Consider the following 71,347-nt stretch of genomic DNA (forward strand, 5'->3'; position numbering starts at 1 on the left):
GAGAGATACAAGACAGAGAGCAGAGTTGGGATTTGAACCCACATCTGCCCAATTCTCGCTGATGTTCTTTGTGAGCCCAGCTCATACCTGATGGACACGGGCACCTACTCGTTGTTTGCTGTGGAGAAGGACGACCCAAGTTCTAGTTTTCGTGGCCCACGCAAACTCCACTGTCCCGTTTGCCCCACCGTGAGCAGGTTCCTTGATTGACTGATGTCCGTCATGTGACGGTGTGCCCTAATGACCCCACCCCACGCAAGCCCTTTCAGCTACTTCGAGTCGCTCAGTAACCCACATTGTGACCTTATCCAACCATTCCAAGTTAGTACAGTGTATAGCAAGTTCTGCCAAGTGGGGCTGAGCCAAAAGTGTTCTCTCTACTCCCTGCCTAGATCCCTCCAATCCTGGAGGGCTGCAAATCCAGCTGGCCACGCTCAGAAATGCAGGAAAGCAACCCGGAAGTAGGCAGGTGGCTGTCTCCTCATTTAAATGAATTACATACATTTAGCGAGCCGTTGCGACATGACACGCTAGATGCCGAAAGATGCAAAGTAAGTTAGCTGTGTCCCTTGCCTCAAAGGGCCCACATTCTGGAGTGGCAGGTGAGGGGAGACAATTACAGCCAATGTGACCTGTGTTGTGATGGGCGATGTGAGGATCCGTAGGACCGCGGGGGCCAGGTACTGTCTCCCGCCAATCTGGGGAGGGAGACACAGGAAGGAAGGGCTGGGAAAACTAAGAAAGAAGGGAGAGGGCAGATGGAGGGCGGGCAGGGTAGGAGGGGAAGCCTAAAGAAAAGGAGGTGGGGGGAAGAAGGATGGGAGACAGGGAAGACAGTCTGGAAACCAAAACGAGAATTTCGGGTGTTTGTCACCACTGCGGGTCAAGCTAGAGAAATGGCTGGTATGAAATTTACCAGGACAGTAATTTGTCAAGAGAAACACCTCCCTAAGAAAATGCTATTATCCCATGAGAGGATTACCCTGGGGGGGGGGGGGGGGTTGGACAGAAGGCTTTTCAGAAACACCTCCTAGCTGGCTATTGAGAAAGTGCCCACCATTATTCTTTGCTCCCTTATTTATGGAGGTTAAATAAGAATAGGGCCACGGAGGAGCAAATTTGGGGGGGACCCAAGACATAAATGGAGGTCTACAGTTCGTTCAGATTTTCCATCGGAGCCCATTATGTCTTCCCCTGTGAGTCTACTGGGTCAAGTATGTTGGTCCCAGGGGAAGTTAAATTGCCCCCAACCCCAGTTCCTTAATTGTGACACATTAGTGGAGACACTGTGTGGTGCTTAGGGAGAAAACCGCCCAAGGCAATCTTTCTAAATCTGAGCACCTATCCACCCCCTACCCGCCAGGCCCTCTGAAATGCGGGGAGTTCCTAAATTACAGGGGATGAGGTTGCCTTAAGGGCATCAGGCCCTGCCTGGGGCAGTGCTGCAAGTTCCCTTCCTTCCTGGGGGTAACTGTGCTTTCCCTGAGGCCCTTAGCAGGAGTCCCAGGTGAAGGAACAAACTGAGGATTGATCTGAAGCGCACTCGTTATGTATCTTCCATTCTACAAAGCACTCATTGACTTCTTGCCCAAGGTGGCCTTGGAAAGGACAGTGATGAGCCAGAAATTTAGCAGGCTTCTACCAGAGGGGCACAAAAGTCCCCAACCAAGGACTGGCTCATAAAGGACTTCAGTGCGGTATGTCAGCCATTTTCTCCATTGGGATACGCTTTCAAGAGCCCGGGAAGATGAACGTTTCTGAGGTTTAGTTTAGGCCCCATGTCTGTAAAATGGGGGCAATTTAGATACGATCTCATTATATCCTCCCAGATAGTACCGCCCTGAGCTCCAGACAAGAGAAGTCCCCACCTCCACCTGTGCTTAGAGGGTCCTGCTTTGGCTCTCTCCTGGTGCTGTCCCTATTTGTAGGGCAAGACAAAGGGACCTGCCCAGAGCCTGTGCCTCTCCCAGACAAAAAGCCAGGGAACTAGAATCCCTAAGTACCTTATCCAAGCAGACCAAGCCTGTTTCCCTGAGAGTGGGTCTGTCCTAAGGGGCGACTACACCACTGGTGTGCCCACCTTGAGGCCCAAGGGCTGTCCAAGAGGTGTCTACTGATGGGGGTGTGACCAGAGCATGGGCTTGTGATCAGAGGTATCCACATTCACGATCATGGGGCTTCCCTCATCATCCATGACCCTCGTGACATAGACACCAGTTCATCGATTGGTCAAGTAAATACTTTGACAGAAGGGAAACATGGCGACATTGACTAAAAGCCTGCCCTGTCATTTTATATAACTCTCCCCCCTTATATAACGCTAAGATGATTATACCCACTTTGCAGATTGGAAAACAAAGCCCATGCTCTTAGTTCACTGTGCCAACATCTCCACTTGAACCTCTGCTCTCTGAGCGGATCCCTTATACTCTCATTATTGATGGAAAGTAATAAACTCGTCCCCTCTTGAGAGTTCAAATTTGGGTGACAACCCCTAATATACATGCATTTTCTCATTGTTGTGTTAAATTCATTTGATGAGAAAGGGATCCGTTGGGGGGACACATCAGCCGCTATGAATGAACCTGAGCAGAGGAGATACCTTTACACTCAGAAGGAAGAGCTCGGGAAATATCAGGAGCCCGTTCTGACCAGGACAATATTGCTAAACTTTCAAAGCGATGTTAAAGAAGTTTGGTTGCTGCTTCCTCCGAGAGTCTAAAACTGAACCTCTCATTTATGGACAGAAATGGAGTGGATTTATCTTGTAATTTAATCCTCAAGACAAATCTTTATGTTCAAACACTCCCATTTTACAGGTACGAAGGGCAAGGCTCGAATACGTTGAGTTCTTCCCAAGTTCCTGCACCCACACTATATTCGCTGCAAAATGACGAGCAAACCATCTGATACAATTTGTGTGGTTTGGATGGAAACGCAGACGACCTCCCTACCGAAGAGACTTTTTCTTCTTCCGGTTCTGTTTATTTGCAAAGACGGGAAACCATCTTTAAGTACAGAATGACTGGAGACAATAGCTTGACAAGTCGAGCGGTTTCCCTTTGCTTTTACGTCTGCCTCTCATCTTCCAGGCAGGCCTGGCATAGCCCTCCCACAGCCAGGAGAAAGCTAATTCCTAAAGCAAGAGACAGGGACCTTGATGACTGTGTTTCAGCTTTTCTAGACCCTTCCAGGCTAGGACTCTGACTCAGCAATTGGCTGCCTTTCCCAGAATCCAACCATAAGCTAGCCCAGCTTTTCCTTAGCAGCTGACCCGGGAGTTTGGAGACAGATGTGCTGATCACATTATGGGCTCCGTGAGCCAGGCTGCTGCATTCAGACAAAGCTACACGGACTTAATTTCTCAGTACCCCTGTGTGTGAGCCCTTACTGCTTGATGGTCAACTCGACCAACTGACCCACCCTAGCGTTTATACTGAGGCCAAGGCGAGGTCTACAGGCCGCGATGTGTGATGCGACCTGGCTAGCCAGCTGGCCAGGAGTGTGGTTCCTGGAAGCAATAGGCCCGAGCCTGTAATCCAGCGTTCTGAGTGAAAGAAAACTTCTTCGGCCAGATTGGGAGCAGAGGATTTTAAGACGCAGGAATAAATTGAGGCTTCACAGCGTGAAACTTCCCTAGAGAAACAGAAGTTAATGTGAAAGAGCCCTTACCTGTTTCTGGCAACGGGCAGTCCCTTTACAGGCAATAAAATATAAAGATGATCCCTCATCTTTTTTTTTTTTTCAACGTTTTTTATTTATTTTTGGGACAGAGAGAGACAGAGCATGAACGGGGGAGGGGCAGAGAGAGAGGGAGACACAGAATCAGAAACAGGCTCCAGGCTCTGAGCCATCAGCCCAGAGCCCGACGCGGGGCTCGAACTCACGGACCGCGAGATGGTGACCTGGCCGAAGTCGGACGCTCAACCGACTGCGCCACCCAGGCGCCCCTATCCCTCATCTTTAAAAAGCTCTGAGGGGTGGGGTGCCTGGGCGGCTCAGTCGGTTGAGGCCCCGGTCATGATCTCGCAGTTCACTTGTTCGAGCCCCGTATCGGGCTCAGAGCCCGGGGCCTGCTTCGGATTCTGGGTCTGTCTCTCTCAGCCCCTCCCCTGCTCACACACACACACACACACACACACACACACACACACACACTGTCTCTCTCTCTTTCTCTCTCCAAATAAATAAAACATTAAAAAAAAATTAAAAATAAAAAGCTCTGAGGGAAAATAAAGGGGAGGGACTGAGCAAGATGTTTTGAGTTTCTCAGAAAGGATCTCAGATTTACGGGCAAAGCTTTTTGTTAGTGTCATATAAATAGACTGCCCGTAAATGAATCCGATGCTTTATGCAAGGTGTAAGGGCTTATACGGGTGCCGGCATGTGTCTTTAAGACGGCACAGGCTTCTGAGTTCAGATAAGCCGAGTGAGGTCACAGCTGGTCCACAGCAACTCATGGATCTTTCTCGGAGGCTGAGAAAAGTACAGCCAGTAATTAAAGTCATGTTTTCCATTAATAACAACAACAACAAAAAACCCCACCAGCAACACAACTCTGCATGCCTAGTTTCACACAAAACTTTCCACGTGAGAGGCAAATTTCACTGCCAAAAAAAAAAAAAAAAAAGGTGCCTTCTCATCTCTAACTCACGTTAAGGGAACGTCTGGGGTTTATGCATCATGTAAATATTGCCATAAGCTTGGCTCCTCTTTTCTGATTTCTACATCAGCCACCTGGAACATTTTACAAACTAGAGGCTGAGTTCAACGTATGGAACATCTTACCAGAGTCAGCCTAAGAGCTGGTGAACTTCCCGATGACAGCCAGCTGCAAAGGGGCTGGAAAAACAGACCCGCCAACCACCAAAAACTACGGGACTCTGTGGTGCCTCCTGGTTAAGCACAGTTAGCTGCTTAAGTTTGAACTTCATCCAGCTGGACATTCGGGGCACAACTGCAACCTTGGCATATCAGAAAGAGCACCGGATGTAGAGTCCAAAGCCGGGGGGCAGGGGGGGGGGGGGGGGGGTCCTCGTTCTGGCTCTGTAAGTGGCCAGGCTGGATGAGGCTTCCGTTGTGTCACCTCAAACCTTTTCTTCCCCATCAGCTACTCAGGGTGAGACAGGAGGGGAGCAGGTTGACACTGGGTGTTCCTAGTCCGGCTCTTGTGAGCAGAGAAGAGAATGAGGACAAGTAGGTCAAAGTGCTTCGGGGCCTTGAAAACATTACACACATGGCAGGGATTGGTGTCGCGGGAGGGCTAGGGAATCCCCTTCCCTTTCTAGGACCGGAAACGAAGATCCGAAAAATCCATGCCTGTGTTTATGTGGAAGAAAGGATTAGAATCCACCTACTGTATATCACTGATGAGGCAAAAGAAGACTTGTGTAGCAAGGATGCCCGCTGTGTTGTTACCCTTATTAGAGAATTAACCGCAGGTTTAACCATCAAGCAATGTGACTGATTTTTAAATAAACATACCTAAGCGGGTGTTGTCCTATCCGGAGTGGTGAGTAGTCACCTGGGCAGGGGAAACACTTATTTAAATTAGATTTCTCATCATTTGGCAAAAAAAAAAAAAAAAAAAAAAGTAACTCCTCTTTTGGAATTGTTCCTACAGCCTCTGGCATATTCTTTGGAATGTGCATGTCTGAGGGTGACAAATTTTTGTCCTTTCTGGATAATACTGATTTTTGTAAATAGCCCAAAGTTATTTGGCACGAAGGGTAGGTAAATGAGCTCAACAATACCATTTTTTTTTTCACTGCAAAAAAGCTGTGACTGTAAGATAGGAGGCCTATCTTCCAATTCCAACAAAAGAGTTACAAGTAATTGATTTCAAGCATCGCCAGGATTACTGGAAAGGGCCCGTGTCCTTCCTGAAGTGACTACGTCACAGACGAAGAGCTATTTGGAAATGGATTTCTACATTTTTAGTCACAGCTTCACTGTTTATCTCACAAGACTGCCACCAGACCTTGGGTTTGCAGAAAGAATAGAGCATGGCAACTAATCAACCATTTTATCACAGCTCCTCTGGGGCATCAGAATCCGCAGTTTGCATGTGGCTAGCAGCAATATGTTTCCAAGGAATTCACATCTGGGGCCTCTGGAAATCTAGCAGATTCAGTTCTAACCAACGACTCCGTACTCCCTTAGCCAGTTTGGATTTTCTTTTTTTAGTTAGGGAACAATCTATCTGGAAATTAAAATAGCATTAATACCGTTACAATGTAACCTGAAGCAACTGCTAGAGTGGATTTGTTTCTGGTGCAAACATATACCTTACGTTGTTATTTTTTTTTTTTTAATTTTTTTTAATGTTTATTTTATTTTTGAGACAGAGAGAGACAGAGCATGAATGGGGGAGGGGCAGAGAGAGAGGGAGACACAGAATCGGAAGCAGGCTCCAGGCTCTGAGCCATCAGCCCAGAGCCCGATGCGGGGCTCGAACTCACAGACCACGAGATCATGACCTGGGCTGAAGTCGGACGCTCAACCGACTGAGCCACCCAGGCGCCCCACCTTACGTTGTTATTTTAAAACAAACACAATCACACGTTCGTTCATTGAACGTGGGACACTGTGGGTACCTCAGTGTTAAATGATGCCTTTTCTTTTACGGAAAATATTATTTTCCCCACTTCATTTTTTTTTTTTAATTGTGATAAAATTCACATAACATCAAATGCATCATTTGACTAAAGTATACAATTCAGGGCATTTAGTACATTCACAACGTTCTGCAACTGTCACCAATATGTAGTTCCTAAACATTTTCTTCCTCTTTTTTTTTTTTAATGTTTGTTTATTTTTGAGAGAGAGAGAACGAATGGGGGAGGGATAGAGAGAGAGAGGGAGACACAGGATCCGAAGCAGGCTCCAGGCTCCGAGCTGTCAGCACAGAGCCGGATGCAGGACTCAAACCCATGAACCGTGAGAGCATGACCTGAGCTGAGTCGGATGCTTAACCGACTGAGACACCCAGGCGCCCCTAGTTCCTAAACATTTTCATCACCCCAAAGGAAACCCTGAACCCATAAACAGTCACTCCCCATTCTTCCCTCCTCCTAGCCCCTGGCAACTATTAACCTGCTGTTTCTATGGCTTTGTCTGTTCTGGACTTTTCATATAAACGGAACCTCACAATATGCAGCCTTTTGTGACTGGCTTCTTCCACTTAGCATAATGTTTTCAGGGTTCATCTATATGGTAGTAGCATGTATCAGTCAGTATTTCATTCCCTTTTATGGGTGAATAATTCCATTTTATGGATATACCACATTTTTGTTTATCCACTCATCTATTTTTTTTTAATTTTTTAAATGTTTATTTATTTTTGAGAGAGAGAGGGAGAGAGAGAGCATGAGTGGGGAAGGGGCAGAGAGAGCAGGAGACACAGAATCCAAAGCAGGCTCCAGGCTCTGAGCTGTCCGCACAGAGCCCGACGCGGGGCTCGAACCCATGAGCCGAGCGACCATGACCTGAGCTGAAGTCGGCCACTCAATCGACTGAGCCACCCAGGCCCTCCTATCCACTCATCTATTGATGGATATAGGGCGGGTTTTCTTCTTTTGGCTCTTCTGTACAGTGCTCTGTCATGAACACAGGTGCACAATTTTTTGTTTGAATACCTGTTTTCAATTATTTTTGACCTATAGGTAGAATTGCTGGTTCATACATCAGTTCTGTGTTTAACTTTCTGAGGAACCACCAAACCTCGAACTCATTTTTACACTTATAATTTCAAGGTGGCTTGACTATTAAATAGAAGCAGTTGGACCGCTATCGGCAAACCTCAGGCTAGGCCCAACGATGTCTCTCAGAAACACTGACCAGAGCCAGTTAGACTCGATCTGAGCCAACCAAGGGTTACAGGCAGGGCTTTGAATAGCTTTCTCTGCTGCTCTGCATGTCACAACATGAACCGGCTGGGCAGGAATACCTTCCTGACTCCTAGACACCCTCCCTTCTCCATTATGCTGCACACACTTTTGGAAAAAGAAAAGCAACATGCTAACTACCTAACTTCCAGGCTTCCCTCCTGTTTTTGCAAATGAGTTCAGATCAGCATCTGGAGTCCACAGAGACATGGTGCGTGGGGGCCACACCTGCTCCCCTGTTGTGGGCTGAGGTCAGCCGCTTCATGGTTGGAGAACAGGGCCTCCTGAACACTATGGAGACTAGAGAGATTTTTCCATCCAGGGTAGACTTTTACCGTACATTTTGCCGGAAGGCACCGCCCGGTGATTCTGACTCTATCAATCCATAGATTCTGGAGGTGAACCTATCCTGCTTTGTAGATTGTAGATTGTCCACCCTGTGGGCTTGGCCAGGACAACAGGACACAGTCCTACTATAGCCATGTTTACTGAAGCCTATTTACTGACTCATGAGGCTTCTCAGCCATGAAGCCAACCGGACAGCAAACTGATTGGCACTGATTTTCTAAATTTAAACCTGCCCTGTGCCTCTCGGAGTGCTAACCTCTTAACCACAACTGCCTAACACAAGGGTGGCTTCTGAGACACAGGGCCCCAAATCAAGGAACGTTACCTTTGCACTGCCCAGAACAGAGACCGACCAAAACGGCTGCTTCCACTTGAAACTAAACACTGAGAATAAAGAAGCTGGCTTCCGGGGTCCTGTCTGCACAGTCTCTCTGCCACCCCAGCTGTCACTTGTCGCTTGTCCCCTGGCAGCCCTTTCAGGTGTCCGGGCCTGAATCTGCTGTTAGGACACAAAAAAGTCCCTTGGCTGGTCATATCCTCTGTAATCTGGCAGGAAACCTAAAATTTGCTTGCTCCAGTCCTAGGTCAAACAGACAGCTTATCTGCTTCCTTGTAGGGAAGAGTCTGCTTCACTGTGTCCGGTTTAGGGGGATTTTCACCATGACCTCACCCTCCTGCAGCTACCATCCACTGACTTCGGTGCGGCACGAATGAGGCATTAGCAACCCCTCCTCGTACATCTCAGGTTAACATCAACTCCAGTATCTTCTCTTTTGCGGGGTCTGAGAATGCCAAAAAGAGTTGGGGGCGTGGGGAGGGGGGCTGATGATGTGTGGGTATCATTCCGGGCTTGGGAGAGCAGGATGTCAAAGAAACCACTTCAAGAAAAGGCCCCAAAACCTTCCAGACTCGCGCCTGCGGCCTGAATAGCACCCCAGCCAGTGGCCTCGAAATTAGGCGCGCGAATCTTGACAGCAGGCGGCGGGCACGTAACCCAGCAGTGAGAGCCGTAGGAGAGCCCCAAAGGGCAGGGTCTGGGACCCGGTCTCTGGCCTCTTGCCTCGGGGCTCGGGGAAGCGGCCCTCCTGCCAGTCATTGGGCGCAGCTAATTAAAGGGAAACAGAAAGTCGGGTTCCAAGCGCGCGCCCAGGCTGGCCGGAGACCACGTGACCATACCCAACCCCACCCCAACCCCCGCGCGCGCCGAGCGGCGGCCGCGGGCACCGGGGCTAGAGCTTGACTCGCCGGCCTACGGCTGGAGGCGGCGGGTTGGAGCGGGGTTGGTGGGAAGAGGCCTCGGCGTGCGTGCGTGCGTGCGCGCCCCCCGGGAGGCGGCGGGCGCGCGCACGCCCGGGGGGCCACCGCCCCTCCTGGCCCCGCCCTCTTTCCCTCCCTCCCTCCCTCCCCGGCTCCTCCGGCCCGCCCTGCCCGGCCCGCCCTGCGAGTCACCTCTCTGGTTCCCTCCCTCCCCGGGCGCGCTCGGGCCGCCGCAGCGCTCCCCGCCCTCGAGCCTCGTAGCAGGAGCCGCCCGCCGCCCGAGGAGGAGGTGGAGGGAGCCGGAGGGGCCCGCCGAGGCGGCGGCGGCGGCGGCAAGATGGCGGACTTCCTGCCGTCGCGGTCCGTGCTGTCCGTGTGCTTCCCCGGCTGCGTGCTCACGAGCGGCGAGGCCGAGCAGCAGCGCAAGTCCAAGGAGATCGACAAATGCCTGTCCCGGGAGAAGACCTACGTGAAGCGGCTCGTGAAGATCCTGCTGCTGGGCGCGGGCGAGAGCGGCAAGTCCACCTTCCTGAAGCAGATGCGGATCATCCACGGGCAGGACTTCGACCAGCGCGCGCGCGAGGAGTTCCGCCCCACCATCTACAGCAACGTGATTAAAGGTGCAGAGCGGGGGTCGCCGCGGGGATCGCGGGCCCGGGCTGGCGCGGGGGGGGGGGGCGGAGGCGGCCGGCGCGGGGCCGGGCACCGCCCTCGTTCGCTCCTTCCCGGGCAGAGGACCCGGCCCGGCGGGCGGGAAGGGGGCGCGCCCACCCTGGGCGGCGGTCCTGCCTGCCCGGGGTGCCCTCGACCCGCCAGGGGAGAGGATGCCCGGGGGCGCCCCGCTTTCCCCCTTGCCGTTCGAGTGCAGGTCCCCTGCACCCCCGCCTCGCCGCTGGCCTCGCCTCCGAGAGGGAAGTGCCTCGAGGTGCGGGGTGATCGCTCCCGTCTTCCACCGGACGAGGCCAGAAGACCCGAGGGCCGGCCCCAGACCTACACTCCCCCATCCCCCGCCCCGGCGCTGCCTGCCCAACCTCGCCGCCCGGGGTGGGTGACCCGAGTCACATGGGGTCGGGGCTGCTCCCAATTCCCTGCTTCCTTGGCTGCCTCCTAAGCAAGGGAGTTTTGGAACCGTCTCAGTAAGGAAACTTTTGTCTGAGACTTGTCAAGGGCGAAGGGTGACAGTTGGTGGGCCCTTTGGGGCAAAGATACGAAACTTCAGGGAGTCCTGTGCACTGTGCTGGCATCAGGAAAGAGTAAACCCATGCAGTTAGTCTGAAAAAATTAGCATCAGTGGTTTTTCGCCCCATTGTCACGGCGGGGCAGGATGTTTTGCCTGTAATCAGTATGCAACACGTTCCACTCTCCTTTTTGCTTAATAAGTGGGGGCAGGAGAGGGGGGGTTCCACCTCTTGCTGTACTATTTAAATGAAACTGTGCGTCGGTATGAAGAATCTTTGGCCTAAAAAGTGATGCAAAGCCTGTGCAGGTTGAGTCAGTGAATCACTGTCGTCTTGGATCATAGACTCTGCTTCTGTTTGACAGCATTTTTAAAGCTGAACTTTGCTCTTAAGTGAATTTTATTTCTGCACTTTCGGAGAATTGGAGAAGGTGATTCTTATTTCAGCGACAATTATATTCCTTATTCTTAGTATCGAATATTTTCTACTTTTTATGAAAGGCATTTTGGCAGATTTGAGATACAGGGCCTGGTGGTTCAGGTGCATCAGGAAACTCCCATCTGGGTAGCAGTTGTCCCGGAGTTTGCTACAGATTTCAGCAGATTTTCAAGCAGTGTTTTTTCAAGTGGGATTTTTGTTGTTGTTGTTCAGGAAGTTCTTAAGCAACTCCTTCTCAGTCACTCTTTTTTTCTTTGTTTCTTTTTTTTTTTTTTTTTTTTTCTTTTTCTTTCTCCCAGGATTGAGGAGAGGAAAACTTCTCCCCGGGAGTGGGGATCAAGGGGCAATGAGGGGAGAGGAGTCAGCTCTGAGCCCTGGTACCCCTGCAGCTAAGCTGTGTAAAACAGTTGTATTTGTCCCATCTTAATGTTTAGCACAAAGCTAATTGAGGGCTCTTTCAAGGCTGCAGACTCCGCCTTGCCAGTCCTTAATTGAAGGTACCTTTGTATCCTGATGCAGCCGAACTTCTGGAATTATGTCAATAAATAGAGTCAACATGGTAACTGATTACGAGCCAGGTAAACACCTGGTCCTTGTGCACCGGCTCCTGATGTGACCCTACTCTAACATTGGCAATGAGATGAAGTGAGTCACAGGACATCTCCTTTTTTTGAGTTGGCGTGATTAGAAGGTGGACGGCAAAAACGGGCTTTCAGTTATCCGGACAAGTGACCCGAGTAGTCCCGTGGCTGTTAAGATAGATGGACCAAAGGTCACAGTGCAGTGATCAGAGATAACTCGGTTTGAATTAACCTGTGCGAGTTGAACGCTCTGTTTTGATACACTTTTCACAGCTGCTCTTCTTCCCCGTTTGGGAAATCGAAGGCTTTCCCGTGACTTACCCTGATTTGAGGCTTGGTTTGGGAGTCTTTGAGTTTTGAAGGTGCTCTTAGAAGACTGGGTGTCGGGTTAAAGCAGGATGCCTGGGGAACGAACGGAACTCTGAGTGATGATGTTTGATTCTCGACATTTCATAAATGTCTTGTTGAGGGGCTCAGAAAATCTTAGCCGCGGTTGCTTCCAGAGCCTGCAGCATAATTTCTTTTTCCTTCACCAGCTCTGGTTCTCTTGTGACTCCCCTCTATTAAAACTGTGTAAAAAGTGATCTTATAAATTAGAACGTGTTAAGATACTCCAGAAAGAGCAATTGTGTGAATAGTGTTTGCTTTTCCAGGCTCTAATTTTATGACTGTGAACAAGCGGCTTTTTAAGCTCTGCAGAGTTGCGGGTGTTTTGATGTTGGTCTGGGTTTTTGGAGGAGGTAGGCCTGCAGTAGTTACGAAGTTTCGGAAAGTAATACCGGGATAGCACCGGTGAGAGTACGCAGTGGCTCCTAGCTCCTCTTTTCCTTTCTTTTTAAACAAAGGTATGCGGGTGCTGGTGGACGCGCGTGAGAAGCTTCATATCCCGTGGGGAGACGACTCAAACCAAGTCAACGGGGACAAGATGATGGCGTTCGACACACGGTCCTCCATGGCGGCCCAGGGAATGGTGGAAAGTCAAGTGTTTTTACAGTATCTCCCGGTTATACGAGCATTGTGGGCAGACAGCGGCATACAGAACGCCTATGACCGGCGTCGAGAATTTCAACTGGTAAGAGATTTGTCCTTTTACGTTGTTGTCGATTTATTCTAGTGACATTTATCGGGAGCTGGTTGTAATAACACCTGTTTGCCCTGACTCCCACGACAAAAATGTATCCGTCTAGAATTTTAGCCTCAGAAAAGTTGGGTTGCTGTATGGATGAGCTTCTGACTAAGCAAGATAAAAATAAGCTGAACTCCATAGAGTTGGTGACGCAGAGGTGTTTAATCGGTCACTTTTTTCTTTTCGCAAATAAGATGATAGTGATTTTCATGGGTATTTTCTCCTCATTTTAGTCTCCTTTTGAAAATAATATCCTCTCAATTGCCACGATGAAAGTCATCCTCCTAAAAAATGGATCTTTTAGTCTTGGACTGAGAGCTCAGTAACTGAACTGAGTTGTTCACATGTGTCATTTAGACTTTGAAGGTACTCATTTTATGATACAGGTTAATTAAACATATAAAGAGACTAAAGTTCTTGATAACATTTAAGTCATTGTGCTTTTTATATATCTGCTTTCTCCGTGTGTTTTTTAAAGGTTTTTACAAAAGGTTTCTTTTTTTAAGTTTATTTTGAGAGAGATAGCACAAGTGGGGGAGGGATGGGGTGGGGGGGAGCGGGAGAGAGAGAATCCCAAGCAGGTTCTGCCCTGTCAGCGCAGAGCCCGATGCGGGATTTGAATTCACGAACCGTGAGATCATGACCCGAGCCGAAATCAAGAGTCGGATGCTTAACCGGCTGAGTCACCCAGGCGCCCCCAAAATGTTTCTTTTTAAAAAGCAAAAAAATCTTAGAATATCATAAAACTTTGTAACTGTTACCCAGCACTGAAGGTAGGGTGGAAAAGAAAGGATCTGATTGGGGTTAAAGGTACACAAATAATAATTGAAATCAAGTGTTCTGCAGTTTAACTGTGAATGCTTTGATTGTATTCTGAGTTTTATTTGCCAAAGACCGGAGAGATCCCAGGAATAACAATCTAGACTGTATGCAGTTTGGAGGCAGTACAGATTTGAAGTGTTTTACCATAATATAAAAAAAAAAAAAAAAAAAAGGTGACAGTTAAAAAGTAAAACTGCTTAGAAAGTGGTTCGATGAGGTCATCGGCCTTAAAGTGATCCACAGTTATGGGTGTGGCTACAAGAAGATGTACAGCTAGGAGTCTTTGCCATTTCAGTTCATACTCAGGAGCCAGGCTTGGTTATTCAAAGTCCTAGAAATGTGTTCGTGCTAGTTTTTTATAAAACTGATTCTGAATCTTTATTTTCTTTGAATTATGGTTCTCACGGGCTCCGTGCAGCCTGAGCACTGGATCACGTACGTCTCGCGTCGTTCTCGTCAAGACTGTGTGTGTCTTGTCCAGTAATTTGTCCATTAGCGGGAGGCAAAGCCTGTCTCACACTCTTGTTAAAATGGAGGAGTTGGCAACATTACATTTTGAAAATCGGGGATTTCACTTGACAAGTGACCTCCATCCAGTTCTCAGACGTGTGGCGGAATTTTGCCCCCCGGTTAGTATTTGTTCTTTGAGAGCTGATGGTTCCTCCATACGCCCTTTTCCCGTCCCTTGTCCCCATCTCTCCCGGTTTAAGTGCTGCTTTGCTCTCCTTTCTTCTGAATTCATTTTGTTGACAAGTCACACTTTCTCTCCAAGGTTTCTCAGGATGTTATTCATCCTTCCTGGTCAGGGAAGAAACATCCATCTTAAAAGCATATGGTTCATATTGGTTGGATGAATAAACAAACAGCTGTACTCTAAGTTTTCTGTAGGAAAGTTCCATAAGCCCATTTAATTGAAGTTGGGCTCCACTGACGCTTGAATTTGGACACTTACATCTTGACAGTTTGGTGTCAAGACTGCCATGTCGTCCTAGTTGAGAAAGCATTCCTAAGTGTCCATCATTCAGAATAAATCCCTACAACCGCTCAGGACCCCACATGGTCGTGACTTGACCCAGCTGATGCTTTGTAGCAAAGAAGGCGTCAAGCACAAGGAGAGACAAGTTCCAGAGATACTTCTTTTCCTCCTAAAAAGTAGGGAGGGAAGAAAAGAGGACCAGGGAGAGATGTACATTTTTTTAATGTTTGTTTATTTTTGAGAGAGAGAGAGAGAGAGAGAGAGAGAGACAGAGTGCAAGTGGGGGAGGGGCAGAGAGAGAAGGAGACCCAGAATCGGAAGCAGGCTCCAGGCTCTGAGCCGTCAGCACGGAGCCCGACGTGGGGCTCGAACTCACAAACCACGAGATCGTGACCTGAGCCGAAGTTGGACGCTTAAACCGACTGAGCCACCCTGGTGCCCCGGGAGAGATGTAATTTTAAACTCCCGGAGGACCGGAAGTTTTTTCCTGGGTGTACTTGGCGTTGTTGATGGTGCCTGGCGCGTATAGAAGGTGCCCCGTTATTGCCCTGAGTTCATGACTCTTGGACTTTTGGAGGCTGTGTGGTGCTTGGGGTAGCGTTGGACACTGAGAGGGCAGCTGGCTCACTGAAGATTTTCCTGACAGTTCTCTTCAATTCCTTTTCTCTACACACAGAAACCCCTGAGTCCTGTCTTTTCCACCCCCTGAAAAATCTCTGGCGTCCATTTCCTCCTTTCCTCCTTTACACTGATTTCTTGGTACCTCTTGCTTGGACTCCCAAGTAATCTTGTTCAGACATAGCATGGGTTGGTTCAGAAACCTATGCTCATTCTCCGTTACGTCCAGAACAGAGTTCAGCCTCTTTATTTGAGTCAAGACTAGCTAGCCTACCTGTGATTCCAACCATATATTCATTAGACTACTTCGCACATCCTGTAACCTCTCGGTTTCCACATACCCTGATTTTCTGCTGCTTCGGCTGTCTGTACAAGGTCTGTCAGGGTTTTTCATTATTGTATCTATTCATTAGCTCTTACCCTTGACCTAGAAGAATGGTAATCACATTTTAATGTGACTAAATGTGGTCCCTGGACCCCTTGCATCAGTGCTTGTTTAATACAAAACAAAACAAAAAGAGCCCTAGACTCCCATCACAGGAGGATCTGATTCAGGAATCTGGAATGGGACCCAGTGATGTGTATTTATTTGTAGCAGACAGTCCTCCGTGATTTGGATGAATTTGCTCCTTGGCCACCCTGAGGAACAGTGCCTCAGGGTCAGGACTTTGTCCAGCCCTCCCGACTGGAACGCGGCTCCCTGCCCTGTCTTCTCTCCTCCGTGTGCTTGCTTCTGGCCCCCCTGGGTCGCCTGTACTCCACTCGTTGCCACTTGTATTTGGTCCTCCCACTGAAGTAGAGGCTCTCTTGGCACGTCTTGTCTTTTTCTCACTCACTAGCATAGGCCTGACTGTCATTAACTCATTTTCTAGACATTCTGAAGTATAAGGTTCTTGTAGAAAAAAAGAAACATCTCACATGAAGTTTCTTCTGGGAAATAGGAATCATTTCCGTACGTAGTTTGTTAATTTTTCTAGGAGATGGGAAGTCCTTGTATTACAAAACCATAATTTTTCTTTTTACGTTTAACAATGTATATTCTTGAATCTTGGATGGAAAAAGTAAACCATCGGGAAAAGGGTAGAGTTAGCAGATGAATAAAAGTAGCCTTTTTTGTTTGCTTGCTTCAACTAATGATTGGTGATTAAATTTATTGATGCAAATTGAAATGCAGAAAACAAATGGGAACGGTTTTTAAACCTCTTTATGGCTCTTTTTTTTTTTTTTTTTTTTTTTTTTTTTCTTCCTTCAGATGAACAACTGCTTTATAACCAGTCTTTGGAGCAAGGGATGGAGTAGTGGTATCACAGCCTGGGGTTTTAGCCAGCCATTCATTTGTTAGGAATAACTTCGGGTGCAAACACGAATGTTTTCTTTCCCAAGCTCCCAAAGGCAAACATTTCCTTTTCTGGTTAGTTTCATTATGGGTAAGCCAAATAGTTTACTGTGGAAGAAGAAAAATCTAAGATTTACATTGCTGTGCTGGCTTAAGGTACCTTCCTAATTCTTAGAAACAAGCTCACGGGATAACACATCGTTCAGAAGCGGTCTCCTTTAGTACTGGATCGAACGTTCGTGACGCTGTGCCTTGCAGTATGTTCACTGGGGCCTGCCGCGGTACAGATGAGATACCCTCTGGAACACCTTGTGTGACTGTAGTCGGGGAATTTGGTAACTTCGAGGACTAGAGATGGGAGACAGGGCTTGGCCGGGAGCCGATAGAACTGCAGATACGGAGCAAACCTGACAAAGTGGCCAGGAATCGTTGCCAGTTAATTGTTTTGAATATTTAACACACAGTGACTTACTCAGAAATAGAAACACCGTTAATGGAACTGGTCATATAGGGCAGGAAAGTGTGAGTGGGAGAGACATTCTAGAGCTTCCTACTTTTCTATAAACACTTTAACTTGTCAGCATTAATACGACTTCCTGTAATGACCAGTCTTTCTTTGCAATCCCTGAAACCAAAGCTGGGGTTTTTTTGTTGTTGTTGTTGTTTTTGTTTTCTTTTCTTTTCTTTTTTAATCACGGTACCTTCAGTTAGACTTAGTCTTTCTTACCCAAGTAGTACAGGTTGTGCTCCATGACGGTGACGCTTCTCCGAGCTGATGAGGTGGTTTATCCGTGAGGACAGAACTTGTGTCAGTCTGTGTAACAGAGTAACTGTTTAGCCTCAGGCATCGATCTGTGCGGAGCAGCCGAGCGCTAAGTAAAGGAGGAACTTCAGTTTGGGCTAAAATACTTACTTCTTTATTTGTATGGCAAAATGGATTTGAAACCCTATAGAGTGACAGGCACTGGTTTACTCTTTAGCAGTAATTTGGGTTGGCTTTAAAAAGGGAATCAATTACCATCGTCTGTTGAAAATACCGTGTGTCTGTTAGAGAAACAATTGGTCTGTTTTCCTTTATGAATAAATTCAAATCAGGACTTTGACTTCCAAGTTGCAAAAAGCCTATTGTCTACTGATTCTAGGATCACGGTAAAATATCTCAGCACACATAACAAAGGGATTATATGTAACATTAAAAACTGTAGAGATTTTAAAATTTAGATTTCTATAGATAGAATTTCCTTTTTGGTGAATTTGATCAGATGAAATCTGATCCACATCTTAGAAACCCAGAGTTACAGGACTGTACGTTAAAAACAAAAAGAAGGGGCACCTGGGTGGCTCAGTCAGGTGAGTGTCCGTCTCTCGATATTGGCTCCGGTTGGGAGCTCGCAGTTGTGGGATCGAGCCCCGCCTCGGGCTCTTGCACAGAGCCTCATTGCGATTCTCTCTCTCCCTGTCTGGCTCTCTGCCCCTCCCCCACTTGCGTGTGCATGTGCTCTCTCTGAAAAAAAGTAAGTAAACATTTAAAAGTAAGTAAAAAATAAAAAAGAGGGTGCTTTGGCATGTGCTTATAATGTTAACGCAATTTTGTGAGATAGTGTGTGTGCATGTGCGTTTACATGGATACGTATCTCTTGATATATTGTGTCAGTGTGTTCGTGTTTATATCTGTAGCTTAACTAGCTATGGGATGTTTAGGCTCTGGGTGCTGAAGGGATATTGTAAAATACTGTGCTGCTTTCTCTATTATTTTTATTGCTAAATAAAGCTAGTGGTATAGTAATTTATGTTGCTCTGAAAATGTTCATTAAACAACCACGGGATGAAGCGAGGAAATCGTTTTGTTGTGAAAACGAGGCTTGAGTTTCAGAATTCCGTACTACAGTACATTTAACCCGGGAGAAAGGGTTGTGAGCTCAAGTTGAAGAAAACCGTAATTGCCAAAGGCTTCCTGGATGGAATATTCCCTCTTCGTCTTTCGCAGACAGGCAGAGGCCCCACCAAGCTGGGGTACCTAGTCCTGTTAGCCCCAAACAGGTGCCAGTTTCTTTCTCCAGAAAATTAATTCAAGGGCTGATAATTATATCACTTTTTAATACCTTATGTTTTATAAAAATTGCTTTGTACCTTTTAAAGCCCTTTCAGCTACATTGTCATATAATCCTTTAAAAAGCTGAGAGGAATAGAATACATGCCGTTGTCTCCATTTCACAGATTAGAAAACTTAGATGCCGAGAGGTTTCTTGATACTTTGGTTCACAGAGCTGGTAAAAGATGGTAGTATAGACCCTGGAGCCCTGATCTGCTGACTGCCGGTCCACAGCACTGGGCACTGAACCATTGTGAAGCACTCAAGCGTGATGTCCATGGAGCATTCTTTCCTTCCATTCCCAGCCTCTCTGGCCAACACGCATACACACAGATAATTAACACTCCCCTAGAAAGTTCTCTTTTGAGTATGTGTAAGGTTTTATTAATACATCGGGTGCCTGGGTGGCTCAGTTGGTTGAGCATCCGATTTCGACTAGGTCGTGATCTCGTGGTTTGTGGGTTTGAGCCCCGCATGGGGCTTGCTGCTGTCAGCGTGGAGCCCGCTTCAGATCCCCTGCCCCCTCTCTCTCTGCCCCTTCCTGGCTCGTGCTCTCTCTGAAAAATAAACAAACATAAAAAAACGAATACATAGCGTTGCACTGGTACTCACAGTTCCCGCGTTCTGAACTTGCGTAATATCCCTGTGTCATTCCTTTCTTACTTTATTAACTTAGGTCATAGTTATGATGTAATAATCTTAGATGACATTTAATGGTAGAGTTACTAACTTAGCGGTACAGTTCATCCCCACCGCCGCTCATCATGATAAAGGCTGTTTGAATCTTCACATCCTTGAAAACTACGTGTACTAATGAGCCTCAGCTGATGTTCCGTCAGTGAACGTGTCTTTTAACGTGTACCCTGAAACATGAGAGCCTAGTGGCAACCAGCGTGAAAGGCAGCTATGTATTTTTCTAAGAAATTGTCATTTGGGAACGGGCCCGTGTCCAGCACATGGTTGCCCAGATTTGCACTTGGTGTGGAGAAGGGGCTGTCGGGACACCTGTGCTGTTATTTCATGAGCTCCTTTGCAGTGTTTCTTTTTTTTTTTTTTTTTTAAACGTTTATTTATTTTTGAGACAGAGAGAGACAGAGCGTGAACAGGGGAGGGGCAGAGAGAGAGGGAGACACAGAATCTGAAACAGGCTCCAGGCTCCGAGCTGTCAGCACAGAGCCTGACTCGGGGCTCGAACTCACGGACCGTGAGATCATGACCTGAGCCGAAGTCGGCCGCTTAACCAACCGGCTGAGCCACCCAGGCGCCCCAGCTTTGCAGTGTTTCTTAGGTAGCTGTCACAGTTTTTATACTGCTTATGAGCATTCCAGATCGTGGTTTGTGTTGGTTTTTGTTCCAGTTAGAAACTACCTATTTTTTTAATTGAATATATCTGGAAATTGACAATTAATTTCATTTCCTTGCTTGAAAGTACTGTGTGTGTGTGTGTGTGTGTGTGTGTGTGTGTGTGTGTGTGAGCTGTATGATAGAGTTTACTTTTGTCATTGTGAAAAAAAGTTTTTTTTTGCAAGATGCCTTTTTTCAAGAGAATTTGTTAACATCCATATTAGCAGAGCTTTATTAGAATGGGTTGATAGGTATCAACGAAATAGTAATACTGTTTTGAGGTCAGGACTTCAGTGGCCTTGGCTAAAGTTACCAATCTGTTGCAACGGTAGTTGTTTATTTATCTTAATCTTTCCAACTTAATCGCTTTCTTCTTTTTGCAAAATGAATAAAAAAGATTTTTAAAATCCGTGCTGTCGATGAACTTTTTCATCCCCAACTATTATAAAATAGATGCAGAAAACTTGAGTGGAATTACTCTTCGTTGACTTTTTTTGGCTTTAGGTCTAAGTCATAAGACCTGTGTAGTTGGTATTTGCTCCACGTATCTTCCAAGCAAATTCGAAAATAACCATATTCCAATTTACCGATTTATTCATTTCACATGTTACAAGACATTTTTACAAATGGTTTTAATGTGACGACCTTAAAATTCGCTGCGGTCACCTGCTCTACGGTTGGGAAACATGGAACTAGATGGTGTGAGTTTGAACAAGTCCCCCAGCCTTTTCTGTTTCTGAAATGGTAAAATGGGGACTATCTGAGGGCCTGCTATTATTACCAGTTGTTACAGAAATTACGTGAGATGATCCATGTAAAGTAAAGCCTCTGGCGCAGTGCCCGGCTCATATTAGCCATATTATTAACATTAGCTCTTGGTGTCCCTCATACGCCACATGCACATAAAGTAGCTTTTTACATAAGTAGCTTTTACATAAGTAGCTTTTTAAAAAAACAAATTCCTGTAAGCATTGATTTGATTCACTCTGTTGGTTACCGGTATAAAAACCCTGAGTTCTAAAATACGCGGGCTGTGACTTCTGTTCTCACTAGACCGGATGTCGTCTCTACTGAAGGGAACCGAGCTGGCATCGCGCTGTTGGGTCTTGTTGCCTTCTCCTGTCACTTTGCTTGGTTTTCAAGCCCATGTGTAGGCGGAACGCATCAAATCCTAGCTTCCTGCTGGCGGCGTGGAGGTGACCTCTGGCATAGGTGCAGGTGCCCCAGCCACTCCCACTGAATGTGCGTGTTTCTTTTTCCTTCCCTCCTTTTCTGTGTCTGTGCGGACCCTCTGCCCACACACCTGCATGCCCCCCCCCCCCCACTTCTGTTTCCTGGGCCTGTAGTTGGTAGAGGCTCTGCGAGGATGCCTGTTGAAGAGGGTATTTGGGCTTCTTTTCCAAGGATTAAAAAAAAAAAAAAGTTCCTTACAAAATACAACGATTTTTTAAAGATTTCATGTCCCTTTTTGTGAGATTTTATAACTTCTGATCATTTCGTATAAAAGCCAACTAAAAACACTAGTCTAACAGAACTCTGTTTTCTTGGGGAGCAAAATAAACAAATTTCAGATTTGCTCCCCTAAGGAAAGAAACCATGTTACTGATTTTGTCATTTAAAAACAATGTTAGTCAACAAACAAAACCCTTTAGCTAAGATGTAACAGTGTCTTTGGGTTCCTTGAGCCAGAGAATAGGAACCCTTTAGCCTGCGAAGAGAACTTTTCTCCTCTGGGGTTACAAGAGCTGGACTAATGAATAATTGGTGCGCGGACGTAAGAGACTTTCACTTTCCTTTTCAATATCCTGGTTACTCTTTTCTTATTCACTGGATAATCTATTTAAAAGTTATTTTTCTGTTAAATAAGACAGACTGACTAGTCGGACTTGTATAGAGTTGTATGGGCCTCCTGATAGGAAGTGTGGTTGTATCCGTTTATTGATACAAAGTAAAAGGGAAACTCATGGAAGCTACTAGCAGTGAGCAAACCGCACCAGGTTTTCAGAGTCGCTGAAGAGTCACTCACGAGTTACGGCCTGGTCAGCTGTGTGCCACGAGAGGCCTAACAAATGAGAAGATTATGCTTTAAATTGTCATTCAGATATAAGATGGTCTCTAAATTCCTATTTTTTGGGGCGCCTGGGTGGCTCAGTCGGTTGGGCATCTAACTTCGGCTCGGGTCATGATCTCACAGTTCGTGAGTTCGAGCCCCACATCGGGCTCTGTGCTGACACTCGGAGCCCAGAACCTGCTTCAGGTTCTGTTTCTCCCTCTCTGCCCCTTCCTCTCTCATGCTCTGCCTCTTTCTCTCAAAAATAAATAAAAATTAAAAAAAAAAATAAATTCCTATTTATTGATTTTTTTAAAAACCTAAGTAAGTGAATGCTCTGTATTCACAAAACTGCAAGCATTGTTTATCCTAGTTGAAATATTTAAAGAATAATGTGATTTAGCCAGTTAAGATATTGCAGTACTAATAATTTGCTAAATTTAAGTTTATTAAAGTTTAAGTTTACTTAGATTGGGGGAGGGAGACGGGGAGAGGGAGAGAGAGATTCCCAAGCAGGCTCCATCCATGCTGTCAGTACAGAGCCTGATGTGGGGCTCAGTCCCACAACTGTGAGGTTATGACTGAGCCAGAATCAAGTGTTGGGCACTTAATGGACTGAGCTTAATGCACCCAAGCACCCCATGATTTGCTATTTTTAACTGCTGCTAATTACTGCATGTGCAGTAAAGTGTCCTTGTTCCTTAGCTACAGCTTCAAACGTTACAGGGACTTTATACCATATAGATGTTACGCATTTCAGTTCTAGACTAGGGCAAGGAGAATTACATGTACTTGCTTCATTTCTCCCTTGACTTTTTGAATTAGGAGCAAATGTAAACCTTTCTAAGGTTAGTGTTACAATTTAGTAAGAAACCAAGGTTTTCATCTGCGAAACATCAGTTTGTACATTGGGCCGTAATGTAAGATGGCTTTGTTTTGAAAAAGAAGGCTCTTTGTTTTGTTTGTTTAACTTTCATTCTGTAGAAACGCAGTCTTTTCAAGGGAGTGTGTATGCTCATCTTCTGTTTTTATGTGTAATTGTATTTTGTACTATATGCAAGTATTAAGGTTTAGAGCACTGCTTTGTGTGTCCATTTTGAGTGTCCATAATCCGAATTCTCTTCTCAAATAGGGAACGTGGAGAGCAAACCAAGAATATAATGTGGATGAGAAGGCCTTGAGCAGCAGATTTTTCAGGAGATCCGTTCTTTAACAAGTCTGATAATGTTAACTGGCAGCTCTCAGCAGCCATCCAGTAGCATTTAATTGAACACCTATTAACGACCAGGCACTTTTTTGCAGGCCGGAAGGTTGCTAGTGAACCAAATGAAAGCGATCTCTGTTCCCACTGGCCTTGCTTAGGTGCAGGAGCCTACACTGATAGGCAGACAAATCAGTAATCACATGCGGTGGATACTCTGAAGGACAAGAAAAGGAAGCCGTGAGGGAACAAGAGGATGGTCCGAGGGGGGACCTGTAGGTTAGGACCCCACGGACGCGAAAGGGTCAGCCAGGCGAGAAGAAGGAAGGTTCGGCGGGCAGAGGAAGACCGTGTGTGCGGGACGTGTGTGGGGAAAAGCTTGCCGGAGTGTGGAAATTGGAGGCAAATGGGAAGAGCAGTCGTCAGTCCGTAAATATTTATCGAGATCCCCCGGATGCAGAGCGGTGCCCGAGTCAGGAGATGAGTGCAGAACGAGCTGCTGGTCGCAAGCGGTGGCCGTGAAAATGGAGAGAAGACCGTGGACTTGGGGTACACTTTGTAGGGCAAATCACGGGGATCTGATAAATTGGATATGAGATGGCGGGGAGCAGGGAGGCGCGTACGTTAAGGGTGACTCAGGCTTCTGATTTTAAGAACCAGGTGAATGGTGGTGCTTCTTGCTGAAATGAAAAGATTGTGTGAGAAAGAGATTTGACAGAGAAGATTAAGACTTTAGTTTGGGCATACTGGGTTGAGATCTCTGTGAGACGTGGGTGGAATCAAAGTAACAGTTTGATACATGAGTCTGGAATCCAGAACAGAGCTTTGGGCCCTGGGTAGAAATTTAGGAGTTCCTTGTATTCGGGTGATATTTAAAGTCTCTAGAATGTGTACCCAAGGGAAGGCAGGGAGTAAGAGAGAATTGGGCTCAGGACAGCATCTTTAGGAACCTGCAGACCGTCTGAGAATATTCAGAGAGGGGGATGCTGGCAGAAATGGCTGGAAAGGTGGAAATTCAGGAACGTGTCATGCCACTTGAGCCAGAAAAGTGTGTCAGTGAAGAAAGTGGACAGAAGTGCCACCTGCCACTGAGGCCTGGCAAGGTGAAGACCAGCGTGTTCACTGATTTTGGCAACAGGAGGGCTATTGCTGTGGCAGGTGACCCGGGGAGGGGGAAGCCAGGCTGGAGGGGCTCGACGAAGGAAGAGAGGTGAGGAAGTAGAGAAGGTTCACTTGAAATTAGCCGACTGTTCTCATTTCCCTTTTGCTGTACTTTCAACCATCTGGCTTAGCAGGCTGGGTTTTTTTCAAGGCTTTTCAAAGTTCAAGAGGACATTGTGTTTATATCAACCGATTTCTTTGAATGTCACTGTCTCAGAAGCAGAGTTAATTCCACTTAATAATGTTAACGTTAGGCCAGAGAAACACAGAAGAGTTTTTCACTCTGCTTGATAGTTTTGCTTATGACCGTATCCTGTTTAGTGAGGGCAATAACTTGGCCATTAAATAACGTTCATTCCTTCGTTCCTTCAGCAGACATGTATTGAATACCTGTGCACACCATGTTCTGGGCTACGCAGGCCCCGGGGACTCAAGGTCACCGTGTCTGGTTGCCTTAATGGAGGCTTTAAATCTAGTGGGAGCCGGATAAGTCCCCCACCAGTGGTTGCCCGTGATGTGATAAATGCTGTAGTGTCCTGCCTTTGCTGATCTTTTTTCTGCCGAGAATACGCAGAATCACTAAGTGTTTGCTAACCTAGAAAAGACCTAAGAGGGTACGTGGGTCCAGTTCACTTCATTTTGTACATAAATCATAGGGTACGTAGGTCCATAGAAGGTAAAGTCACAGCTCGTTTTGATTAGAGCCACGATTCAAACTCGGGCCGTAGGACCCCATGGCCCGTGCTGTACCCACTGCGCGCTTTCCTGCATCCCTTAATAACACGATTAACTGAGCAGAGATTTGGAAGCGAACTGCTCTGCCGGTATACATTCTGAACTATTTCCCACATTTGTCAGTATTCGGAAACACTCGCAGGTTGCGCTGCTTTGCTGGCTGACCTGATGAATTGGCAGAGGGTGAAGGGATGGATGGTAGTTAATGCTCTTGCGGGCGGTGGGGGGGGGGGGGGGGGGGGAGGGGGGCTTCTCTGTGGCCAAGAGAGTTTAGGATGATGGACTGAACACTAACCTGGGAATAAAGTGATCTGGGCTTTTCCTCTCCTCTGCTGTGTGATTCTAAGCATAGAATTAGTTTATGAATGTTGATTGTTAATGATGATTAATGCTGCGACTGATTGTTGCACAAGGTTTGAGTTGTGGGGATTTCAGGATGCATTGTAGCACATCATCACAGAGCAGAACTTTCCATCTAGTGTACGTTCACGCGGATTCTTCAGGCCCCTCTATTGAGATGGCTGGGGAATGGAAACCGTATTTGGGAAGTGGGTTCTGGATTGGAAAACTGCATTCTTTTTTACCTTTTTGTCAACAACTGAGGTCGTTGCTTTTTGAGAATCAAAAAACCAAAAGTACTACCGAAGAAGTTCTGGCAGAGCTCAACGTTTCTTCATGCCGTTGGGATTGTCTATGACCCTTTTTAAAAGAGTATTTTAACTTTGAAGAATTTTTCAGAGCTGAAAGCTCTTGATTTTTTTTTTTTTTTTTTTTAGTTTATTTATTTTGAAGGAGAGAGCAATCAGGGGAGGGGCAGAGAGAGAGGGAGAGAAAGAATCCCAAGCAGGCCATGTGCTGATAGCACAGAGCCTGATGAGGGGCTCAAACCCATGAAACGTGAGATCATGACTTGAGACGAAACCCAAGAGTCAGACACTTAACCGACTGAGCCACCCAGGCACCCCAGAGCTGAAAACTCTTATGCTTTATAGTGTTATCATTAGGTGGAAACTGAAAAGTAAAAAAGTTGTTTTTGTTTTTTGAAGGAATTCCTTACAGGCTCCAGAACCCAAATTAGCTTTTTTTTTTTTTTTTTTAAGTTTAAATTTTTTTTTTTTTTTTTATAATTTTTTTTTAATGTTTATTTATTTTTGAAAGAGAGAGACAGAGTGTGAGCAGGGGAGGGGCAGAGAGAGAGGGAGATGCAGAATCCGAAGCAGGCTCCAGGCTCTGAGCTGTCAGCATAGAGCCTGACGTGGGGCTGGAACTCACGCACTGTGAGATCGTGACCTGAGCCGAAGTTGGACGCTTAACCGACTGAGCCACCCAGGTGCTCCTAAAGTTTAAATTTTAAAACATATTTCTCTATTGTAGAAAATCATCCAGTTAGTCCCTTAACTGCCATCCTAAGACATCTTTATTGACATTTTGGTATATTTCCTGCTAATATTTGAATACAATATTGGATGCGGAGATAAACTTTTCTATACTTTCTGTACAATTTTATATCCCATTCTTTTAACGTTGCAACGTTAGCATTTCCTGGAGGAGGTGATTTTCTCAGAGAACCGGTAAGGCATTCATCTAGAAATGGATGTGAATTATTTGAATGGAAAATTCTTTCCTGTATGTATATTTTTATGAACAAAACGTGGTGCTGCTTATTGGTAACATGGAGTATAGGGTAAATCTTACTATGTTGCTGCCCAGTTGAATAACGTTATATACTGTGTGGGAACTAACCCCTCATCCCTTCCGTATTAAACTTCTTCCTCACATGTAAAATTTGTATTTAAGTTTTAAGGAATGATTTGAAAAAGGAATGCTGACCTCCACTCTGAAACCTGTATTATTTTAAGGAAGGGTTGTCGTTCTTATATAATGTTTGGAGAATAATTGATATTTTAAGTTAACAGAATTGAACAGCTTTTATGTATAAGGTACATATGCTATAAGGTACATAAGTCTAAGATACAGATGTGTCTGTAAATACTCAGCGTACAGCTAAACTTTTTTCTCTTTGGGATGAAATGTTTTGATGAAAAAAAGTCAGGTTCTTCTTTTTTGTGACTTCTGTGGTAGAATTACTAAACCGCAGCGTACGTTTTGTGTTGAGTGTGAAATTGGGATTTGGTAGGACTGTAGGAAAACTCTTAGAAAAATATGTCTATTAGCTTTAAGTTATTTTGGTGAGAAGTCTGATTGAGAAACCGGATGTAAAAAGGAGTTTATTAATTTGTGAGCAATGGCAAGGAAAAGGCAGTTTACAAAATAAACTGATAACTTAGTTCTTTCCAAAAGTGTCCTATTTTTAATTTTGTGCCCTGGTTTGTTTTTATAGCTTACATGTAAGAAAAAATGGAAATTAATTGCCTAAATTAGTCAAACATTTTGGGGGGAAATTATATCTAGGCTATTATAAACTACCTTAGATTAGTTTGGAAAGGTATTTCCTTTGGAAAAAAAATGCTTTCAAATACTGGGGTCGTTTTTAATGTTGTAACTGACTAATTTTTGGCTCTTGTGGCATTTTTAAGTGATGCACATAGAAAACGCTAGCAAGAAACTTGAAACTGTGCATTCACTTGAAGTCTACTGAATATTGACCTGTTTTCCTTTGACAAGGAAGAGTTGCCTGTATATTTTTGAGTATAAGTGAATGCTGCCTTGTTCCTTGTGAACCAAGCAGGCATGGGTGGTAGTGCTTTAAATATGCTCTCACGATACAGATGATGCTGTGACCCTATTCAAAACCTGTGCTGTGTATCCCATCAATACTTTATAATCCTTTTTTTCTAGAGGAAAATGAATAGGGAAAGTCATTTAAAAAAAAAAAAAGGTAGGTCATCTCAAAGATATGGAATAATAGGGTCTTTGAGAAGAGTGGGCAGAGTGGAGTGTTGGGGGGCACTAAATGGAGGAAGAGGTGGGGCTGTTCCGTGACACAGCTGGGGGGGGGGGGGTGCCCGATGTGCCCACCCCATGTAGAGCCGGCCTCTTTGTCATGTTTAGTTTGAAGACCAAATTAATGGCGGGGAAAGACATGGAACCTTTTGTAGAGATGGTATATTTCAAATATTTGGATGGTTGTAAGCTCTTTTCATTTTAGAGTCATTTTGAAAACTGCGAACAAACTCTTACAATATCATTAGGCCGGCTATTAGGTATAATGTTAAGAAATTAAGTATAATGTTAGAATCTTAGATTTTAGATAAATAGTGTGAGCAGAGCAATATGGTAACTTTCATATTTCATGTGACTCTGTGAAGAAAAGAAAGAAAGGACAAATAAGATGGGAAATTGAGTCTTTGAATAATAAAAACTACTACCTTCTGTCTTCGTTATTAGCCACATCCTTAGATTGACACAGAGAGTCTTGATTCATTAACCAGCTTTCACCCCAGACTTTTCCGGTTTGTACCTTATTTATATTTGGCATTTGAGTCTTAACTGTAAACCTATATAAGTAAATGCCAGGTGGAAAGGCTTACATTACGCAAAGTCTGTTTGTAGAATGTTGTCCTAAAGGCTTCTTATTTAGATATGGCTTCACCGTGATATTTGCAGGGCTGAAATGCTAGTGTCTACAAATATGAATTACTGATTAAAAAACTAAAAAATATAGGTCACTTTTATATTTTTTTTAGGTTTTTTAATTTTTTATTTTAGAGAGAGAGAGAAGATGCACACACAGCTGGGGAGAGGGTTAGAGGGAAAGAGAGAATCCTAAGCAGGCTCCATGCTCCGTGGAGAGCCCGATGCGGGGCTCCATCCCACGATCCTGGATTCATGACCTGAGCCAAAATCAAGAGTCGGACGCTCAACCAACTGAGCCACCCAGGCACCCCCCCAAAAAACATATAGGTCACTTGTAAAAGCAAATGGATGTTTCCTTTTGAATGGATTTCTCCAAAAGTATGCTTAATGAAGCCTGCCTAACGAACACTCGGAAAACTTTGATCTAGCTTAGTTTGGGGAATTAAGAGACTGATGAGAAATAAAGAAAGGCATGTTACACGCATACCGAAACCTTGTTGTGGCGATCGAGGCGATGCAATTTGGCTGTGTGACTTACAGGTGTAATCAATGTGAGGAGTAAACCGGCTTCTAGTTTGCTCTCATCTCTTGATCCTGTTTCCTCTTTGAAATATTCCAAACTTGCAAATGGAGACCGACTTACTATGCATGGAAAGTATGTAAACAGCTTTAAGCCATTGGACTTAGCCATTTCAGAACACAGACATCTATTTTGTAGTTTACTGGTACTTCTTCGGGAAAGTTTTGCTGTTTATAGCACCAGCACTTTGCTGGTTGGTTCCCTATATAAAGAGAAACTGGAAATTAACTTTGAGGTATGCTGTCATTTTCAGAATCACATGTATACTTAGATTTCAGAAGACAGTGTCTCACTGCTTAATTACCTTGGTAATACAGATTTTCTCTAATATTTCTTGTACTGTTATGTTTATTTTTAAAACCGAAAACTATTTTAGGTAATGCTGGTCTCATAATAAAAGGTTTCAACACGTAAAAATGGGATACTTTTTAATTCGCTTATTTTTTCCTAAATGACTTTTTTTGTCAGTGTTTTCTGCCACTTACAGGCATGCTGAATTGTCCTGCAGTTAAGTTCTAGACACTTTACAAGCTTAAACGATGCAGTTTATTTAGTAGCAAAGTAAAATCTTATACATTATTTAGACTTTGCACTTGATCGAATTTCATCTGACCTTTTCATCCTGCAGGGTAATTCTTACCTGTTTATCAGGTAAAAAGGTAGCGTGCTAGGGACTCCTGGGTGGCTCAGCCAGTTAAGCGTCCGACTCTTGATTTTGGCTCAGGTCATGATCTCACAGTTCGTGAGTTTGAGCCCCGTGTCAGGCTCTGTGCTAACAGAACCGAGGCTGCTTGGGACTGTCTCTCCCTCTCTCTCTGCCCCCGGCCCCTCCTTCTCTCAAAAATAAATAAACTTAAAAAAAAAAAGTAGAGTGCTTCCTATTAAATACCTTGTGTTGCTTTACCTTACCATGCAAAGTTTGGGTGTCTGTTGTCGAAGCAAATTCATTTTGTAAGTTTAATTGAGATTTTAAACAAGTTCTTTAGGATCCTATGCTGAAAGCGGCAGTCCTGATTTTTCTCATTTGTGCTTTTGTAGCAGTTTAACAGTGTTCTAACTGGATTACCAGGTTCATCAATTTTTGACCATAAAAATCTTGGGGCGTTAGCTCTGAAGGCTGTGGACTATGACAGGCATTTGAAAATAGGCTCTAAGGATGTGGACAGGAAGGCAGCTAGAATGGTAGGAAAGTATGTCTGAGTGAGCAAACCAATAAAGAGAAAGAAAGAGAAGGCTCTACTCGTAGGCGTAATTCCACTGTTTATGTCGCAATTCAGAGCTGTCCGTTGAAGGCCTGATGTGTTCTACATGTAAGACCTAGTTGAACATAAGTGATACTCGAAACCTACTTTAACAATAAGATAAAGCTAAATAGGTCTCTACTCTCATTTCTTAATATTCTTGGCATTTTTGCAAGGCTTAAAAAAAACCCACAACTGATTTTGTGTAGTCAACACCAAAAATCTTGAAATGAACATAAAAGCCAATAAGCCAATTTTGAGCAAAACGAATGTCCGGATCTGAACCGATGCTGGAATGGCTGCATCAGAGTCCCTTTTCTTGGAGCTCGTTAAGATTTTGATTTGGTAGATCGTGGTGGGCTTGGGAATCTCCTCGCAAGCACGTTAGAAGTGCTGAGGCACTGCCAGGCATAAGGCCGTGGGTCTGGAACTGGAGTCAGAAAGCTTTCTGAAAAGGGCCAGGTAGTATGGGGCACCTGGGTGGCTCGGTTGGTTAAAGCGTCCGACTTTGGCTCAGGTCCTGATCTCACGTTTTGTGAGTTCGAGCCCCACATCAGGCTCTGTGCTGACAGCTCAGGGCCTGGAGCCTGCTTGGGATTCTGTGTCTCCCTCTGTCTCTGCCCTTCCCCCACTCGCACTCTGTCTCTGCCTCTCTCTCTTACTCAAAAGTAAACATTAAAAATTGTTTTGGAAAAAAAAGGGCCAGGTAGTGTGAGTGTGATGTTTTGTTTCATTTTATTAAAAAAAAAATTTATTTTAGGGGCGCCTGGGTGGCTCAGTCGGTTGGGCGTCCGACTTCGGCTCAGGTCATGATCTCATGGTCCGTGGGTTCGAGCCCCGCGTCGGGCTCTGTGCTGACAGCTCAGAGCCTGGAGCCTGTTTCGGATTCTGTGTCTCCTTCTCTCTGTGACCCTCCCCCGTTCATGCTCTGTCTCTCTCTGTCTCAAAAATAAATAAACGTTAAAAAAAAATTAAAAAAAAATTATTTTATATTTATTTATTTCTGAGAGACAGAGAGAGAGGGAGAGCACAAGCAGGGGAGGGGCAGAGAGAGAGGGAGACACAGAATCGGAAGCAGGCTCCAGGCCCTGAGCTGTCAGCACAGAGCCCGACGTGGGGCTCGAACTCACGGACCACAAGGTCATGCATGACCTGAGCTGAAGTATGATATTTTAAACTTTGCATGCCAACAGACAAAATTAAGGCCATTATGTAGGTATTTATATAACGAGAAAACAGATTTCTACAAGTTTTTTAATCAATGAAATTCAAAATAGAATAATAAAATTGTGGACAGTGTTTTGCAGTATAGGTTTACTAACGAGAAGAATGGGATTCTTTTGGGGATGGACATTTTGCTTCATAAGGGCTTCAGGTGTTAGTGTTCTCTATCATGAAAATCAACTGCAAACATTCATGAAGGCTGCTTTGTAGCGAGATTTTATATATTTCATCCTTAAAAAGAAAAGTCTGTTCACACAGGTGGGTACTGCCACCCGAGCCTGTGACTTTAGTTGAGCACAGTCGTTGCTTGGAAGACATCTCTGGAATTGTTAGATTCTTCTCGACGCTGCCTCTTGGCACGGCGTCCCTGGCATCGCAGGTTATCACTTCCAGTGGAGGGTCAGGCAGCGGCTCCTCCGTGCACAGGGAAGTGGATTTTGGAAATGTGAAAGCGTCCCTTTCACTCGCATCGGGCTCTGAAAGATGCTGCCGGAACTGTCATCTGTACGTGCGCTGCCAACGTGAGCACTGGAACTGCCGTTTAATTTCGGAAAGATCGATCTGCCGCAGACCTAGTGCGGGGACGGAGGCCTCACCTCTTGTTTCGCCTTCCGGCAGAGAAATCCTGCAAAGCAGTTCGACATTGCCTCTGATTAAAATAATGCCACTTGTCGAATTACCACCGTGTAAGTTTTGCAAAAACTGCTCGGCCTTTTAGTTTGGGGTTGAATTCCTTAAGGTGTGTGTGTCATCAAGTCCCTAAAGCCAGTTTCCACAGCCGTTCAGTGGTCTGCAATAGGCACAGGAGGTAGTTCCTGTTCATCCGTTCGTTCCAAAAATCTCAGTAAAAATTCACGTCTGCTAAGTTCTTGAACTGGGTAATAGGACAAATCAGCGTATTCGGCTTCTGTTTCTTACAAAAATTCATGGAACCGATGACGGCTAAGTCCGTGGGAGTCAATTAAATTTATTGTTGACACTTCTGGTTCAGTAACACAAGACAGATCCGTATACTTCCCACAGAGCACCTAATAATACAACGTGTGGTCATTTTGACGGTCTTTCTAAATTTGTCTTTTTTCTGCTGCGCACATATGTTGACTACCATCAGTTGTAACACCCCGTGGCATATTATAATTGAGGTTGTGCTGATTGAGAGTTTTCTCAGCTCCCCTGAAAGTCTTCCCATCTGTAGTTCTCCCACGCGGACTCTTCATACGGGCGAATTCTCTAGTCCCTGTAGACCCGGCACTGATTCCTAGAGTAAAAGGCCACTGAGCAGTCAGTGGTGGTCCTTGCATGGCCAGCAAGTCTGAGCCGCTTGGAAACTGTCATTAGTTTCAGTCTCCTTCCATCTCTTACTTGTGAGGAAATCTTGCTGTGATGTGATGAACTTTTCCCTTTTAAATTTTGTGGTTTTTCTGATTGTCCCTTTCCCGTGAGTTGGGATAGTTTTTGTTTTTTAATGTTTAATTTTGAGAGAGAGCGCTAGCAGGGGAAGGGCAGAGAGAGGGAGACGCAGAATCTGAAACAGGCTCCAGGCTCTGAGCTGTCAGCACAGAGCCCGACGCGGGGCCCGAACCCATGGACCGCGAGATCATGACCTGAGCCGAAGTCAGATGCTTATCCAACTGAGCCGCCCGGGCGCCCTGGAGTGGGATGATGTGGAAGAGTGTTTAGTCTGGTGACGTTGACTACATCGTATTCTCTTAGCGTAGCCACCATGTCTGTGCATAGTAAACACAGTGCTGCTCCATTGAATTTTGTTCAGCAAAACGATCCACATCCCATCGTGCCTCAAAGGCGGGACATGAAAAGTCCTCTCTTGCTTTTTGTTTTGACGGATATGCGCTAGTAACAACAACAGAATCATGAGGCACTCACGGCGACATTTGGGACATTTTCAGGCTGTAATTGCATCAGTGCATCGTGTCGTGCAAAGTGAAGAGAGCTACACGCAAGGCCTGTGTCGCGACCACTTGTGGCTGTGGCCGCGTGGAAGCAGCCCAAGCCAGTGCGTAAGCAAATGAGCAGAGTCGTGCTCCGATACGGTTTTATCTATGGACACTGAAATTTGGATTTCATATCATTTTCAGATGTCATGAAGTCTTCTTACGATTTTTCCCTGCAACCACTTAGAAATGGGCCACACAAAAACAGGCGGTGGGCCGGACTTGGCCTGCGTGCGGGTCGTATTGGAGGATCCCTGCTCTAGAATATGGTTACATGAGAGGAATAATCAGTGGTTCTCGGCCAGCCGTTCCTTGTGCCCCAGCAGTAATGTACCACCGCTGTACTTGCATAGACTTTTCCATAGTTCTGCGGGGAGGATCATTTTTAAAGCTCCTGTTAACACATTGCCAAGTTGCTTTCTAGAATATGCATGCCTTGCTTTTCACAAACAAATCTGAGTTAAGTCCAGCTTAAATTCCACATCCTTTTAAAGTTGCAGATTCTAAATGCCGTCCTTTATACATTTTAGCTGTGCAGAAGAGAGCGTTGAATAAATTTGTCACTTTTTCAGTAACTGGGCAAATAAACTGCCAGGCTTTCCTGTGACTGCACATTTGTTTAATAAAAACTATATTCTAAATTGTGTTCTCAGCTTCTCCATTACCTTTAAACTCAGGGCCTTTAACTTCTTTTGTTGCAAGCAAAGAATCTTAATGAAACATGATTCTTGGGAATGAGGGATAACGTTGAGGCTATTCCTAGTTTATTTCCTTCTTTTTTTTTTTTTTTTTAAGCTTTTCCTAGTTCAGACACAACTTACAAAATACAGTTCATAGAACTAATAGTCTGTCAGTGTTGTGAACCGAGGAAAAAAAGATCTAAGGGATGACAGAAAACATCTTAAATTTTAAAAGTCGTAAGTATGAAATGGCTTTTCGTCACAATTTTACGAAAAATTCTCTTCGGTAACATCAGACAGACTGGGAAAAGTTACAGTGCAGTCTCAAGTCATAACCAACAGAAAGTGAGCGTCAGACCCCTGGCATTTCTGGCCTGATACCCGAAATTAGTTACTTCTGTCTTAGCCAAGAGCCTGAGCAACGTAACTTGAATAATGAGTCACAGCACAAGTGGGTTTAGGATTCATAGACACCGAGATACAGGGAAAGGAGAACTTAAGTTGAAATCGGTTATACAAACTGAAATCGGTGCCCAGAGCAGAACTTCAGTAATGATCCATCGGACCACGGAACTTCCTCATTTTGTTGACGGTTAAACTGAGGCCTGGAGAAGTTTAGAAACTCGCCAGATCGGTGTTAGAAAAAGGACTCGAATTCACATCTTTTCCTTAACGTTAATAATAGAACACTAGAAGACTTTGGGATCACTTCTGAAACCGTTCTGTTGGGAAAAAATACTTGAGGGAAATTTCCCCCTGGTAATTCATACTCCTTCACCACACACTCCGGGGCAGGAGGGAGAGGAGGCCCCCGGGGGCCTGTGCTGAACTAGGTGTGCGTTTGCACGAGGGCTGTAAAGCACGAACAGGGCAGGGTCGTCTTCGGAAGCTCCGGCCTCCTGGGAACAGAGAGTCCCGTATTCATTTTCCACGTCCTTCGTGATTAGACCGCAAGTGAGACATATTTTATATCTTTAATTTGGAATTGTTTTTTGAGATTGTAGAAAGACAGGTTCTCTCTCTTTTTTTCAGTAAAGCCCCCTCTCTATAAAACGACTAAGAAATTTCCCCTAAATGACCCACTTCAGAAAAGTATTCATCCTTTTATTAGCACGTGTGTTTGCACACATTTAGGCGCACGCGTGTGGGCATCTGTGTGTGCATGGGTTTAAAATTGTTTCACAGTCGCTTAACCGGGGGGGGGGGGGGGGGGGGGGGCGCTGACCTCTTCACAGAAGGAGGCTTTAGTCTGCAGTCGCGCACAGTAAAAGATTCTGGAACCGTTCCCGTGCCTCCCACTCAGGGTTTTCCAACTAATGGAAGGATCAGTAGTTTCACCTGTGGTCTAAAATGGTAAATTAACATAGCTTTTTATGTTCAGGGAGTTATTTTAACCATACTGTATTTTTTCAGAGGAATAATGTTTTAAAGTATTTACACCTTGAATAGACACTGGCTGAGTGATAGTGGAGAAGGCAAAGCTTGGTCCAAGTATAGTCGTTTGGCAGATGGGCATTTTATTTGGGACTGTAAATAATTGTTAGAGATAATCCACACATTCACATGTGTGGAAGTGAATTATAAATGTTTTCTACAATCTCAAGTGCACAAGGGACTGTGTAAATTACACTGATGAAACTTCCTTCGGTGGAAGTTGAAATTTAATAAGAACACATGCATATTTCTCTATTATCATTTGATTTGGGTGAGATTATGAATCCCCAATAAACAGAGACCTGTGGTAATTTGAACCTAAAAGATCTAAGGTCTAGGGAATGCAGTTAAATCAGGACATGACAGGGAAAAGACCTTAACTTTTTATTTTTCTATTTGTAATACCAAGAGAAGAACAAATAGGAATGATTTTCTCTTTTTTTTTATTTGAAAAGAGAATACAGGTACTCATTGAGGTACCAAGTTACCTTTTCCATATTTAAATAGAATAGTTAAAGCATACGTAATACAGACCCATTCTTATAAATCGTTGGATCCAGATTGGTTAACAGAATTAAGAACGTTTGGATTTCAGAAAGATAATACCGTGTATGTACTGTTTATTACGTAATACCCACAGGGGTCTTTTTGTTTTGGTTTTTTTTTTTCAGCGAAACATCTGAATAGTTTCACCAAGTAGGAGAAATAAAGACTAAAGAACCTAGGTCATTTTGCTCCCAGTTGAGTGTTGGGGGCCGAGCTTACCAAAAGAAGTTGTAGATAAGGGGTTGTAATTTCTTTGTAATCTTCACTTTGTGGTCTCCTACTTTAATTTATGGTTTAATGGTGTAAAGATTTCATATGTGGCAATTATATTAAAATAATTATTGGATGGTATATAATGTTATTATTATATTAGTATACTAAAATGTATTAAATCATTACCTTAATGCTAAGTGGAAAAATGGACTTCCAAATCTTGCCGTCATAGGTAGCGATCAGTAAAATATCTTTTTGTTTGTAACATTTTATTTATGTTTAATAAATTCCTTAGAATGGTTGAAAGTTCAGGGGCACCTGGGTGGCTCAGTCGGTAAAGCGTACAACTCTTGATTTCAGCTCAGGTCATGAATTCACAGTTGTGAGATCAAGCCATGTGGGGCTCTGTGCTGACTGTGGAGCCTACTTGGGATCTTCTCTCTCTCTCTCTCTCTCTCTCTCTCTCTCTCTCTCTGCCCCTGCCCCCGCCCCCATTCACAAACACAGTTCTGTCTCTCAAAATAAATACATAAACTTAAAAAAAAAGGGTAAAAGTTCGTTGAAAGTTTCACCCATACTACTCATAATTTTCTAAAAAGTTTGAATTCGCAAGGTCACTAGAAAGAGCATACCAACTTCCCTAGACCCCCAGAAACAATGGGTTGGTTATAAGCTTTTTTTTTTTTTTTTTTTTTTTTTAAAGGGAAAGAGGGAGCTTGGCTGCTTTAGATGATGTGTTCATCTTAAGGTGACTTTAACTTTCTTTTATTTGACCCTCAGTTAAGATAAACAGAGTACTAATTGAGATAAGGTTTTTGTGTACTTGAACTTTTGCTGTGGATTTGGATACGGAACCTATCATTTTCTTGGGCACACACAGCCCCCTTGCTCTGGGATTTCTGAAATGAGAAGCGTCAGTTGTCACTATGTGGGGCTTCTCCGAGTTTGCGCCTTAATTTATTACAGACACATCTGCGAATCAATCTCCTGTGACCCCTGCTCAGTTCATCTCCATCACAGTTTCGCACTGTTGGCTAGGAGCAAATCAGTAGGACCTTTGTGGCAGTGAGTAGTGAGTATCTTAAAAATGCCTAACCTCTCTGCCTTGGTAATTCTTCTGAGATCACTCAGGACATGATTCAGGAGCACATACAGCTGTTTATCACAGTATCATTTACTTTCAAAATATTAAAAGTGCTTATTAAAAAAAAGAATTGAAATACACAACATTAGATCAGTGGTTTTATTTAGCTTTTTGTATAACAAATACTAGGAATTATTTTGACCATTAAATTTACTTCCCAGTTATTTAAGTGGAAAAATCAGGATGCAAACTTGTTTGTATTGTTTCAGCTAGAATTGGAAGAAGATATCTTCGATGTTAACGGTGGTCGCCCCTGAGTGGTGGAAGTGATGGCTCTTGCCTCTTTCCTTCTTTGTACCTTTTTCTAGTTACCAGTTTCCACAGTGAATTTATATTAAATCCAAAATCAAGGAAAAAGCCAATAAACGTGATATACAATACTACCAGTCCAGAAAACACTTTTTTTAGAAATTCACTAAATTTCATTTAAGGTGTTTGACATTACATAAGTGTTCAATATACACATTACTGAAAGGGTAACAGTTTTATTAGTCTGAGTCATATATAAACAGAGTGACTTATCTTTTATCGTATTTGTCCAAGAGGCTCTACTTCAGTATAACGGAATTGTTATTATCTGTTTGAATTTGACTTTTAAAATACTTTTGGTGGGTCCTCTGGGTGGCTCAGTCAGTCAAGCGTCTGATTTCAGCTCAGCTCGTGATCTCACCATTCGTGAGTTTGAGCCCCACATCGGGCTCTCTGCTGTCAGTGTGGAGCCCGCTTCAGATCCTGTCTCCCTCTCTCCCTGCCCCTCCCCTGCCCCTCTCTCTCTCTCCCTCTCTCTCTCTCTCTCAAAAATAAACATTAAAAAATAAAAATAATAAATACAAAAATAAATACTTTTGGGTTGTACGAAGAATCCTATATGTGGATATTGATGTTATTTATAGATTAAGCCCAGATTCCCTTTGGCTTATATATTACATTAAAATTTGTGATATGATGCAAAATATCCATACAGGTTTACCCAGATAATCTCTTCATTGATCTGAAATGAATTCCTTGAAGATTTTTTTCCCGTCTCCTAAAAATCTTTTTTTTTTTTTTTTTTTTTTTTTTTTTTGGTGAGAGGGGGGGGGGGGGGGGGACAGAGAGAGAGGGAGACACAGAACCCAAAGCAGGCCCCAGGCTCTACGCTGACAGCACGGAGCCCGACCGAGCCACCCAGGCGCCCCTAAAAGTCATCTTTAGGTGCTGTCAGTGCTGTACAAGGTGCAGAAAAAAGCAAAATCGTCTGTCACTGCTTAAAATCATGAGGAGATCAGCCAGACACCCCCCCACACCCCCACCCCTCCCACAAGCACACACCCATGTACTTGCTCGTGGCGCGCAAGAAGGCGGCGATTGTCCAGGTGGGGTCCACAGACCTCCGGGGGCGTCCTCGAGTCGGCACTCAGATTTATGACGACACCAGGACGACGCCTCCCTTCCCCCTGCATTCCCACTTGCACCCGTGGCCGAGGAAGAGCAGCAGTGGCTGTGAAGAGCCAGCACCTTAGCACGGATCCACACATTGGCTCCAAACAAAAGTGGTATTCTTACCACCACGCAGCTGCCATTTCTCACACACACACACACACACACACACACACACACACACACACCAGTTTCATTTAAGATGAGCCTTAATGGAGTGTGAAAAATTATTGTTTTCAATCTCAGCCTTTGAGGGATGCCTGGGTGGCTCAGTCAGTTGAGCATCCGACTCTTGATTCCGGCTCAGGTCGTGATCTCACGGTTTTGTGAGTTCGATCCCGGTATCAGGCTCCATGCTGACGGTGCAGAGCCTGCTTGGGAGTCTCTCTCTCCCTCTCTCTGCCACTCCCCTGCTCACACTCTCCGTCTCCCCCCCCCCCCCCAAAAAAATCTCCACCTAAGAGCGCACACCTCTGTACGACAGAGCGGGAGGCGGGTGGAGGCACGGAAGTAGGTGAAAAGCACTCTGCAGCTCGTTGGACCGGGAGCTGAACTAACCGTATTTTTCATGGAATGCCATTTTACTCGAGAAAACCATGAACTTGTTCAGACTTGGGCATTGGACAGAAAATACATGTTTTAGAAAATACATGAAGTTAGTCTGTCACCTCAAGGAAAAGAAGAGGGAGTATTTGCTGCCATTGATAAAACTTGAGCTTTGAAGTGAAAATCAAAATTGAAGAAAACTTGTTTTGGCCCACCACTGTGAGCTTGTCAGCTTCCCAGTACGTGAGACTTCTGATGAGATGAAGGAGGTCCTGATGACTATGATTTTCTTAACATTGTGTAAGGAAGCATGCCAACATTGGAAGATCTGTTACTTAGTTGCCCGCCATCTTCCCTGTGACCAGTGCCTGGCATTACAAAATAGCGGGTGGGTCAAAGATCCATTCTAAATGCAGTGTAAGCCAATGAATTTTCGTGTAACACAGTGAACTAACATTTTTAAAAACTACCACTTGTCAAGTTTTGGTATAGTAGCAAAAATATCTATAATTATCTGAAAATATTTGATTAAAATACTCCCTTTTCCAGCTACATTTTTGTGAAAGGCCAGGCTTTATGTATATACTCAGCCGGAACAACCTATAGTAGCAGGTGCAAATGCAGAAGCAAATGAATGTCTCACTGTCTTTTATGAGCCATACTAAAATATGTTAGCATACAATGAATGGGTTTATCATCGGTATTCTTTAAGGAATTTCTATTCATTTGGTTTTTTTTAAGTTTACTTATTTTGAGAAAAAGAGAGCATGCGAGCGAGAGAAAGGCAGAGAGAGAGAGAGGGAGGGAGAGAGAGAGAGAGAGAGAGAGAGAGAGAGAGAGAATCCCAAGCAGGCTCCCCTCCACCATCTCAGAGCCTGACATGAAGCTTGATCCCACGAACCACGAGATCAAGAGTCAGATACCCAACCGACTAGGCACCCAGGAGCCCCTAAAGGAATTTTTAAATATTTTAAAAATTTCTCAATTTTACTTTCTAATATAAATATTAATAGCTATTACCCACATGAAGAAAATCCTCAAGAGTCTTAAGATATGTAAAGGGATTCTGAAACCAAAAAAAATATGGAAAATTGCTGCTTTCAGGCCTGTAACTCGATGTCCCAGAAATCACCTGAATTGTAGAAACTATTGGTTGGTTGCCTGCCCCCCCCCCCCCCCCCGCCCACCTCTCCCCCTTCCCCTTTCCAAATCAGAACTTCTAGTCAACTAGGATCTTCAGGTGATTTCCCCTAAACATCACAGAAGCGCTGCCTTCCGGAACTTGTGGAAGCAGTCACGGGCAGGGTGGGTGCTGTGCCCAGGGAGAGCATCCTGGGAGAAAGACAGAGCCCTTCTTGCCCCAAATGGCTCCCCTCTTCTTAGCTGTCTGTCCTCTGTTCAGGTATTTCCTCTTAAGAATGTATATCATACAGTTTAGGTGTTGGAAATTGACTGGAGCTCTAGTAGAAATCTGGGCTCGGAGAGAGTAGGCTGAGTGAACGCTCAGGAAGAGACCTGACGGAGACGCGAAGCCGCAGCAGTTTTCAGAACCTTCTAGAGCAAGGCATGTCTGTCCAAGCAAGTGCCTGTCCCAGAAGATTTTACGGTGTTCTCACCTCATCTCTGGTTTGCTCTTGACACTAAAGATAACCACCGTTGGTATAAACTTAAGGGGGAAGAAATGCAGACACTTAAACTGTAGTAGTACGTTTATCTCCAAAGCAGTTTTCACCTTTTAATTCCATCTTCCCTTTGGATACGCAGATAGTTCTATCAGTAAGCATCCATGCAGGGCCGTCCACGCTGAAGGTCACTGGGTGCCGCTCAGGGAAGGCAGTTGTGAAGCTAACCAGGCTACCACACTCGGCCAGAAGTAGACGTTGTGTATGCTTTCGGTGGGGTTAGTTGTTCACTCTGAATTTTGTGACTAAACAAAGTATGTTTGGATTAAGTGTGCAGCCAGACAGTTTAATATAAACTGTTGTAACAAAATCTTCCATTTCTAAGCCCTAATAACTATTTATTTTTTTCTTCTTTTAGGGTGAATCCGTAAAATATTTCCTGGATAACTTGGATAAACTTGGAGAAGCAGTAAGTTTTTGTTTATGTTTATTGCTGTTTGAAAGCAATAGGTTATTAGGAGGTTTAGAAAAATTATGTATCGAGCTGTTTGCTGCTTCCTTCATCCTGGCGGCAGCTTTCGGACTATTCCCTTCATTTTGTCTCCCTCTGTCATCCAGATCGCTGCCTTTCCCCTGAAGAATGGCCTGTCCTCTGGTTCGTGAACATAAAACTGTTCAGAGAAAGTTTATGTCTGAAAATGAGATTGCACATTATCTATTCTACTTCAGTGTCGTGTGTGTGTGTGTGTGTGTGTGTGTGTGTGTGTGTGTGTGTAAGCAGAAACGGGACACGGTGGGTTGTTTGATTTCAAAACCTTTCAGCAAACGGTATTTTTCAGCTCGGAAGCGCTTTGCGTTGAGTTACAGTGTGGGAGGGCTGGATTCTGAAGGCCGGCTGAAGAGACCACCAAGTAGGAGAAGGAGTCACCCCGGGAAGGAGAGTTTCTGATTTGCCTCTCAGCTGGCACCGTGGCTGGCTGTGGCTCCCGGGCCTGCCGCGGGCAGGGCGTGTGCTCTGTTGTCTGTGCCGGTCTCACGCCAGAGACTTCCCTGGAAGACAGGTTGCTGCCGCTCAGAAAATGTGTGAAGGCCATGGCCCCACAGTCATTGGCACCTGCTGGATTTACGGCAGCGTTCTTTGCCTCCTCTTTAAAGCACATTTCTCTAATACGTTGTAGTACAGTCTCATGGGTTCTTTGAGGTTACCTTTCAAAGTAAAACTGAAAGAAAACACGCAATGAAAAACCCGCCGCAAGTAGGAAAGTGGCATACTGATGTATCTAGGACATGTGAAAATGTACCTTCTTTTTGCAAGATAAACTTTACATCCTCTTATTTTGGATTTTGCCAAATTGTACTTGTCTGCCCTGAAGTCCGTTTGTTTTTCTCTTGCCTGTCTCCTGGACACATGTGTTCCAGAAGTCGGGAATCTCCGTATGAGTCTGCGTAGTAAGACTTGATTTCGCGGTCTCTTTTCCATCTGGTTAGAATGTAAGCCTTAAAAAAGTTACACGTAGGCCAAATGGAGAGAGCCTTAGCAGGGAAACTAATTTTTAAGAGTTACCGCATGTTTTCCAAACCAAACGGTGCTGATTTGACCTGCTCTTCTCAGTTTGCCTTTTCAGATCAGCTTTCCTTGAGCATAATAGCATTCAAAGTAGGTCCCTCGTCTTGTATTCAGTTTCAGCCCTTGCTTTTTTCAAAGATCTTTGCTCTCTCTACAGTTGGTGATTTCCGTGTTCGCTTGTCTTCTACCTGTACCTCTTGCCGTAAGGGCAAGGATCTCATCTCTTGATGGTGAAGAGTTGAGTTCCTGATGCCTAGTGACGATGCGTGGCATACAGCAGGCACTCAACAAATAACTTCTGAATGCATGGCTGTAGGCCCCTTTGTACTGGCTGCTCAGAGTCTTAGGTTGAGAACAGTTCCGAGGCCACATCTGGAATAAACCGGAAAAAGCGCTGCGATCAGTAAGTAGGTCGGTGTAAAGGAGGGAAAACAAAGCTGGCTGTGCTACAGGCTGGCCATTCATCCTGGCGTGTGTCAGCCTCGTCACAGGGTTGCATTTGCTTCTCCGTCTCTGAAGTACCAAGGGTGTTGAAGCCCAGCCGTGCGCCCCCTGACCCTCTGGGAGGTAGAACAGCACAGAGTCCAGGACGTGGCTCTGCAGCCAGACCACCTGGGTCCCCATCCCAGCTCCCCACAGCCTGTCTCTGTGTGAGCAGAGGCATCTCTAAACCCGAATTTCTTGATATCATGGGCATCGTACGAGACCTGACCTCACGGGGTTATGGGATGGTTACGTGAAATAAACCCTGTGTCTTAGTCTGCTCATCGTGCTGAGACAGAATACCATAGACCGGGTGGCTTAACAGCAGACATTCACTTCTCACGGTCCTGGAGGCTGGTAGTCTCAGATCAAGGGGCCAGCGTGGTCATTCTCCGGTGAGGACTTTTCCTGGCTTGCAGACTGTGGCCTTCTCTCTGTGGCTTCTTCACATGGCTTTTACTCGGCACATACACATGGAGAGACAGGGATCTCTTAACTCTTCTTCTAAGACCGCCAAGACTATGTGATCGAGACCCTTCCCTAGGACTTCATTTATCCCTGCTCGTGTCCTCCAAGCGCCGTCCCAGAGTACAACCACTTTGGTGTTAGGGCTCCAGCGTGTGAACTTTGGGGGGACATAGTTCAGTCCGTAGCACTCGGTAAGGTATTGGGAACAGTGCCTTCCATGTAGGAAGTGCTCGGTGTTGGCTGTTTTGCTCTTTGATCCCTGATTGTAGGAAACTCGTTCTCGTCAGAGACAGAATTACCACATACACACAACCACGCAGAGGACAATTAAATGGTACTGATCACGAAGATGGTGTTAGTTCCTAGAACAGAGAGAGGTGTTTTGACCGGAGAGGCTGGAGCTGGGCCGTAAGGGTATATGAATCTGAACTGTCTGAAGGGGGAGGCGGACTTAGAAGAGGAGTTGCGGCCCCCCAAGATGGGAGACAGCTGGGTGTGTTTAATTTTAGGAGGCACATCCGTCTGACAAAGGACACGCGACAGTCTTGGCTCTGACTTATAAAAACAGATTCCTAGAGGGCATTAGCTGGGGTTTGGATGCATCGTTCTTGCAGTTGCACTTGTGCAAGTGGATGGTCGGGGAGCGGTATCAGGGTGTGCAGCTCTGGGCAGATCTGGATCTCAGCTCTGTGGTAAGCCTGGACAATGTAGAGCAGAGCCTGCCGGTTCCAGAAGAGCCAGGAGTAAAGAGGGTCTTGAAAGCCAGTCAGCAAAGTGTGGACCGGATGCAGTGAAGAACCTCACCGTAAGTTCTGAAGTCACGGTGCCGGGGGGTTGGTCCGAGTGGTGTAGGGACAGATCCAAGAGGTGCGAGGCATTCAGGGCAGGGAGGGAGATTCAGTGGAGAGAGAGCAATCCACACCGGAGGAGGTGAAAAAATGGGGGATGGCGGAAATAAGGAGAAACAGGATTGGAAATAGAATCAGTGATGCTAGGGCAGAGTCCACGGTGACAGGGGGGCTAGAAGAACTCTGAGGTCGTGGGCCGGGAGGGCAGGAAGCAGGGAGGAAAGCGTGCTGGTGGTGCAGAGGGGTCGGCTGGGGAGAGAATGAGTTTTCTGATTGAGTGTGTGTGTGTGTGTGCGCGTGCACGTGCGTGTGCGTGTGCGTGCGAGTAGATGACCGTGAGCAGTGAGCAGTGAGCTTTTAGACATGAGACGCGGGCCACCTGACGGGAGCTTGCCTGGCGGTCCCAGCCTTCTGGATTCCCTCTCTGCCCAGCAACGCTGGCGGGAGGCGCAGCAGAACAGCTGGACTGGGTGCCCCGCACGGTCACCTCACTTAGTCCTCGAGGCCCCTGTGACCCATACGACCCGTATCTCACCCGTGAGGATGCGGAGACACAACAGGATTCGGTGACCTGCCCAGGGCCACACAGCTCGTGTGAAGCACGAGCTCTGGAACTCACAGTCGCGATCGCTGATACTCTGCCAGGCCACTTAGCACTTGATCGCATTGTCCTGGTCTGGAGGCTTCGTAGGAATTAGCTTTTAGCTTCCTGACTAGCTTCTGAGCTTCCAAGTGAGGCAGTAGTAAAGAACTTTTAATTTCTATAGACTTAGAAGTTTAAAAAGACAAAACACCTTAGGACTGGTGTCTTTCTTTCTTTCTTTCTTTCTTTCTTTCTTTCAAGTTTATTTATTTTTTAAATTTATTTCGAGAGAGAGAGAGCACGCAGGGGACGGAGAGAGGGAGACAGAAGCCCAAGCAGGCTCTGCAGTGTCAGTGCAGAGCCCAGTGCAGGGCTCGAACTCACAAACCGTGAGACCACGACCCGAGCCAAAATCGAGTTGGTTGTTTAATGACTGAGCCACCCCAGCACCCCAGGGCTGGCGTGTTTCTGAGGCAGCTGGCACGGGCACACGCGGTAAATTTGTACCCTGTTTCTGGAAAGCAGTTAGGCTTTGAGTGTCCAGGGTCACCAAAATGTTCATAATCTTTGACCTCATAAGCTTATTCCTGGTTATTTTATCTCAGGAAATAGTCCAGAAAGGAAGAAAAAAAGTATATGTGTGAGAGTTTTAATTGCAAAATTTGTGTTAAAGCAAAAAATTGGAGAAACAACCTTAACAAGCACTAGTAGGAGAATGTTTATGTAAATTACAGACCATTAATCCAGTTGGTGTTTTTATATACTGCTTTAAAATGAAATACAACTGTATCAGCACATGTAACCGTTCATGATCAAATGTTAAGCCAAAAAGTAGGGGCAGGCTGAAAATTGTGTGGATGTGCTGGTTATAAGGAAAGTAGTGAGTATGTGAACAGAAGCTAAAAGGAAACCTGGAAACACCGACATTGTTTACGAAGGCCCTAGAGTCATGTCCTAAACGGTGTGGATTACAGATAACCGATAACCGCCTCCTTTTTGTTTATTCTTAACTCCATTGTACCATTTTGAGGAGATAACTATTCACATTGTGACAAAATTTCAAAATTATATTACGCTATTTGGAAAAGCATAAAATACAGCATCGTGACAATTAGCACTGTTTTAAAATCTTGCCTCAACTTAAAAAAAATAAATAAATAAAATAAAATAAAATAAAATAATCTTGCCTCAACTTAAAAAAAAAAAAACAAAAAACAGTTTGACCCTGACAACGAACATTCAGGAGCTCTCCTGTTCAGTATCGCCAAAGAGCTACGTCAGAGTTCTGGAAAAACACTAGTTTGAGAAGAAAGAACCAGTTCTAGTGCATCAGGAAGGACGTCGTCAGGGGTAGTCGGGGACTCGTGAGACAAGCAGCTTCCTGTAGGGGTCGCGGGCTGCCTGGTCCCGTTCCCAGGTCGGGGCCCCTTCGGTCTTTGCGCAAGCCGTCCCTTTAAGGCAGGTGGGCCGGTGTGGTCTCCTCCGTATGACAGGCAGGGGCGCCGTCACTGGGACCCAGCTGCGTGGCGGGACCCTGGAAGCAAACCCAGGAGGTGACCCAGGGCGAATTCAGTGTATTAGCTGTGCTAGGCAAGTTCTGTCCACGCGCGTGGTGTGGCCGCAGTCCTAACGCGGAGTGACCCGTGTCAGCGTTCTTAGTCACGTTCTTAGTCCCTTAGTAAGGGAGCATCTGGAATGAGCTAGAGCGAGGTGAGCAGAACCCCGCACTGGGAAGTGACCCGCACGAATTGGCGTTCAGCCCTCACTGCTTTCCGAGGAGGGGCAGGTGGGCAGGTGGGCAGGCGGGCGCGTGCGCGGGAAGGTCGGGGGTGGGGGGGCGGTGAGGGCTGGTACTAAAGGTAGAGGCACAGCGGCGGGCGGGGGTGAAGGCCGAGGGTCGGGAAGACCTAAGTCTGCCGGAATAGCGGGGGTGAACAAAATAGCCCGCGCTGCTCGTTTGCAGCGTATTGTGAACCAGTCTCCGTTCGCTGACAGTTCACTCTACCTTGGCGCTTTGTGATGAGACTAGTCGTGCCGATGCTTGGAGGAAGGCAGCCAGAAGTCCTCCAGAAGGCAAGTTTGTCTGCATATCCACTCCCTCGACCAGGCAGCAGTACGTTAGAAACTCTCATTCCTTCCGGGTTCCCGAGTCTAAAGCGTTGTCTTCTTTTCCAGGATTACATCCCATCACAGCAAGATATTCTGCTTGCCAGAAGACCCACCAAAGGCATTCATGAGTACGACTTTGAAATTAAAAATGTTCCTTTCAAAATGGTTGATGTAGGTGGTCAGAGGTCAGAAAGAAAGCGGTGGTTTGAGTGCTTTGACAGCGTGACGTCGATACTTTTCCTTGTGTCCTCAAGTGAATTCGACCAGGTGCTTATGGAAGATCGACTGACCAATCGCCTGACAGAGTCTCTGAACATTTTCGAAACGATCGTCAACAACCGGGTTTTCAGCAACGTCTCCATAATCCTTTTCTTAAACAAGACAGATTTGCTTGAGGAGAAGGTGCGAATTGTGAGCATCAAAGACTATTTCTTAGAATTCGAAGGGGATCCCCACTGCTTAAGAGACGTCCAAAAATTCCTGGTGGAATGTTTCCGGAACAAGCGGCGGGACCAGCAGCAGAAGCCCCTGTACCACCACTTCACCACCGCGATCAACACGGAGAACATCCGCCTGGTTTTCCGCGACGTCAAGGATACTATTCTTCATGACAACCTCAAGCAGCTCATGCTGCAGTGACGTGCAGAAGACTGGCTGCTTTCATCCCTTGTGTCCCTTTGATTGTTTTCTGTGTGTTTTGTTTCTTAACATAGCAGTTTACAGCAGGAATTAGAAGAGTCTTGATTCTGAGTTTAACTTCTGGGAAACCTTAGTCGTCCTCCCTGCGGACCTTGGTTTGTGGCGCAAAGCTGCCGAATAGCACACGCCGATCCCTGTCAGAGTTCAGCCTTTGATCTGTTTCGCTGTGGCTTCCACTTGAGGGGGGTGTAGTTTCCTGCCGAGCGTCTTCCTAGGTACAGTTCAGCCTTCAGCTTCTTCCCCTCTTCCAGCTGAGTTCTCCTGTAGTGCCAAGTAGAGAAGGTGCCCTTGACTGTTTCTCGGGATGAGGTTAAGAATATCCGGTTCTCAAACAAGCAAGACCCCTTTTTATCTGCCCTGCCCACGGCAGCGACACCTGTGCCGAGCCTTACGGTGACCTGTTTGAAAGGTGACCTGTTGGGAAAAAGTTTGATCTAAGGACTGGCATTCTGTAGATGCGCGCAGATTTAGCCTTCGTGTGTTTTTAATTGCTTATATACCCAACAGTTGTTTCATTTTAAAATTTCTGTGGTTTCTCAAGGTGATGTTCTTACTTAGTGTTTCAAAGTTTACATGAGGATTCCTGGTCTGATGCTAACGAAAGTTCACGAATGGTACGGGGCAGGGGGCGGGGAGCAAGCAAATGCCTTACATAGTGTTTTGATCCAAAGCAACGAGTGAAATATAATTTGCCCTTTTCATGTTTAAATCTCATGTAATAAATGTGCCATATGTGAAACGTTCTGGCCAAGCAGCAACTGAAAATGGCAAGTAGCTTGATAAGGGAGCTTTCTAGATAAACAGAGCCTCTCCAGGACGTTCTGTGCTTTTACTTCTCGGACTTTGACGTCCTGTCCCAGGATTCGGGTCCTCGCTGTAGAGAAGAGCTGTTGTGGCCGTCACAGACATCTTTTCTTTTGCTCTCCTGCCTGTTACCATCAGCTCCAGCCTGGCGCTCATGGGAGGTTTTGTTTATTTGGCAGCTTGCCAAGGGCAGAGTTTTCCTGTCAAGCTACTCAAGAAGGCATGATCTGAGATTCCCGTTCATTCTCGGTGGCTCTCTGAAAGACGCAGCACGTACATGCTTGTCTCGTTATTGCTTATGAACTTCTAGCTTTACTGAGGTACATTTGGAATGTTTTAAGGCTGCTTCTAAGAACAAATAGTAATTTCTTCAGTTCACACCGAAAGAGGATCCCGTTTGACCTCTCCTCGCCCCTCACCGACCCGCGGGCGCACCCCTGAAGCGGCTCGTGATGACGGGTCTGATCATCGTGAGCTCAGCGGGCTGGCTGGTGTCCTGGGGGCACCGCCCGGCCGCTTGTGTGGCATGCGACCGGGACTAGAGAGACAGGTGCCCGCGGCCGGTGGCCGTTGGCAGAGTCCAGCAGCTTTTCGCCTTTTCCTGAAAATTGTGATTAAGACTGTGATATCTGCCACTTTACTGTAGAGCTGTGTTCTCAGGTATTCCGTTGCCTAGAAGGTCCTTGCGAGATGGGTCAGCATGACGGCTCACGCGGCCTTTCCGAGGCCGCGGCTCTTGGTCCGTCTGCTGTCTGGCGGGAGAATAGGGCTTTGCAGGGAGCGAAGCAGGGACTGCTCGTACCGTTCCTGACCCTTCCTGCGCTTCCGGCACCGTTCTACCTGCGGTAGCCTCGCAGTTTCCGTGCCTCGGTGATGCACGAGCCACAGACACGCAGCCCCGCGTCCTCGTGCGGGTGGTCACGGTATGCAGTCCACGCGCGTTTGAGTCCTTCTGCAGCCGGTGCTTCTTGCCAAGAAGAGCGTGCTGTGCCAGTTCACAGAATTAGGATTCAACCTCAGTGCTAGTGAGTATCTGAATGTGTGCACAGTAACATTGGGACTTCTTGCTGGAGAGTCTGTGTGTGGATTTTGCAGATGGTTCCCTGGCCTAGCCAAAACCGTCGGCCTCCAGTGGAGGCTCGAGTCCGTTCCCTGTAGAAGAGGCAAGTCAGTCTTGTTTATTCAGTCCTGTTGAATATTGACGATCTGCACGCGGAGCAGGCCCGTTGCCTGACGAGTCCCCCGGTGACCCCCTCTTGACTGCCTCCAAGCAGTGTCAGAACGCCTCGTACGTAATGGTATTATTTTCTGTCCCTGGGAGTTCTCGAGCTCTCCTTCCTGATGTGCCGCCTCCGATGTCTCACTGTTCTTTTAAAGTGAAACCCAGGCCGTATCCCGAGGCAGCAGATCACTTGTATTGAATGGCACGCTTGTTGAGACAGAGGAAGTGCGAGGCTCAGTCTGAAGGCTTTGGTCCACCCTTTTGAAAACCATCGGAAGGAGTCTCCTACCTGTATTGTGAAAACTGGGTCCTTTGGAAACACCGCTGTGCGAAGGAGGAGGTGAAATTCAGGACCAAACGAAAGGGTGCTCGTAGCTTTCACCGCGCCGGTTTCTCAGAGCAGTCGTTTGGTGTGTTGGCTTTTCAAAGTCTTACTGGTTATGATTTACAGTAAGATGTGCCTGATCCTCTATTATGTTGTGTTCTTTGAATCTGAATGTCTTGTCCTTTAATTCTTGAAAATGTCACACAAGTGTCCTCATTGGCCTCGAAGAAACGTAGAGCAGAGCTGCCTTATAAGTCAAAGAACACCACGCATCTGGGCCTTGATTTTTATAGGGAAAAGGTTTTGTCACATGTTTTCCGAAGAGCCACATCATTTAAGGCTTGCCCCTGCCACTTAAATATTATTTTTTGATAACCCGAATCGTTGCTTTCTGCCAAACAGCGTACGAATCGCAAGTGTTCGCTTGAGTGTTACTGTCTGGAAAAGGCACTTGGGTGGCGAGACGGCAGCCACGGCCAGAGAAGGTGATGTGGAATGAAAAAGATCCTCCGTTTTTGTTTCGTTTTCTTGGAAGTCGCCCTGGTGGGTATTTCACATAGTGAAGATCCTCTGGGCGATCTCTCAAGCGGGGTTGTCTGGGGCAGTCCTCCCGCACCCGGTGACGGTGGCTGGTTTAAAGCAGGAGGAAGTTAAGAGTATGCGGATACCAGAAATGATTCGAAGTGTCAGTTTGGACGCAGCAGAAATCGTGGGCTCTTTTTTTTTTTTTTCCCCCGTAAGAGAGAATGAGTAAATCTTGACCTCCGGCGTAACCCCAAATACTTGTATTTATGCTTTTGATAAGATGTATTTTCAGCATTAGTCCACATAACCGGTTATGCCTTATTTATGTGAAGAATAAAGTTACCAAGTTCTGTTCTGTTCTGAGATTCCAGTCACTATTTGAGAAGGCCTCAAATTGGTGCTTTCATTATGTAATGATACATTTAGACAAAACCCCAAACCAAGCCATCTGAAACAAGGTTCTCTGCATTGCAATTTGTAGCAATGTCATTTCTGTGTATGTAATAAGAAGGCTAAATATCAGTGTTAACTCTGAATTTCTTGTTTGAAATCCATGAAATCATGTCTGTAAAGCTTAGTCAAACATTTGTAACAAACTCCCCAATAAATCTAGAGAAAGACACTCTGTTAACCTTTTTACTGCTTTTAGTTTTATTTAAGGAATCAAGAGCAGAAGTTTTGCCTGTGTCTTTTTCAGTTCAAAGTTTGACTTAGTCCAGGGGTCACCTTGTGTCGTTTTCCTGTCATTTTCCCGTTGTGCTGCTGCCTGTACAGGGACTGGTTTTCCTTTCTTGACAGGAAACAGGCTGGCCTTCCAGCCCAGTAAACTCGAGGAAGGGGGGAATGGATGAGAGCTGGGGGGGCGGGGGGGGGGTGGCGGTAATGAGTCTCCACATTCCAAATACGGCAGACGGTATAATACCCAGTATTTCATGGTACGAGGTTAGGGCTTAATGAATTTATGCTAGAGATCGAAGTGTAAGTCTAAGCCTGAACACTTGAAACGGGTTGGACTTTGGCGTTTTCAAGTCCCATCAAGGCAATGTTAGCCTTAGGCCGGTAAGTGATTAGTAACATCATGTGAAGGGCGGTGTTTGTACCACTATCGTTCTTGTGTCTTTACTTGAACGTATAGTTAGCATTGAAGTCAACGTGTGCATTCTTGTGGCATCCAGGTCTAGACCATCTGACCTCGCACGCCAGAGCTCAGATGGAACAAAAAAGAGTTAAGGATGGGGCAGTATCTTCTCGGTTGGTGGGAGGTTTTGGAATCTGTCCAGATCTGCTGTTGATAATGATAAAAATTGCCAGATGGATCAAAGTATGCAAGGACCCACCATGCATCACCTTTCAGTCTGTGGGTGTCGTGACAGAAATATGCTAGCTACTTGGTATCTGATTGGGGTTTGTATTCAGAAAGCTTGCTGATGATGTCTCTTGCCATAATAAGTGATACCTTTGTCCTCAGTTACGCCTATTCGATGGTACCAAGGGGGAAACACAGCGGAAGCAGGAAGGGGTGAATTCTCGGGACGTATTTGTAACAGCACAACCAGCTTCACCTCTTACTTGAAGGCAGAACGGCAAAATGTTTCTAATGGCTTTTCTGTACTACTCTACGGTGATGAGAGCTCATTTACCACAAGAAGCCTTATCAAAAAGTATATTTTGTAACAACCTCACAGATCCTGTACCCAACAAAACATGATTTGTATTAGCTTTGTATAAAAGTATTTGTGGCTTAGGGTTTTTTATACATATTATATCTTTTTATAACTTTCCAGGAACTAATAAGCACATTATCTGATACTGTTGTTGTAAATTTTTTTCTGTCCGTGCTTTAGTTCAGGGATTGGCAATAAATTATTTCTAAAGGAGGTCTGAAAGTGGAAAGGATGGTTTGATTTTATAAAATGAGTTGCTAGTCATTAAGGCTTTTTACTTTTGTACATACTTTGCAAGAACTTTGCCTCGTGCTATTAATATTCGCTTTGTAAAAATTACTGACACTTAATAAACATTTATAAACTATTCAATACTACGATGTTATTTAAACCAACAGTTTGCTAAACGTAAAGTGCAAAGCAGACGCGTAAAGTTTGAAAGCCAGAGCGTAGTCACCGAAAGCCCGTAAAGTCTCTCTTGGCAGATCTCCAGCCATAGTTTGCCTTCCAGCCATAGTTTGCCTTCCTTCGTAATCTGTCCGTTTTTCCCGACCTTTAAAGATGGAGACGGGGGCTTCATCAAGGAAGTTCCCAGACACTTAGCATGTTTGCACGTGGGAATGGTGAGATGGGGACCGCTCGTTTGCCTCTCCGCTCCCCCTTAAGATCTGTTTGTTTGTTTGCTTCATGTTTGTTTATTTTTGATAGCACAAGTGGGGGAGGGGCAGAGGGAGAGAGAGGGAGGCACAGACTCCGAAGCTCCAGGCTCTGAGCTCTCAGCACAGAGCCCAATGCCGGGGCCCAACAGTGGGATCGTGACCTGAGCCAAAGTCAGACGCTTCACCGGTGGAGCCACCCAGGCGCCCCTCCCCTTAAGGCGCCTTCAAGGGCACTAGGGCGTTTCAGGAGTCTGTCCCACCTGCGGGAATAATGCCCTTCGGTCTGTTGTAATTGAAACGGTGTTTTAAAAACAAACCCACACGTTAACCACTCCTTTTTCTTTAGATTGCGATTTACAGAAGAGTGGCAGCCGTGGTGGAGTTCCCCGGTGCTCCACACGCTTTACGTAGTTGCCGCGATGCACATCTTGCCTGCCTTCGTCTGGTACATTCGTCACAACGAATCTTTATACTTCTACTTTGTTATTAACTGAAGCCCCACCCTTCATTCAGGTCTCCTTAGTTTTTCCCTGATGTCCCTCTCGGCTCCCGAAGGCATCTGCGCTACCGCTTGCATTCAGCTCTCTCCTCCGGCTCCTCTCGGCGATGACAGGTTCTCAGGCTTTCCTTGTTTTCGATGACCGTGGCGGGTTTGAGAAGCGACACGGGTCAGGTGTGTTGCAGATCGCCCCTCTCCCGGGATCTTCCTGATGTGTTTCTCACGATTACGCTCGGTCATGTGTGCTGGGGGCCGCAGAGGCAAAGTGCTGTTCTCGTCAAATCCTATCCAAGCATAACACTCATCTTTTCTCTTTGCAACGTCAGCGAAATTAGAAGTTGTTAAATAACTTCTGGCATGTTCCTGCCTTTTCTGAAGTGGCATGTATTGAAAACTGAGCACGTACTTCCCCGAAGCGGAAGGAAGGGTCCTTCCCCGCAATAGGACTTGCAAAGCAGATATCCAGAAATGTTCAGTGGCCATGGCTGTACCCCCACACTGGTTGGCTCCCGGCCTTAGTGGCAAATGAAAACTCTGTACTAAGGTCTCACCTTTTTTTAATTTTTTTTTTCAACGTTTTTTATTTATTTTTGGGACAGAGAGAGGCAGAGCATGAACGGGGGAGGGGCAGAGAGAGAGGGAGACACAGAATCGGAAACAGGCTCCAGGCTCCGAGCCATCAGCCCAGAGCCTGACGCGGGGCTCGAACTCACGGACCGCGAGATCGTGACCTGGCTGAAGTCGGACGCTCAACCGACTGCGCCACCCAGGCGCCCCTAAGGTCTCACCTTTAATGTGAAGTTTCACCGTTGGTTCCAAGAAAAACTGAGATCGAGAAATTTGGACTTAAATATCTACAAATCTCTACAGATCTGTACCTTGGAAACAGGTCGTTAAAGGCTTGCTTTCAGAGATTTAAGATCTTTTAAAATTGAAACTAAACTCGTGAGCGTTTGGATCCCCAAAAGAAGGCTTTAAACACACACACACACATTTTTTATGCTGTCGTTGGAAAAAGAGAATATTCCTTTGTCAAAGGAAGTGGCTAAAAGTCCAGCTGTCGTCTGGTGAAATGTTTTAGCACCGTCATGGTTAATTGGCATGAGATGGTCTCAAAATGACCTGTTCCGTTGCCCACAGTGTGGGTTGTTGCAAGAGAAAAAAAGAGACTCTGGTTGCAAGAATGCAGGAAACTCAAGAGTTTATAGGTTCAACCAGAGGTTTGTTTTGGTGACGGGAAATTTGGCAAATCCTCAAAAAACTAACGACCGCGGACCGTGTTTTAAAATAGACTGTACTTTTTTCCTCAGAAATTAGTGGGGCAACTGAAATACAGTATTGTCGTGGCAGCATGGAGTATCTGCGAAAACACTGTGCAGCTGTATTTCACAAGGGTCCCTTTTCAAGTACAGGAGACAACAAAAGGCTCAAACAAGGATTCGATACAAACTAACTATTCAAGGCGGCTGTGTGAAGCTTCTCCGTTGGCCAAAAGAATACTAAGGGAAGCTGTGTCCAGAATTAACATTTATACTGAGTGGAGGAGTGTGTTGGTTTTTCTTTTCCCCACGAAAGTACATGATAGGAAAATGTAAGCAGCAAAGTCTTTTTAAAGGTTGAACCTTCTTTTTTTTTTTTTTTGTAGATTTTTTAAATGTTTGTTTATTTTTGAGAGACGGAGCCTGAGCGGGGGAGGGGCAGAGAGAGAGGGAGACAGAATCAGAGGCAGGCTCCAGGCTCTGAGCCATCAGTACAGAGCCCAACGCAGGGGCTCGAACTTACGAACCGTGAGATCATGACCTGAGCGGAAGACAGACGCTCAACCGGCTGAGCCACCCCGGTACCCCCGTCGTTCTTTTGTGATTAAGCACACCGCATCTTCAGACTGAGGTTTGATTTTCAGTTCAAACACCACAGAAGAGAGAGAACATGCTCAGAAGATGAAGCCCAAGGTCAGACGGCTGACCTTGGGAGCAAAAAAAGTATATATACGTGGTTTGTTTCGCTCTTTTATTATTCTACAGGGAAAATCCCAATTCTTGCAAACCTCGTGGGATTTAACTCGCTTTATTTTAACACCAGAACGAGTTCGTCGAAACGTTATCCTGCATAAGAGAGCAAGCATCACAGTGCCCGTGGCTGAACAATATTGGTGACGTCACATATTAAAGTTAATTTTGTAGGTGCAATCCTGGCATGTGTGCAGCGGGTTACAGTTTGGGGAAAGATGCTATGAATCGGTGTCATGGGGAATACATTCCAGGTAAGGGCTGGATGCCCAGCTTTATGAAAATAAAGAGCACCACCAATTTAACACAGGCATCCCGTACAGCATAACCCTTTCTAAAGTGCACACAACAAAATCACGTTCAAGCCCCCTGCCCAACACTCAGGACATCTAGCGTCCGCGCCCCCCGCTGACCAATCTTCCCTTCCAGCAGCCTTCACCCACCTACACTAGCGAGCCCTTTCCCGCATGCCCCCTCTCTGGTTCACTTTGCCCCCCAGGCCAGATCCTACTCATCTTCCAGCTGTCTGGGAAGAAGATTGCTGGCTTGCCATCCACCCCACGACCCAGACCAGTTTTCTTCCTTTGTGTCCCTCTCCCACCTCATTCCTGCCTCAGGGCGCGTCAAGCCTTCTGCCTTATTTTAGAGCTATTTCTGTCCCCATCTCTGATCCTCTGCTGATTGTGACATGAGCTCACGCTCTTGCTAAGCTCCCTGAGTTCCCGTCGTCGTACACATCTGACTGTTCCTAAGAGTCACCAACACAGAGTCCCCCTTCTCAGGAGACTCGGATGCAATCAAGCTGTCACAGGAGCCTGGGGAAAGCCGGACTATGAGGAAGAGGCCCCCCGAGTTGGCTGTCGCTAGTTGCAGGAGTGACCTGGTTAGACTACTACTGATCTGAGACATCAGGAGGTTGAGCTAATGGCCTCCAGTCCTTTCCTACATTCGGATTCTTGAAAGCCTTCTAGAATATTCCAGCACATAACAAAAATTGTTTATAGAAGCATATAGTGTTATACTCTATCGTACAAAGTTCCTATGATAAATTATTTTTTTCCTCAAAACAAAAAAGTAAAGAGGGGGACTAGCCAAGGGGAAAAATAGCCTTGAAAGGCGCTAAGGGTAACTCAACAGGTTTTGAAAAAACCCCAGTGTTTTGTTCTTGTTCTCCCTGCACTCTGTCCTCGAGGGGAATTTACCCACAGCAGGCCGCAGATACTCGAGTGTGTTCGTCCTCCCGAGTTACCGAAAGTTAGGACCTGGCAGTCTCCAGCCCTCAATGGGTACTTTCAGATTCATTTGTACCCTGGCCACTGTCATAGTTCAGCCTGCTATGAAAAGTGCCACAGACTGGGTGGCTTACAAAAGACAACAACAACAACAAAAAGGGCTGCTCACAATTCTGGAGACTGAAGTCTGAGATCAGGGTGCAAGCGTGCTGGGGTTCTGGGGAGGGCCCTCCTCTGGTTTGCAGACTGCTGGCTTCACTTTGGCAGAAAAGAACTAGCTTTTGCTCCTTTGTCTAATTTCCATTCATCGGGGCTCCCTCCCCTCATGACCTGATTACCTGCGAATTGGCTGGCAGCTGGGGGAGGGGGGGGACACAGACCTTCAGCTCTCAACAGTCACCAAAATGTTATCAAAATTGGCTTGAATCCAGCTTGATTTTCTGCTCCCCCCACCCAAGAAGAACCTCTTTTTTCGGCGATCAGTGCAGAGATAAGGATCCTGCAGTTTCTGAATAGCTTCTGTTTGACACCTTTTTTGGTATGATTTTTTTTTTCATCTACTACAAAAAAACTCTCGGTGAAAAACCGCCCCTAATCTTACCACGCTATCACAACTACCGTAAATAGTTTTGACATTTCTGCCTAGTCAGTTTTCCCCGCATATGATTTAGTAACACGTCATTAGCATAAGCCCCAAAGGTCATTGTTTTAAATACTTGCGTATTTCATTGAGTGCCTACCTGTATCTTTCCACGTCAACTTCTCACCCAAACTGGAGACGCGAACACCAGCAGCAAGGGTGACACCCCTTCGTTTTCAAAGGCTCACAAATCAGATGGTTTCGGACCTAACTTTTTCTCCCAGACACCAGCGCTTCTTTCCGAAATTTTCCAACGTTCTCATGAATCCAGTATCTCTGCTTTCCATATTGTTGTGAGAGTTGAACCGCACTGTGGCTGAGGCACCAGAGAACAAAACAGGAAGGTCTAAAACTGATCCCCCCATATTGTGCGGATCACTGATCGCGCATGAATAATTCTCAGTTTGGGGAAGATATCTCAAAACCTTTGGGGCACCTGGGTGGCTCAGTCGGTTAAGCGTCCGACTTCGGTTCAGGTCATGATCTTGCGGTTTGTGGGTTCGAGCCCCGTGTCGGGCTCTGTGCTGACAGCTCGGAGCCTGGAGCTTGCTTCGGATTCTGTGTTTCCTTCTCTCTCTGCCCCTCCCCTGCTCATGCTCTGTCTCTCTCTGTCTCAAAAATAAATAAAAAAACATTAAAAAAAATAAAAAACCCTATAAAAAAAAAAGAAGATATCTCAAAACCTGATCGTAAATAATTTTACCCATTTAGTAATAAAAAATAACAGTGATTTTATTGCTGCATTGTAAAATGAAGCTTTAGTTTTTCTCATGTTCCTAGATTTGGGGGACTTTTAAAATTAGTTTTGTGTGTCGAGGGACATTCTCTAGCTATATAGGGTTGATGTCCAAGGATGTCCTCATGACTGTTTACAAAATCCAGCTCAAACCTATCCATGAGCGGCTCCCAGAAAGAGCACTCGGCTACCAAACCTCAAGTTTTTTTTTATCCACCAGTGACTTGATATCTGTCTTCAGCACCATCCTTAAGTAACTAAGGTGTTTGTAGCAACGTCCAAATAAGGATTTGAGATTTCAGTAAGCACGCGAAAAGATGCTCGGCATTTAAAAAAAAATTTTTTTTTTACGTTTATTTATTTTGAGCCAGACAGAGCACAGGTTGGGGAGGAGCAGAGGGAGGGAGAGAGAATCCCAAGCAGGCCTGATGCGGGGCTCAAACTCACACAGTGAGAACGTGACCTGAGCTGAAATCAAGAGTCGGATATTTAACCAACTGAGCCACCCAGGTGCCCCAAAGCTACTCAACATTATTAGTCATCAGGGAAATAGAAATCAAAGCCACAGCAAGATACTACCTCACACCTATTAGGATGGCTAGAGTTTTAAAAAATGGACGTAAGTGTTGGTGGGGATGTAGAGAAATTGTAACCCACATAAATTGCTTGTGGGTTGGTAAAACCGTATGTAGCCCCTTTGGAAAGTAGTGTGTCTGTTCCTCAAAATGCCAATGTTTCTTTATTTTTGAGAGAGAGAGACAGAGCATGAGCGAGGGAGGGGCAGAGAGAGGGAGACACAGAATCTGAAGCAGGCTCCAGGCTCTGAGCCATCAGCACAGAGCCCGATGCAGGGCTCAAACCCATGAACCACGAGATCATGACCTGAGCCGAAATCAGATGCTTAACCGACTAAGCTACCTAGGTGCCCCGTTCCTCAAAATGTTAAATATAGAGTTACCATATGATCCAGCAATTACAGTCCTAGGTACTGACCAAAAAGAAATGAAAACCTACCTCCGTATAAAAATGTGTACATGAATGTTTACTAGCAGCATTATTTATAATAGATTAAAAGTGGAAACAACCCAAATGCCCCACAAATGATGGATGATAAAATGTGGCATATCCGTACCATGAAATATTATGTAATAAAATGAATAGGGGCGCCCGGGTGGCTCAGTCGGTTAAGTCTCCAACTCTTGATTTTGGCTCAGGTCGTGATCGCACGGTTGTAAGACAGAGACCCGTGTTGGGTTATATGCGAAGCGTGGAGCCAACTTGGGATTCTCTCTCTCCCTCTCTCTCTCTCTCTCTCCCCCCCGCCAGCCTTTCTCTCTCCGCCCCCCACTCTTTCTCTCTCTCTCTCCCTCTCAAAATAAATAAACGTTTATGTATTTATACAGGCTGCAAGATAGATGAACCTCAAAAACATTATGTTAAGTTAAAGAAGTCAGACACACCAGTCTTCATCTTTTTTTTTTTTAATTTTTTTTTTAACATTTATTTATTTTTGAGACAGAGAGAGACAGAGCATGAATGGGGAGGGTCAGAGAGAGGGAGACACAGAATCTGAAACAGGCTCCAGGCTCCAAGCTGTCAGCACAGAGCCCGACGCGGGGCTCGAACTCACGGACCGTGAGATCATGACCTGAGCCGAAGTCGGCCGCTCAACCGACTGAGCCATCCAGGCGCCCCCCCAGTCTTCGTCTTTATAATCATATTCTATAATTCCATTTGCAGGAAATATCCAGAATAGGCAAATGTATGGACACAGAACATAAATTGGTTGTCGCTTAGGAGAAGCGGGGAAGCGGAGAGGGCTGCTGATGGATATGGGCTTCTGGGGGCGGGGGGGGGGGGGGCAAGGGTGATGATACTGTTCTCAAATTAAATTACAGTAATGGCCGCATAACTCTGTGAATACACTGAGAACCACTTATGGAATGGAATTTAAGATGCTTACAGTCTAGTGGGAGAGAAACTATATGTGCATAAATGATCAAAGCAAGATATACAGTAAGAAATACCACCCGAGAGGGCTAGATTAATTGCTGTGTGCCTTCAGAGAAAGGCAATTCCTTCCATTGAGATGGAATCTGGGACACTTTTGTGGAAGAGAAGGCATTTGGGCTGAGCCTTCCAAGGTGACTTACGTATACCCAGACATAACGGTGGGAAAGGCTGTTTGCTGGCTGGCTCGCTGGCTGGAACAACATAGGGGTGAGAAAGCTCCCTCACTGAGCAGCCTTTTTAGGCATTAGAAGTAAGAAGGAGAAACATCTCCCCTGCCCCCACCCCAAGAAGGCTGCTGTCCAGTAGGGGAGACAAAAATATGAAAGGCTACGATAAAAGATGAGTAAGTCATAGGGAGTCCTAGGCAGAGGGTACAGCATGTGCAAAGGCCATGGGGCCTGGTGGAGCTTACGAGCGGGGGTAGCAGCAAGAACTCTCCCTGAGAGACAGTCGGAGAGCAGCCGGACAGGCGAAGCCAATGGCAAGCTATTAATTGTACATTGTGCTGTTCTTGCAAATTTTGTGTAAGTCGAAATTTTTCTTAATAAAAAGCTATAAAGGAGAAAGACATCGTGGCCTTGTTGGGGTGGTGGTGTAAGTATTAAAAACAGTTTCAAAGCCTACACTTGAGTGGGGTCCGCACCAGAATGCATGGAGGGCTGAGTTAGGCCAAATCCATGACATCAAGATGCTTTTCATCTCAGCCGCAACCCGCGAGTGGCCTCCTTACGGCGAAGCCCCAAGGGGCTGTGTGCTCTCACCAGCCTGTGTGTGATCCGTTTCTGTCATCGCCTCTTTGCTCACTGATGCAGGAGGTCCAAACCGCCAATTTCAGCACAGGACGGGCTCGTTACGTTGTTTTCACTCAAGCTTTCAAATCCCAGTGGTGGCTCTCCTAGAGAATTGGCAGGCTGCGGTTTCCTTTTATTTTGTAAGGTTGTTTAAGGAACGACCACGGGCACTTCTGTGACTGATGAAGAGCCCGATCTTGGAAGCAAGATGTGCTTGGATTCAAATCCAGACTGCTCATGGGGCGCCTGGGTGGCTCAGTCGGTTGGGCCTCCGACTTCAGCTCAGGTCACGATCTCATGGTCCGTGAGTTCGAGCCCCGCATCGGGCTCTGGGCTGATGGCTCGGAGCCTGGAGCCTGCTTCCGATTCTGTGTCTCCCTCTCTCTCTGACCCTCCCCCGTTCATGCTCTGTCTCTCTCTGTCTCAAAAATAAATAAACGTTAAAAAAAAAAAAAATTAAAAAAAAAAAAGCAAACAAACAAATCCAGACTGCTCTTACTGAGCTGTGTGCCTTCAGGCAAATGACTTAGCCTTTCTGGGCACTGGCTATCACACCTACTGCAGTAAGTTTGTTATTAAACATCAAATGCAGAAGAAACACGGCAGGGTCGGGCACGGAACTGGAATTGGGGGTAGCTATTATTATTTTTGTCCTTTGAAAAATTTTGATTTTATCTTCATCTTTCTCTTGTACTCCCTTCAGTTTCTTTGTCTTCCTTCTTCTCTCTCATCTTCCTCTTTCTTTTTTCACCTTAACAATTTGCCCTTCAAAGAACCCAGAAACCAGTGTATGAAATTCTCCGCTGTAATATTACCCTGGCCATCCAGAGGTGATTCTTGAACCGGAAGTCCCTGAGAAAGGAGTTGTGTTGACATTTGATTGAGGGTCGGAGGAGTCCATCTTGTATTAATTACACCTTATGTTAAAAGGATCCGGGGGCACCTGGGTGGCTCACTCGGTTGAATGTCTGACTCTTGATTTTGGCTCAGGTCATGATCCCAGGATTCTGGGATCAAGCCCCAAGGCAGGCCCTGCACTGAGCATGGAGCCTGCTTAAGATTCTCTCTCTCCCTCTGCCCCTCTCTCCCATTCTCGTGCATATGCGTGCTCTCTCTCTCTCTCTCTCTCTCTCTCTCTCTGAAAAAATAAATTTTTTAAAAAGGATCTGTAGGGGCGCCTGGGTGGCTCAGTCGGTTGGGCATCCGACTTTGGCTCAGGTCATGGTCTCACAGCTTGTGAGTTCGAGCCCCGCATCGGGCTCCGTGCTGACAGTCCAGAGCCTGGAGCTTTCTTCAGATTCCGTGTCTCCCTCTCTCTCTGCCCCTCCCCTGCTCAGGTTCTGCCTCTGTCCTTCAAAAATAAATAAACATTAAAAATAATTAAAAAAAAAAAAAAAGGATCTGTAAGCAAAATACATGTGCACTTTAATCTTATCATTGGCCCAGCACTATAGGTAGAAGGCATTATTAAATCAATGGCCAATGACAAGAGAGTGCAGCTCTGTTCTAGTTTTCCTCTAGGAAAATATGAACTAGGTGTTTTTTAAAACTTAGTATTGTGTTCAGGCAGATGCTAAACATTCCCCAGTGGGTGAAGGCTTTTACACTCATCTTTCAAACATTTTTAATTCAGGCAAGTTTGATACAGAGAAAATGGGGTCCCAGGTTTGCCCCGTCTCATTTTGGCTCTTAGAGAGTGAAAAGGGGGAACATGATGTGGTCTCTGCCCGAAGCTGGTTCAGTTAGGGTCGCTCCTGGGACCTGTCTCAGTAGAGAGGACTCCCTTGCAAATCCACTTCGGGCAAGTTGGAGACATCATTGGATCAAGGGAGGTCACTTGACCAGAGTGGGCCCATCCATTGGCTGATGGGTGGCTCATAATGGCGGTCTCCCAGGGAGCAAGCTATTATTTAGACTAGCTCCCTGTAGTAAAATGGCGAATGGAAACAGACAGACAGAGATGGGATAGAGCAACACGTCCCCAGAGCTACATTGCGTCCTGACAGCTTTCCCTGGAAGGGGCTCGAATATCCTCACTGCCTATCTTGAAGGATGCCTTGATGGCTCTCCATTCTCCACGATGGACTGGGGCCTCCTGCTAGCTCACAGGGCACAAAGCAGAGGCAAATGTACACAGTTAGCAGGTTTTCTCCCCAACCCTTTGGCTTTGTATCTTTGCATGCAGACGTCTACATTTTGTATTGCTTTTTTGAGGTAATATGTTTATAAGCGCCTTCCTGAATTTATTTTTCTACCTGTCACCGTAGCAAATCCACCCGAATATCAAGAATGTTCTCCCCATCTCAAGACCATGACTTAATCACACCTGCAAAGACCTTTTTTTCCACGTGTGGTGCCAGTCACAGCCTCCAAGGACTAGGACTTGGACATCTTTGAGGGGCCGTGGAGGGAATGTTCCAGTGGGCTGTTATTTGGTGCCTCTCCCTCCCACTTGCTGGAGATGTGCCCTCCTCTGCTCCAACCTTCCCTAACAGCAAACACTCTGGCTTTCCCGCACAGTCCAGCTCCCTCCTGACTCCCTATCTCTGTGACAGCCGCATCATTTTCTCCATCACCCTCCTGGGAGTTATCTTTGACCCTTCCAGCTCCTTCCCTATTCAGACCTCACCCCACCCACACTTTATGAGTCACAGATCTCAGAGTCCCCAAGTCTCTGAGCAGAGGGGAAACTTCCCATCTAATACCTTTGATTCACAGAGACAGAGCTGAGCCCCAGAGAGACGTGGAGACTTGTCCACATCACCTGGCGATTTAACGCCAAGGCTGGATGAGAGCCCCGGGGGCCCCTGGTCCCGGCTGCCCATCCTGGTGAACGTCGTCCCGAGGACGGTGCTGGCCACATCCTTCTTCTCCAGCCCTCCCCTCACCTCCTCTCCGCAGGATGCTGCAGAAGCCCCTGGGGGCCTCTCCTCCGGTCTCCCCAGCCTTGGTTCACTGCTCTCACCTGACCTGGGTCACCCCCGTGGAGATGGTTTCAGCGTCTCCCCGTGACGCAGAGGCCAGATTCAACTATTCAGCGAACATTTATTAAGCATCTATTACATGCTAGCTGTTGGGGGCGGGGGATACATGACGAACCATGCGTCTGGGCGGCATGCTGCTGTGGCCTGGCATTCGTGTGTCTCAGCCGCCTCCCCAGGCCCCCACTGCCCCAAGGAGCCCACCTGCACGACTGGGGTGCCCGCACTCATGTTTCTGCACGTCCAGGGAGGTCGTCCCCTGTGTGCAGAGCACCCGGTTCCTTCCTTGCCATCTTCAAAGCCCAGTGCCTGGCCCTGCCCACGAAGCACGCCCTGCACTCCAGCCCAGGACCCTGAATTTAACCCCCTTGGCTGGTATGCACCCTTCTTTTTTTTTTTTTTTTTTTTTTAATGTTTTTATTTATTTTTGAGACAGAGAGAGACAGAGCATGAGCAGGGAAGGGGCAGAGAGAGAGGGAGACACAGAATCGGAAACAGGCTCCAGGCTCCGAGCCATCAGCCCAGAGCCCGACGCGGGGCTCGAACTCACGGACCGCGAGATCGTGACCTGGCTGAAGTCGGACACTTAACCGACTGCGCCACCCAGGCGCCCCTGGTATGCACCCTTCTGCGACCTCAGTCCTGCTTCCTGCCATGGGTTGATCGAAGGAGCCCCTGGCAGCTGCCTCCCAGGGTAACTTTCCGCCGCCATCCCCACTTAGCTGCACCTGTCTTTCCTGGGTTTCGCTACTGCCTCCAGCAGAGGCACCCCTGACTCGGTGGCCCCAAAGCGCCCCCACTCCGAATGCGACGGTTTGTGTCATTGCCTCTCTGGGGAGCAAAGTCAGGGGGAGCCCCTCAGCACAAGGGTGCTGTGTGTCCAAGAGCCGAGAAACTCCCCCGGGGGCCCGTCACCTGTTCCCACCCCAGATTCCGGAAAACTGGGGACCTCGGAGAAGTCCTGTTTGGTCCTCAATAGTAAGCGTTCCTGTCCTCCATAGACCCTGAGCAACCTGACCAGCCGGACAGCACAGATTTCTGACATTGTTATGGGTGTTTTACCTAGTTCCTGCGAGCCCCGTGGGGTTTCATTACCTCTGGCTGCGTAACAGACTACCCCAAACTCAGTGGCTCGAAACAACAGCAATGCTATTTGCATCTGTGGGCTGTGAATTTAAACAAGGCTGGGGAGAGGTGGGGGGGGCTGGTCTCTGTCTGGGTGGGACATCCAACGTGACACCTCCCCCACCGTGTTGGGCGCGTCTCAGCCGGCCTGGCTCCCAGCCAAGTCTGGGGGTGGCTGGACCGGCCAGCACAGGGGCACACACTGGGCTGAGTCCCTCAGTCCTCTTTCTCAGAGCCTCGGGGCCTGTCCCTCTCTCCACGTGGCCTCTGCAGCAGGAGAGACAGGCTCGTTCCGTGGTACCTCGGGGCTCCAAGAACGCCGGGGCAGAATCCACCAAGCTTTCCAGGCTTTTCTAGGCTCGTGCTGGTTCCCTGTCACCTCTGTCATAGTCCATTGTGTTAGGCAGCCCAGACTCCAGGATGCATCCGTTCAATGCCAGGAAGGCACGAGTGCCGGGAGGGGTGAATACCAGGGCTGTGGGTCACGGCGACCAGCCCTGTAACGACTTACTCTCCATGCCTTTTCTTTCCAGGTGGTTCTTTGAGGTGGGGAGGGGTGGCTCTGCCCCTCAGCACCCTTCCTAATGGCTGGCTCCTAGGACTGGCTGGCTTCATCACATTCATTTCCTTGAGAAAGGAGAAGGGGAACCATCTGTGTCCCCAAGAGCTTTCCTTGGGATTGGTTGCAGGGAAATGAAGCATTTGGGCCTTTGGGCCACCTTCTTTTACACATCAGAGAACTGGGTCTCATCTGAGCTTTTAGCTTATATTTCTGCAAACGACCACATAAAAAAGGAGGAGATGAGGCTTGAGAGCCCAGGACTCTCGTGTTTTGTTGAAAAATAGGGAAATAGGGGTGCCTGGCTGGCTCCGTTGGTGGAGCATGCGACTCTTGATCTCAGGGCCGTGAGTTCAAGCCCCACGTTGGGCAAAGAGCTTACTTTAAAAAAAAAGAAAAGAAAAGAAAAATAGGGAAATAAACTGACTTTTCAGAAGTTCATTGCCTAGCCAACTTCTCCTGACTATGTCTAATCTGTAAAACAAAAGATATCCATATTTTCTTCCACAGGCTACCTTCACCCAGATGCTCACTGCTTTGATTGGATATACCCGATTATTTCTCACGCCCTTTGAACCCAAACGAATCACATGGTGGCAGCCACTGTCTGGGGTGAGGGCCACTGGGGTTACCCCAAAGTCCCCATGCTTCCTAAATGTGATAAAACTAGTTCCTTGGAGGACAAGATAACCCCCCACCTCCTCTCCCAAGAGAATATTTGGAAACATCTCCATATTTGAAAACTGTACTCGAGGAGCGATTTGGTGACCGTGGGTTCTTTTTTTGCCTTGTTTTTTGTTTGCACGTTTATTTAACCGAAACTACTTTTTCCAACTTTAACTCTCTTCTTTGCGTCTTCTATGTTCTGCCCAAAGGAAGTCACCACCAGATACATCCTCTGCTTCTGCTTGACATGTGTTCAAATCATTCCCTCCACTGAACACGCCAGACCGTGCTCTCTCCACCTGTCAATATTAAAAAAAAAAAAAAAAAAATTTTTTTTAAGAGAGAGAGAGAGAGATAGAGCACAAGTGGGGGAGGGGCAGGGAGAGAGGGAGACAGAATCCAAAGCAGGCTCCAGGCTATGAGCTGTCCGTGCAGAGCCTGATGCAGGACTTAAACCCATGACCTGAGCCACCCAGGCGCCCCCACCTGCTGATATTTTTTTAAGATTCATACAAATGCTCCTCCTGCAAGGTGCCTTCTTCCCCCAGTCCCTCCAAGCAAATGTGGTCTTCCTCCCCTCTGAGCCTAGCACACTTGGAGCGCATTCTGTGTGGCTCTCGCGTGGGCCCTGTACGGGGTCTCTTGCGTGTTCTACGCTGTAAGGTCCCTGGGGGCGCGGGGCTTGTGATTTACCAGAATTTACTCTCCCTGAGTCACCCAGCCCAGTGCCTTGCATGGGGAAGTATTGGCTATTTGTGTGGAATTTGTCTTTGTGCCTATAGAATTACCTTTCTTCTCTTTCCAGAACTGTGTGTAGGTTATGTGAGCAACGATGAGGTCACCCCCACCTCCAAGAATTTGAAGATAGGAAAATAAGATTTCCCTCGGAGATAAGGTTAACAGATTTAGCGATAAAAGTACAGGATGCCCAGTTAATTGGAACTTCAGAGAAATTATAATAATAATAAATATATAATATATATAATACATATGATAATAATTTTAAGAATAAAGCATGTCCAAAGCTATACTTGGGGCATGCTTATGCCAAAAAGCTATTCATTGGTTCTCTGAAATTCAAATACCTGGGAATCTTGCATTGTATCTGACAACCCCTGCTTTGAGAGTTAAACCATAAAGCTAACACAAATGTGAGGGGCGCCTGGGAGGCTCAGTCGGTTAAGTGTCCGACTTAGGCTCAGGTCATGATCTCAGAGTTTGTGAGTTTGAGCCCCGTATCGAGCTCCATGCCAGCAGCTCAGAGCCTGGAGCCTGCTTCGGATTCTGTGTCTCCCTCTCTCTCTATTCCTGCCCAGCTTGTGCTCTGTCTCTCTCTCAAAAATAAATAAACATTAAAAGAGAGAAAAAAAAAAAAAAAGAAATGTGAAGTCACATTGGAAGTCAGAATGGGTCCTTCAGCAAGACTTGACTATAATTGGAGAATCTAAGGAAAGCGTATTTACAGAAACACTTCAAACCTTCTATTGTGACATATCAAGAATGTGCCAGTCAGGAAGGGGGTTGGCCCACAATGGAAAATGGAGGGTGCTCTGAGCTCATTGTGGAGATAGACTTACCAGGCCTTTGCATGGCCACTGGGGTCACCCCGAAGTCCCCATGTTTACCGGGAAAACTTGTTAGAATCTGGAGTCCCATCCCTCCCAGGAGTGAATGTTCTGGTCTGAGAATGGATGTATTTATATTCAGCCTTCTGAGGGTAACAGTTAAATGGCCTCAGGGACTTTTTACACCATTTTCTCCGTGCTGGAACCCCCAGGTGACACCCAGGGTCAGTAAGTTGTGTTTTATCTCAACTACTGCACTCTGTTTTGGGGGCTGTCTGCTACAGCAAATGGCAGAATCCATTTCTTTTCTTTTTTTTTTTTTTTTTTAATGTTTATTTATTTTGAGAGAGAGAGAGTACGCTCATGCACGTGTGCGAGATCAGGGGAAGGGCAGAGAGAGAGAGGGAGAGAGAGAGAATCCCAAGCAGGCTCCACACTGTCAGTACAGAACCTGATGCCGGGCTCGATCTCGCGGACTGTGAGATCATGACCTGAATGGAAATCAAGAGTCCGACGCTTAACCAACTGAGCCACTCAGGCGCCCCCAGAATCCATTTCTTCAGGGTCTAAGTGCAGGGCCATAGTAAGTAGTGTTTGTTTATTTATTTATTATTTATTTATTTATTTATTTATTTTTAATTTTTTTTTTTGATGTTTATTTTTGAGAGAGAGAGAGACAGAGTGTGAGCAGGGGAGGGTCAGAGAGAGAGAGAGAGGGAGACACAAAATCCAAAGCAGGCTCCAGGCTTTGAGCTGTCAGCACAGAGCCCGATGGCAGGGCTCGAACTCATGAACCACGAGATCATGACCTGAGCCGAAGTCAGATGCTCAACGGACTGAGCCACCCCGGCACCCCATAAGTAGCATTTATTAAGTGCTTCGTATCTCTTCCAGAATCCTTAGAATAACTCGATCTCAGATTTAGAGATCAAGAAGAGAGGTTTAACAACACCTTGTCCCAGGTCACGCGCCCAATACGTGGCCCAACTGGGACTCAAACCCGTGGATTCTTCCTATGATTATTAACCATTATTGGCAAAGTTGCAAGCATCTTTCTTTTTTTTTAATTTTTTTTTTAACGTTTATTTATTTTTGAGACAGAGAGAGACAGAGCATGAATGGGGGAGGGTCAGAGAGAGGGAGACACAGATTCTGAAACAGGCTCCAGGCTCTGTCAGCACAGAGCCTGACGCGGGGCTCGAACTCACGGACCGTGAGATCATGACCTGAGCCGAAGTCGGCCGCTCAACCGACTGAGCCACCCAAGCGCCCCTCAAGCATCTTTCTTTACACACACAGATACCCATGTTTTTATATGAATAGGCTCAAGTTATATGCACTGTTTTGAACCTTTTTAATTCAGCAAGATCTGGGGGACATCCCTCCGTGTATGTGGTCCCAACTGCCATGCCATAGAATCACGCAGAGTAGAGCTTTACATGTTAACAGAGACTTTGACAACTCAAAAAAACAAGCTCAAGAAGACTCCAGAGGTGAAATCCAAATATTAAGGAGTAAGAAATACTCAGCCTTGAAAAGAAACAGCCTCAAGCCCTATCACATCCAAGGCCACCAATAAAAGCCTAGTCAGTTTTAAAGCCACTGCACAGCCATCCACAGTAAGAATCTTTTCGTGTTTTGTGTTTTGTGAGAGGGCCGAAGTTATTTGAATTACCGTTTAAGAGGCTTTACCCAGGTTACTAGGCTGGATCCTGAATCAACTGAGGTGTGTATGTATAGAAAACCACAGACTCTAAACAGGAAAGGGAAGGGTCTAGAAGGCAGCCCAGGGGGGAGACCCCCCCCTTGCCAGTTATGTGGACACCTGCTGTTTCAGAAGCCTGTCACTGTCAGGGCTGTAAATCAATCCCCTGGATGAAAAGGATTATAAATCACTGCTCTCCTTTCATTTGAATATACATACCCCCAAACCCTTCCCAGGAGAGTCCTGGGCCCGCAGAGTTCAACCACCCCTGGTGACTCACACCAACAGGCTGTTTGGTCAGAGAGCATTTCCGAAATCAGAACTTGTGACCGACATGTCCAACCACGAGGATGTATCACAAGGACTTGTCGTGAGCGCTGGTCTCTTAGCAGAGACGGGCTGCTAAAATGTTAGGGCTTTGCGTTTTTGCCTTTGGGGTTTTGTCACGCTGTCCGTAATGTGGTCAGCTTCTTCTGATCACAAACAGTTGGAAGGGGCTTTCCCAAGTCTTATTTCATCCGCTCAGCCACCCTACGGGTACAGGTTCTTACTGTCCCGTTTTGTGGATAAAGGCACTGAAGCTCAGGGAGGTAAAGTATTTTGTCCGAGAGGGGCCACTGAGGGGGCGGGGGGGGGGGGGGGCCCCAACTTAAAACCAAGTCCCCTGACCATGGATTCTAGAGTCTCTGCCTGTGGGGCCCAGGCCTGGGCTTCCCGAATAGTTTTTTTTTTTTTTTTTTTTTTTTTTAATGTTTTAATGTTTATTTTTAGAGTGAGCAGGGGAGGGGGCAGAGAGAGAGGGAGACACAGAATCTGAAGCAGGCTCCATCCAGGCTCTGGGCTGTCAGCCCAGAGCCCAATGAGGGGCTCGAACCCACAAACCGTGAGATGGTGACCTGAGCCGAAGTTGGACACTTAACCGACTGAGCCACCCAGGTGCCCCTGAAGTAGCTCAGTTTAACCCTCACGATCTCTACGGAACTGTCCACACCACCACCGCCAAGGGTATTAGGCTGAGCTTCGTTTTCCTCAGCCTCCCCCACCCCCGTGCCTGCTGGGCTGACTGCTGCCACTGGACGGCCCAGAGAGAAGAGTGACTCAGAAAGGCAAGGAGGAGAGTTTCCAGGCAGGAATGCTCCGTGGAGTCAGATGCCAGGGGTGATAACGGCCCACAACGTGCCATGCTTTGTTGTGACTTTGTGCCTTCAGTACATGCTGTTCCCTCTGCCTGGACTGTCCTGAACTGGCCAGTCCCTACACCTCCAAGACTCAGCCCCAAGTATTGCTTCTTTGTCTACACAGTGGAAACATCATTATTGCTTAAAATGTAACACAGCCTCCTTATTTTAAAAAGCAAGCACAAGGGAACACATTTTTTTAACTTGTCTTTAAATGCACACATTTAACATGTATATGTGAATTTGATACTTAATATTTATACTGAATAAAAAATAAAAATGTCTACATTTTTGTGTTTGTACATTTTACGTATAAAATATGCACATTTGTATACAAATGTAAACTCTCACAGTGGAATCATACTACGTATGGGTTTTATAACTCATTTCCATTCACCTTATAAT

At 46.1% G+C, this 71,347-nt stretch overlaps 1 protein-coding gene across 1 annotated transcript; it reads left to right on the top strand.

Moving 5' to 3' along the window:
* Positions 1-9,628: 9,628 nt before the first annotated feature.
* On the top strand, positions 9,629-52,951 carry GNA13 (G protein subunit alpha 13). The gene is made up of 4 exons (XM_049637685.1): positions 9,629-10,111; positions 12,534-12,760; positions 41,706-41,756; positions 47,412-52,951. Exons 1-4 carry the CDS (start codon positions 9,829-9,831, stop codon positions 47,982-47,984), a joined length of 1,134 nt encoding a protein of 377 aa, XP_049493642.1. The 5' UTR covers positions 9,629-9,828; the 3' UTR covers positions 47,985-52,951.
* The last annotated feature ends 18,396 nt before the right edge of the window (positions 52,952-71,347 follow it).

The sequence above is a fragment of the Panthera uncia genome, chromosome E1 (genome assembly GCF_023721935.1).
Source record: "Panthera uncia isolate 11264 chromosome E1, Puncia_PCG_1.0, whole genome shotgun sequence".
In the NCBI taxonomy this organism is placed as follows: domain Eukaryota; kingdom Metazoa; phylum Chordata; class Mammalia; order Carnivora; family Felidae; genus Panthera; species Panthera uncia.

Bases quoted from the DNA above. Each gene is read 5' to 3' on its own strand.
- GNA13 (XM_049637685.1), top strand. From the start codon at position 9,829: ATGGCGGACTTCCTGCCGTCGCGGTCCGTGCTGTCCGTGTGCTTCCCC. The intron at 12,761-41,705 runs GTAAGAGATTTG...TTCTTCTTTTAG, and splicing joins GGCGTCGAGAATTTCAACTG to GGTGAATCCGTAAAATATTT. The intron at 41,757-47,411 runs GTAAGTTTTTGT...CTTCTTTTCCAG, and splicing joins TGGATAAACTTGGAGAAGCA to GATTACATCCCATCACAGCA.